General features: G+C 50.4%; 2 protein-coding genes and 1 long non-coding RNA gene across 3 annotated transcripts; all 3 read left to right on the plus strand.

The window, feature by feature from the left end:
- The first annotated feature begins 7 nt into the window (after positions 1 to 7).
- LOC122376195 (Fanconi anemia group J protein homolog) lies at positions 8 to 9232 on the plus strand. The gene is made up of 8 exons (XM_043355970.1): positions 8 to 14; positions 440 to 626; positions 952 to 1165; positions 1438 to 1562; positions 7186 to 7431; positions 7591 to 8141; positions 8267 to 8328; positions 8955 to 9232. The coding sequence occupies exons 2-8, from the start codon at positions 484 to 486 to the stop codon at positions 9081 to 9083; spliced, it is 1470 nt and encodes a 489-aa protein (XP_043211905.1). The 5' UTR covers positions 8 to 14; positions 440 to 483; the 3' UTR covers positions 9084 to 9232.
- LOC122376196 lies at positions 3472 to 4285 on the plus strand. Its single transcript, XR_006255552.1, has 2 exons — positions 3472 to 3986; positions 4187 to 4285. It is a non-coding gene; the product is annotated as an uncharacterized LOC122376196 (long non-coding RNA).
- A 15392-nt stretch (positions 9233 to 24624) lies between the features above and the next one.
- Positions 24625 to 56544, plus strand: LOC122376194. The gene is made up of 10 exons (XM_043355969.1): positions 24625 to 24821; positions 31292 to 31375; positions 38120 to 38258; positions 38532 to 38599; positions 38788 to 39060; positions 41050 to 41500; positions 41729 to 41874; positions 42850 to 43053; positions 47093 to 47302; positions 55681 to 56544. Exons 2-10 carry the CDS (start codon positions 31300 to 31302, stop codon positions 55770 to 55772), a joined length of 1659 nt encoding a protein of 552 aa, XP_043211904.1. The 5' UTR covers positions 24625 to 24821; positions 31292 to 31299; the 3' UTR covers positions 55773 to 56544.
- Positions 56545 to 68557: the final 12013 nt, after the last annotated feature.

The following is a 68557-nucleotide window of genomic DNA, read 5'->3' on the forward strand; positions in this document are numbered from 1 at the left end:
CCAGCGCCGACCAGGTGAGCGCGGTGAGAGATGAGAGCGGCGAGAAGTTGAGAAAGGGTGAGCGCGGTGAGAGAGTGAGAGCGGTGAGAGGGTGAGAGCGGTGGAGAAGGATCGGTGGGGTACCTACATCGGAGGTCTGAGTTTTACGCCGTGTCAAGGTCGTTAATATGTCACGTCTGTGTTGACAATATATTATATCGAGCACAGCCTTGTGCTTTGTAGTGCCCATCTGCCACTCAATCGTCCCACTCATTCCTCGTGTAACTGGGGGCCTTTGTTTAAATAAGCCAACCATTACCCGGTGTCTCTCCATCCCGTCAGGTATTCCCGTCTCGGCCATCAGCTACGGGCTGAAACTGTCGCGTATGATGACACAACTGTACATGCCTGAGTCTGTCGAGTGCAGACCATTACCGGCGTCTCTCTCCACCCTGCTCAGGTGTACGTGTCGGCCATCAGCCACGGTCCGCGCGGCGGCGCTCTATGAACGCCACCTACCGCAACTCTGAGCAGTTCAGCTTCCAGGACGAGCTTGGTGAGCTGCTGCTGGGCGTGTGTGCCGCCATACCCAACGGCGTGCTGTGCTTCTTCCCCTCCTACAGCATGCTCGACAAACTCGCCAGGAGGTGAGCTACGAGTGGGGCACTGAACTGGAGCTGTCCAGGGAGGGGGAGGGGGCGGCTCGACTGATCCACAACATTTTTCTACTGAACCTTGTTTTTTTAGACGTTTTAGTTGACAACGTGCGTCCGGAACGGGAATATTGCTGCCTGTTTACATTACGATTATGAGAATCGTGCTAAGTAATAACCATTGGATAATTTTGGCTTTTTAATCACATTTGTTGACAGTGAACCTCACACTCGAACAGTGGAGGACGTCGGTCACTGCCCAATCACCGCGCTTCCAGCGGGGCTGTGCAGTACTATTAGGTCCCGTTCTATCCGACAGATGGCAGATGACGGGTCTGTGGGACCGACTGGAGGCCCGCAAACCGGTGCTCTGCGAGCCGCGGCGCGCCGACGAGTTCGAGGACATGATGCGCCAGTTCCGTCACCTGGTGACGGAAGGAGACGATACTGGCGCACTGCTGCTGGCCGTCTGCCGCGGCAAACTCAGCGAGGGCATCGACTTCTCCGACGACAGCGCTCGGGCCGTGGTCACGGTTAGTTTAGGGAAGCCCAGCTATTATTAAGTGTTATTTAAAAAGGGATGTCAGTGACGTGACCATGATTGATTGAGAAAGAGACCAGTCGCGCCCGCGATGCCCTTTCATTTTCTTATTTGTTCCATGGCTCTTCTGTTATCGTCTCTCGTCTAATCCGTTCACTACTTCCGTCCACCCAAGCTCTCTATCGCTCTCTCCGAGTTTTTCGCTGCGCTCCCTGAGTTGTGTGTCACTCTCTCCCTGATTGTTCCATCACTCTGTCTCCCCAGGTGGGCATCCCGTTTCCGAACGTCAAGGACGTTCAGGTGGACCTGAAGAAGCAGTACAACAGCTCGCACGTCTCCACGCGCGGCCTGCTGAGCGGACACGAGTGGTACGGCATTCAGGCCTACAGGTGAGATACCTTTGGCATGCAGGAATACGGGTGAGGCATAGCAATATAGCATGGCATTCAAGCATATGTACAGGAGAGATACAGTACATCATTCAAGAGTACAGGCGATGCGACAGGGTACGGGATACAGGCCTACAGGTGAAATGTAGAATGTCAACCAGGAATTCAGGTAAGCAGGTTGCTCCATATAGCCGAGCTATGTTGAGCTCTCACATGTCAGTAGGTGGAACTATGGTCATGAGTACCCAAATATAGGAACGTTCCCATTTTTGGGAACGGAGTTCCCAAATATGGAAACGGGCATTCCCATTTATGAGAACGGAAGGTAATTTTTCGGCCGTTCGCCCACTAAAACTCATTAGTGCATCACGTCTCAAAAAAGTGCACGCTAATTTAAGTATCTACTAAGTCTCTATAAAATTATCTTTAATCTGACCGTTGAACAAGGAAATTGACCGTCGAATGATATTTTTAATGATTTTTTGAAATGACGGAATGGTGAAAACATGGGTTATACTACATTTAACATGCAATTTTAAGGAAAATGAAGTGTTTTTTACATTTTGAGGTCAAGTATAATAATTTTCGCCTGGTTATGAAGTTTCATAATAGCGACACCAGGTGCTGACATATGCAAGCGAACACGCGGACAGCCCCGAGGTAATATTGTTGACTTTTGGTGTCGGGACGCACGACCGCGTGGAACGTCAGTGATTTTACCGAACTACTGTTGTAAACTCAGTTTCAGTGGTTTAAAATTATTCAGCTGTATTTTATCAGCCCGGAAAGACATATTTTATTTGGATGCTAGCTGTTAAGCGTTGTTTTATAAGGAGCGTCATGAGCGTGGTTTTTGTCTTCCGTGTTTCTAAGCATGATCGTTTTGGGGGAATTTCTTTTATATAGGTCGCTCTGTGTGGCTTATTTATAATTTTTATGCTGATTTCGATCATTCCTCGTGCCCATCCTACCAGGCTTTTTGCCACTTACACTCATTAAGAAAGGAAAAAACTAGATTTTCATTGGGACTAGGTGTTTTGAGGGTGTAACATATTCAGCGTTCCCATTTTTGGATACTTCCTTGTGCTCGTCAACTATCGGTGATAAACAGGCAGGTGCTTGACATGTCTCCACCCTCGGCGCGGACGGTGGATATAGGTATAGAAGACATTGTTGAACATCGCTGAGCGTTGTGAATTACGTAATCCTGCAGAGGGGGCGTACCCGCTGCGAGATCGACAGTGGCGGTTCGCCCATTAAGGCAACTCAGGCAGTGCCTAACCAGAATTTTCTGGGTTAGATTTCTGATTTTTTTTTGTTTTGTTTTTTAAATTAAAAATATTTCTTCCCAATGATTTTAGTGGCTTGATAACACATAGTTACCCTACTAACCCCAACATTCAACTCATGCACGTATTAATCGCTATAATTTAAATGCAGCCTAGTGTGCAATAATTTAGCTGCCTCATGTCCAGATTCCTGCATTCAATTTACATGGGCTGGCAACTCCAGAAATGTTGGGCTATCAGGCACGCCTAACCTGCCTTTCTTGGCGGTAATCATTGAGAAAGGACAAGATTCGAACAAGACCTGCCAATAAATTTGGCTAGTTCTTGGCGGTTAAGGCTGGCATCGTCTCGTTTCTGATTTGAACGTTTTTGTTGTACGTGATAGTTGGTGGGATTGCTATGTTATTTTACTTGTGGTTGTTACTGTCCTAGCATGTTTGTTTCATGTTGGTTTCAACATTTTAATAGGTACTTTTAAATGAAAGGAAGACATGTCTGGCCCAAGCATCGTTGATGAGCTGCTAAGGAATAGTTTTGCTATTAGAAGCTATGTTGAGAAGGTGAAAATTGTTCAGGATGGGCGGCCGAAACCAGATCTTAAGTGGGAAGCTCAGGTAAGTGGGGTGCTCAAGACACCAGTGTATTCATTCACCATACCTTCCCTTGACTGTGGCTGATCTATTGAACAAAAAAAGGCATACAATGCAAATTAAAAACACAATGGCATCACAAAAATAGCAATGCGGAATCACAGGTGGATCTAGGTGGATCCTAGTGGTCCATTGGGGTCATGGCCCTCCTCCCAAAGGTTTTAATTTTATAGTGAGGGTATCATATTTTGTATACTTCAAATTTGTATTAAACTGCATTGACAGACGAGGCATACATATTCATTTGACATTTCAGTTTCACCTCTTATTGTGTTGTTTAATTTTGATTTAAATTATTGTGCTGAATTGCTGCATTGGCTGTTTTAATAGTGTATTTTGATGAATGTACTTGAATCAAAATTGGTGTCATTTGTTTCATTTTGCTAGTTACTTGTTTGGTTGTTTTGAGTGATTTGTGGAATGTGGAAATCATTCAGTTACCTATGACTTGACTAGTTATGCTATCCTGAATTATGTAGACTGGTGTCAGAGTGAAATACATGGAACATGTCAAGGCTGTTTTTTTGTGGATATGCTGATGCTGATGTGCTGATTTTGATAGTCATTTATAATAATTGTTTTGCTTCACCCATGTTTAGAATGGGTGTGCAGGAAGTGAAATCTAGTCATCAAACTTTAATTGAATGTTGTTGACAAGGCACAAGTGGGATATTCCACTTTCCAGGAACTGTGCATGTATCAGTTCAAGATGTTCCATATCTAATGATTTTCAATGTAGTTACCTACATAATAGACCATATTAACACGCTCAATGTTTAATGTTGGAAAAAAACATAGAAAGGTGAATCCAGTGTTTATGCTTGAAAATGAATCACATTGTTGTTTCATGGTCAGTGTTTGGCTGTATGGGCTGTTTTTTAAATTTGGCTTTTAATATTGCACTGCAATCTTTACCATGCCAATTGGCATGGTAAAGATTGCAGTGCAATATTAAAAGCCTGAACCTTTCTCTGATTCAGCATCATGCTGAGATGATGGTTCCATTTGCCTTTGTCATAAAATGTACATATGATTGCATTGGATTAGATTGGTGCTTGCAGCCCATATAGCTAATTAGGTACATCTTTGCTAGGACCAATACCTAAATGTGGCTATCTTGAAGCTTGTATCCTTAATTTGTACATTATTTTGGCAGTTGGTACTGCTTTATACTATTTGTGAGTTTATACTATTTATGAATTAGCACCATGCATACTATTTGTGCTCTTGTAGATTGTACACTACACACCTTTGCTATATGAAAATGTACTTCCTGTTGTTGTTTTTAATATGGGTTGGAAATGGGCTTTGAATTATGGGCAATGACCTTATTTAAAGTTTGACACTTGATGCACTTAAAAAGACACCTGGGAAAGGTCTTTCCTTTGAATGCAGATGGTGGTGGTAGTGGTGGTGCTGAAGCATGAGATGTGGTGGTGGTGGTAGTGGTGATGGTGATGGTGGTAGTGGTGATGGTGGTGGTGATGGGCATGGTGGTAGTGGTGGTATGATTGTTGTTGTGCATGATTTTTCCCATTTGAAGCTGGGAGTGAAGATCTGCCTTGCCTAAAAAGGCGTTCTACCCCTTCCTTGTTGTATGCAGTATGGGAAAACCAAGCGGAGATTCAACCCGGAGTTCTACGAGAAGCGCGAGTGGCTGACGGCACCGGGAGAGGGAGCGCCACGCCTGCTCTGCTGGCCAAATTAGGGGCAAATTAAGCTTGGTGATAACTCCTTGGGGTACCTCGACTCCCACCTGGCCATGACAGAGTGCCTAACCGGTCACGAGGGGCTGGCGCCGCCACTGGAGATCGACGGGAATAAAAGCGCAGAAGACCGGGCGAAACATGCGACGGTCTTGCCGGAAAGGTCATCTGATGATTGTTGCGTTAACAATAATTTGCGGCGTTGGACGTGATGCTTGTTAATGAAAAGAGCCCCTGAAAGGCGTCGGTGAAATCGTTCCCAATTTTGGGTACGCCGTTCCCATAATAAGGAACGCTTGCAGCGCCAGTGTACGAGAGCGTTCCCAAATTTGGGCTCGCGGCCCGGATGATGGACTGCTTTAGAAATAGGGGAACGACTAGGGTTACCCGCGTGCTCCGCAACGCGAAGAAGGGTTATTTTTTTACCCGTGAGTATTGGGTTGGTCTGTGTCGATTTGGTTGGCATCCATTTCGTTCGATTGCTTTTTGACGGCCAAGCATTTTGTAATAAAACAAAAAAGATACATCGCATCGAGGTGCCCGTGTCGTATTATCATGCGTTCTACTTTAGAATGATTCGAAAACTGGCGTGAAGTCTTTTGAGGGCCATCGATGAATTTCGCTAAAAATGACAATGTAATGGTTTGGAACATTTACATTTTTATGGATACTGTTGCTAATCATGCAAAAATGAAGAGTGAATATTGGACAGAATTGAATGACCTATCCAATGGTACCATATTCAATTGCCAAAGGTATCAGGTTATGCAGCGAACCCCGTGTGATTAATAAAGTGGCACAAAATTGACAAACACCATTTTCTCCTGTGATTTGCACCACCTTGATTTGGATCAATCAGCTTTTCACAATTTTTATATGAGAGGCGGTACCTTTCTCTTGCAAATAGGCGTTGATTCAACTCGCTCCATTTAACAGTCACCTAAAAATAAAATTAATTCCAAAATCCCTCAAAAAACGCAATTTTTCAAATAAAAGTGCCCTCTCCGGTGCACGTGGAGCGTGCTATCCTCTGCATTGCACACCATTCAATAGCCCGTTCAATTCTGTACACGATGCTGTTTTCCCCGTGCCGGTCGGACCCCTGGTCACCAAGATATTGCACCGGGACCGGAACCGTGTCGGCCAAAATTAGCCGTTTTCGCCCGATTTCGCACGCCGATTTATACATGTAAAGTCTATGACGCGAATTTGCACTTTTTGGGCACGCGCCACGCGCTCCCTATCAATCCGATCGAGCCCAGACCCCTCAAAGGCACGTCGCGCATCCTTGATCTATGAGTTGTGCAAATTTCACCACGCTAGGTGCAACGGTCTGGCCTGTAGTCCACGCAAAGCACCACCAAGTCGGGACCTCGGTAACGGACAGACGCACCCTCCTCAAATAGTAATATAGATTTGAAACTACGATGGGCCTTACAATATCAAACTCTTTCCCAACAAAATTGAGACAAATATCAGGCGGTTCACGATCGTTTTATATTTTTTGGACGTCATTTAACGGTTCTTTTTCTTGTTTTAAATAATGCCTACATGGCGTTCCCATATTTGGGTTTATCGTTCCCAAACATGGGGACGAAAATGCGTTCCCGAAAATGGGTACGCTTGACCATAGTTCCGCCTACTGATGTGATACCGTAGATGAATTTACAGTAAAAGCTGAAACATTTTTCATCTTCCATGAATTAACGCTGGTGCTAATATGGATATGTAATATGCATGCCGTAACCGGCCTGTTTCTCGACCCTATCAGTGTGCGTTTGTCGGTCTCTCCTCGACCCGTCCCCAGACCGTTTCTGATGGCCTGCAGGGCGCTGAACCAGGCGCTGGGCCTATGTATCCGCCACCGGAACGACTGACCGCTGTGTGTATAAAATGAGTCTGTTTCTGTTGGCTCACAGGGCCCTGAACCAGGCGCTGTATGCATCTGTGTGTATAATGGGCGTGTTTCCGTTGACAGGGCGCTGAACCAGGCGCTGGGCCGCTGTATCCGCCACCGGTACGACTGGGGCGCTATCCTGCTGGTGGATGACCGGTTCGGCCGGCCGCGCGGCGTCGACGGCCTCTCCAAGTGGGTGCGCAGCCTGGTGCGTCACCAGAGCAAGTGGCCGGAGGTGGCCGACAGCCTGAGACAGTTCGCCGCCGACATGCAGCACTGGACAGAGGAGAGGCGGGAGGAGCAGAGGAAACGCAAACAGGAACAGGAGTGAGTGGGGAGCGGGAGCAGCTAGAGTGAAGGGAGACGGGAGGGAGGGGAGGGTGGGAGTGGAGGGACTCGGTGGAAGGGCTGCGGAGACTCGGATAGGGATTCTCCACCCCCCCCCCCCCCCCCCCAGCCATGCCTGACGCCCCCCCCCCCCCACAGCGCTGCCGAGGCGGAGAAGCTGGCCGCCGCCGCCGCCGCCGGTCCGGGTCCTGCCATCGATCTGAACCTCTCTGGCGCCTCCTCTCCGATGTCCGTGGTGAACGGGCAGTCGCCGGTGGCGGCGCCGGCCGTCAGCGCCGCGCAGTTCCAGTACGGCAGTCCGCCGGTAGGTGTCGCCGGCGGCGCCCGGAAGCTGGTGCTGGTCCCGGTGAACCAGTTCGCCAGCTCGGCAGCCGCTCAGCGTCAGGAGGTGATCACGGTGAACGGCCGGAAGTACCTGCGGCTGACGGAGGAGGGCCAGACGCGGTTGGTACCGCTGCTCACCAGTCAGGGTACCCCGGTACTGGACGGCGCGGCGGGGTCAGGGAACGGGGAGCCGACCGGTGCGGACGGTAGTGCGGCGGACGGCCGGCAGGCGGCAGCACCGGCGGAGGAGCGGCCGCCGCCTCCCAGCGCCGCCCCAGCGGATAAGGAGAACGGCCGACCCCAGTCTCCGCCACTGTTTGGGGAGGACGAGGGAAAGTCCCCGCGCCAGGTGGTCGTCTGTTCAGGTGAGCGGACAGCGGCGATGCTGCAGCTCCTCCTTCAAAAGGCAAATATTAAACTTATATTTTGTCCTGAGGTCAAACTACACAGTTTTAGGTAATTATCTGACGTGTGTTTCCGTTCCCCGCAGCAGCCGGCAAGAGGCCGCTGTTTAAAGAGACGCCCGTCGCCCCCTCCGCCGTCACAGCACAGGTACGTGACCTGCGTCGACCGCATGACCTCACACCTCACTACCGCTCTACCACACAGTAGGAGTCGATTCGTCGGGGCTTGCTTTATTGGGTCCTTTCAGCCTACAGCGACCATTTCTGGGCGGTCAGGGTAAAATAGGGAGACATTGAGCTACGACAGATACGATCCTCATTGCTCGTGTCTCTTCTCTATCGTCTCATCATAAAATCACCAAGGTACGCCGCGGTGGCTGAGTCCGTTCCGTGGGATAGGACACTCTGATGGAGCTGGAACTAACCGGTCACGCCGGGAGGGGCGTGCTCCTATTGGAGCTGCCGCCAACATCTGTCTGCTGGAGTGACTGCTAACCCCAAAGCAGGGATGGGTGATCAAGGATGAGCATCTGCAGCTATATAGTCAGGAGGGCAAGGAAAGACTGTGTGACCAATATTGTCGCTGTGAGTCTTAGTGAGTCTGTGGGCGTCGGTGTTGGTAGTGGATTATAAACAAAGTACTCTTCGCCGTACTTGATACCAATCACGGGCATCTGACCAAACAATTTGTATTTCTGTCGGTTATCTACTGTACATGCTAGCCATATTGTTAATCATGATTCCTAACGGACTGTGTGTCCGTCCGTCTCCCAGGCGGACAGCCAATCACCGGAGCTGGTCAGGAAGACGGTGCTGCCACCCCGCGGCTCGGCCGCCAAACAGCGCAGCAAGCGCTCCAAGGGAGTCATTTTCATCAGCTCGGACGAGGAGGACTTTCAGTGATCACGTGACCGTGGGGTTATATATGTGATTTCACGCTGTGGCACGATGTATGAAGGGCTAATGATTTTTTATCACGAACTGCAAGCTGCCTGAAATGATGTCTTATATGACTGCTTTGCTATGAAAATACAATGTAGATACGCTTGTAAGATTGCGTCTGATATGGATAATCATAGGCGAAGGGCTGTCGGATGTTGAGTGTTGGGAGGTTCTAATATCGAGACCGCTATCACCCTGAAGTGGTTTTAGTTCCATACCTTTTCCTGGACGTCTGTCTCGATGGGCGCTCTGACATGTGATCGGTTTCGTCCAGCTGCCCCCCCCCCCCCCCCCCCCCTGCGACTTCGATCAGCTCTGTCTAATTCAGTAGGGAATGTCCTATCGTCTATTCCGTCTGGTCGGTGAGCCCCTGGAAGCGCCCTCTGCGTTGCTGTACTGTACAGTCTGTCTTAAAAGTACCGCGCAAAGTGACGGTGGATCCATCAAGCCTGACCGAGGAAGGGCCTGCTATAATTTGAAAGTCACCGAACCAATGGAGCTGGGGAATGGACGAGGATGTCCATTGCTTCGGTGACTCAAATTTGGCAGTCCTTCATCGGTCAGGCTTGATGGATCCACCGTCACTTTGCGCGGTACTTTTAAGACAGACTGTACAAGGTGTCGCCTGCGTCCTGCCGGATTGGCTCCGGCGGCGGAGATCAGAGGTCAGAATATCACGGCGTTACTGCATTACCAGCGGTATGAACGCACTGCATGAGTGGTGGCGAGGCTTTAACGGCGATATTGATGGAGGATTATCCTGTCAACAGGCTCACCCGGGACAGTCAAAGCGAGTATTGTTATTTGCGGAGGAGAAGAGCTGGATTGACACTGCCTTTGCCGTTTTTCATCGGTTTACCATTATTTACTTCTCTCATCCCATCTATTGTTTCGTTTGTCATAGCACAAGCCACAATGGCGTACGATATCGATAACGATAAAACAACTTATTAAATTATTTGTGCAAGAATGTGCTTTGCCGCTCATTTTCAGGACCGTGAGTGATTGACAGGTCGGGATTTCCCATTTACTCCGGTACGTTCCTTTAGAAGCTATTCGAGCAGCGTACGGTGTGTTGCTGAGCTCTGTGAAATCACGCGTCCTCCGCAGCACCCCAGCTGACGTTCTGAAGGGTCCATTTACCAATGGAGTCCCGCTGCCGGACCGGTACTGGAGCTGGCAGGCCCAGCCGACGGTCGACAGGCAATGTACCCGAGGTGTCTGTTGCACCCACAGGCAGACGGGATATGTATGTAGGTGTCTGCTACAGAGCTGGCCAGAGGCGGACCGGTTAGTGGACCGATCACCCATTCTACCCCATTGGACGTTACCTGTAGGCAGTACGGGTCTGATCCGCTGACGCTTCTATTGGACTGCATGGATGTGATCTATTTGATACCACTGGACGATATGGATCCAGTTATTTATGCGGTCCCACGGGATGGTTCGGGTCTGATCCTTAGGACGGTACGACGGGTCTACCCCGCTGACCGGGTCCACGTCAAAACAGCTAGTGACTATTGAGCTAGTGACTTTTGAGCTAGTACAAAAGAGCTAGTGCTTCAAAACAGCTAGTGACAAAACAGCTAGCGCCAAAATAGCTAGTAATGCAAAACAGCTAGTACCTCAAATCAGCTAGAGACAAAACAGCTAGCGTCAATATAGCTAGTAGAGCAAAATAGCTAGTGCTTCATTATAGCTAGTGACAAAATCGCTAGCGTCGAAATAACTAATGAAGCTGTAGCTTATTCGTACGAAGTACGGGCAGCTATTATAGATCGCTGACCGACCCCACTGGACGGGGTACGCTGGCTCGGTGTCAGGTGGCGGTGCCCGGCGATGCGGGTTACATACGAGGTCATCCGGAGGTCATCACGAGACCATCCGTCGGCCGGCCAGCGTGGCCCCGGGCGTGGCTCGGACAGACAATTTCCTGCCGCTCGGAGAAGAGTTACTCGGGTACGGCCGGGAACGTCCTGTCCCTACCGGCCTGGTCTATGGAGTCGGCGCCCAGCCGGGCCCGGTTCAGAGGTTAATTTACCGGTCAGGCAACCATACCCTACTGTCAGCCGCAGCTCGGGGCAATCGGCGGAGACATTGTTACAATTTTCAGAAACTAACTTGTTACAGGCTGTTTGACGTTTGATAAATGCGTTGTGGTCTACGAGACTTTCAGATGTTTGACTACGGGGATATTTTGCTGCCGATATCGTAGGCAAACGACATCCTTCTCGTTGTCACCAACCCTTTTCCATCTCAGTCGCTGAGCCAGATCGCCCCCCCCCCCATCGTTTCCGCCCCCCCCCCCCTGTGGGCCAACAGGTGACGGTGCCGACGCCGGTTCATCTCGGATATTACACACCTGACGGCGCCCGTGGTCCGTGTAATATGGTGTCGCACCTGGGGAATGGTCCCGAGCCGCCGCCGGCCGCCGCCGCAGGTCCGGTGGGCCGGGGCAGAGGACAGAGGAGAGCGGGGAGAGAGGATGGAGAGGTTGAGGGAGCTGGAATCAGAGTTAAACTCGTATAAAATGTTTGTGTTGTTTGAATGTGTTGTTTTACATAACTGAATGCGACCAATCACAACGAAAATATCGCGTTAACCCGCGCCCGGCTGGGGGTCCTGGATTTCCACGCCCTGCTGGGGGGGGGGGGGGTGTTTGAACACCCCCCCCTTGTAACTCGGCTCCTGGGCCACGTAGCGATACGCGGAAGGCGGCGTTCGAAAGAGCGTCAAAAATAATGACGAAATCACTTCGGTCAATTTTTTGGTCAGGTCAAAGGTGAGGTCACCAGAGGTCATTGAAGGCAAAATTTCGCCGATTTCCAGGTCGAATATCGAAAATTTCCAAGAAGCCAACGCATAACTCGGGAACCAATAGAGCTACAGCGCCGCGGAAAAGTGTATTCGATAGCCCTATTAACGCCCTTTCTGAGTAATTCTCTGAGATTTGACCTAACGTCAACGGTTTTGCCTGCAGGGGACAAAAACTGCAAAAATAGCCGATTTTTTCGGAAACAGTTTTTCTGCAATAACTTTTGACCCAAGCCTTGTACGAGCTTACTTTCACCGGCATCGTGTTCCTCTCGTCAAGACGCATCGAATGAACTATGACTTGACCTTGAAAGGTCAACTTGAAAATTTGACCTCAGGTCAAGGTCATGACCTGACCGGAAAGGGTCATGTTGCATATCAGTCGATCCGTATTGTCGAGCTGAACACATATAAGGCGTTTTCATCGCTCTAGCATGCCTCTATCAAAAGTTATTTGCGAAAAACTGTTAGATACCATTCGTGACCTAAGATGACCTCAGGGCACAAACAAGGGTCACGGACACCATTTTCATGTTCAGTGTGTCTAAACCACTTGTAATTCGGTGTTTGGGAGTGTTTATAATGTCTTTCGTCCAAAAGAGGCGCATTTCAATTTTCTCCCATTGACTTATAATGGGGAGGTCGCAAAATTGACCTGACCTTAGGTCATCGATATCAAAATTCTGAGATATACATTTTGTACATGCTATTGCTCTTAGCAATCGCTGAAAGTTTCAAAGCGATCGGTCACTCGGTGTAGCTATGACAGACATTGAAACTTTTTATGAGGTGAGGTCACTTCAAGTGACCTGGTGACCTGACCTTGAATGACCTTGGTCTGAAATTTTCACAACATGTGTAGAATTGATGTATGATAAGGTGTACCAAAAACGGCGGCGCTCCGCGCCGCCGTTTTTGAGATATTCGCAAAAAACCACAATGGGGGGTGTTCAAACACCCCCCCCCCCCAGCAGGGCGCGGGTTAACCCGCGCCCAGATGGGGTCTGCCGAGCAACGCGGTCTGATGGGGGGCCATTTTGGCCCCCCCCCCTCAGATCTCGAGAACCACGCAACATAGCGACAAGCGGTAAACGGTGTTGGATAGCCCCAGCGGGGAACTACCTTGTGACCCAATTTCATTGACCTCGGTCAAACCGATGACGTCACAGGTCAGGTCAAAGGTCGAATTTTCACCGTTTATAGGCATTTCAAGAAATGCGTTGTAAAATCGAGTAAAATGCATTTCATTGAAAATCATCGATGGAGAAATGTTCTTCAAACACATATATTGCTATTTGAGGTCACTGATACCAGGTCAGGTCACAGAGGTCAGGTCACTGGGGGGGCCACAATATGAAAGTGTCGTGTGATACATGTTTTATGGTCCATTTTACATGACAAATGCGATTATGTGGGTCAGACAGACTTCAGGGCCAGCTTAGGTCACGTTTTGGTCAAGGTCAGGTCAAGGTCAGGTCAAATTAGGTCAAATTTCAAAGTTGATATTTTTGCATAAAATTGGTATCGATTCGATGCAGCTCGTCACGGGGAGTTCAATGGTGGTCTCCGTTTTGCGCTACGAGGTCTAGAATTGCTAAAAATTGAGTTCAAAAATTTGACGTCATCAATTTTTAACAGTTTTTTCGCTATAACTTGGCCAAAAAAAGAGGTATCGATCTAAAATTTGGTATGTATATCGAAGAGCGCAGGGACTATCACATATATTCCGGTTTTTTCGAAATTTGAAAATTTTTTGGAAAATTTTTGAGTTTTTCTAAAAAAATCAATTTTTTTGATTTTTGGGGGTCAAAATCCCAAAATTTCGAAAATCCGAGATAGCAGTTTTGTAGCGCCGTCTTTTCTCTACACAACCACATAAAGAACTTTAAAATTGCTTGTTAACTGTAGAATTGGTGAGCGTTTCAAGATGTCATGTTTTTTGCTCATTTTTGCTCGAACAAGACCTCAGTTTGCCCTCAATAACTCCTGACCTGAGGTGACCTGTGACTTGAAATTTTGTGTGAAGGTGTCAAATTGATGCCCGGTAAGGTACCCAAAATTTGGCGGCGCTGCGCGCCGCCGTTTTCTCGCTATTTAAGAAAAACCACAGGGGGGGCCAAAATGGCCCCCCCCCCATCAGGGCGCGGGTTAATACTTACACACCAGGTTGAGTGATAACAAAGTCACCGTTTCACGGGGATCAGGCACCGCGGGACTAATAAGCCTTGGGTGGTATGCCGGGGGTGGATCCGCTCGACATGCTTGCAGTGGCACTTGGCTAGTGTAGTCCCAGAACAAATCCGAGTTCTTTTGGCTCTTACGGTGCTTGCGGACCCAGTTTTATGGCGTCCGGGCGTGATTCATTTTTGCCGGGACTTTGTCCGCTGTTGTAATTCAGATGCGGCGGCGGTCGGTGATTTTTACAGTCGCAGCTCCCGGCGTAATACACGGGCCCGCCGCGCCCATAGCTTTTCGCCACACTTGGCCGCCTGAAATGTGTCGAGCAGTGCCGTGCCGTCTGGCGGGATATTTGGGAAGGGCCGCGGAATGCTGAGAGCAGTCGGTCCTCTCGCCCATTAATAATCCACTTTAACTTCAAAGGAGCCGCGAAATTGTAACGCTGAATATTCTGACGGCGTTTCTCGCACTTCACACTACATATCTCGGGCGACATCTGCTACAGTTCAAAGTCAGGCCTGTTGACCCTCATCCCACTAAGGGTTATAGGGAGTGGGCATCGCGCTCTTACATTAGTCTTGTTTCGAGTCACATTTTTATGCAACGATGTCTGTATGGTTGAGTCAGCCCCATGTCACGTTCCGTGCAATGAGGCCATTGTAAGACTGTGAATCGGTAGGACAGGGAAAATATTGGGCTGTGATGGTTACCAATCGGTACGCCGTTGCTGCTCGGGGTTCTGAGAATTGAGAGGCGAACCCCGAGAGATCGTTTTCTGACCGCTGAACCGGCTGTCTGTCGGGAGGGAAGTGGGGTACTACAAAGGAGTTCCTTACTTTCATTCCGATTGTAGGTGACCGTACGGCCCGGAAGTCAAGGCAAATGATGGAGGGTAGGGTATATACATAGGGCCTTGGAGGGTAGTGGATGGTCCTGGCGGCATCGTTTCCCGGCCGTTTCTGTCCCGTATCTGTACATACACCCGCAACATTTTCCTTTTCCAAAGGTAACATCATGACCTGATCAACCAGTAAGTCTGGTGAATGGTGATCAGCACAGTTTCTCGTGATCTTGTCGCGTTTTTCGTCTCCGCGCTGCCCGCCCCGTTGTGAAGTCATGTGTTCGGCGGTACAGCATACCTGCAGGCGGCCGACACCAACGCCATCTATGGAGGAGCTCTTCAGTCTCCATATTCCGCCGGCGCCTGGGCATGCACTACGCGCGCTCTGTTCTTCTAACCGTATGGGTTTGATTCGATGCTGTTGCAGGTCCCGCGACCCGCTTACCACGGTAGTAGTAACCATAGTAACTGATAAATCTACTTGTTTTGACGGTGTTCCGTCATTAAATGAATGATCAAACTGCTTGCCATTCCCATGCCGACCCTGTCTGCCTAGATCATGCCTCAGTGCCCGTGCCGGCATGACGGCACGCCTGTATCAGAAAGGGGCGGGTGATTGGTATGATTTGCATTTGATTATACTGGGTTCCTCGAGTTCAATATTGCGCTCCGGTATTGGCTGTTCATAGGAAGGTGGCTTTCCTGGTAAGATATCTGTATAATTCCCAACGCATGAGTGACATCGTAGGGAAAATCAGAACCAACCGATCTTATAAATAGATTATATAGGATACGAAGGCTCTCAATTCAAGTGCCGTCGGTTCTTTGTAACCTGACAGGACCCATTGAAGGTGCACTGTTGAACTCTCCGAGACTTTCCCAACTGCGCCGAACCGTCTCGGCCCAACTCTGGCTGGCGTTTCGGCTCGGCGGGTCACAATGCCGCCGCGCCCCAACTCGCAACTGTCGGAGTCGCTCGGAGAGAGCCGCTCCCTGTTTGTTGTCGACTGTTGGACGTTGTTCTGACGACCGGGGCGGGGCCACAAAGACAGGGCGATTCGCGCGGCGATTATACCGACTCCTGGCGGCAATTACGGCGCGCCGTCGACAGGAAGTTCCGCAGACGGCGGAACGGAGTCGGCCCCAGCGGTGTAAACAAACTATTAGCTATGCAGCACTGATTAATGACGGCCTGAATTGGCCGACCTGGCGTGAAAATTACCGCCTAGTTAGGGCACTGGCAATCAGAGCCGCACGTAGCGACGGAGCCAGCTGCCAGCCGACACGAGCCTTCTCGTCTCTGGTTTTGTGCTATCTAGATTTCGAAACTTAATAGAGCTTCTCAATTCCATTTGTTTCAAATAGAATCAATTATTTGATAAATGGGAATAATAATCAAATAATTCTATGCATTTATCACTCGATCTTTTCCGTACTTGGGTGGATGGTTATTAATATGTATTTTTTTTTTCAAAATATTTTTCTTATAAGGCTTATTGCTTATTCTGAAAAATAGAATGCACACTTATCAATGAACTAAAGTTTATAACTGCTTGAACAAGCAGCCCAGCCTTGTTAAATTTGCAACCTATCGGAGCTTAAAATCATTCCCGCTGAGCCATATGTTGGTTTATACCGAAATGGCCCGATCAGCGGCATTGGAGAACGGCGGGCCAAAGAAGCCCGGTCGTGCGGACGGCCATATAGCAAGACCGATGACTTTTTAACGGTCGCCGTAGCGGAGAGGACGTCCGGCGGCGCGGCCGACTCTCGACCTTGCTGCCTTCATTAGCGGCACCAATTTGGCCTATCGGCCCTGCCGGGCGGCCGCGCAGATCGCTCACCGCCGGACGCCAGGAGACGGGACGGTCTCTGGAGACAGCGCGCCAGGAGACGGGACGATCTCTGGAGACAGCGCGCCAGGAGACGGGCGGGTCGCTGGAGACAGCGCGCCCGGGGACGGATCGAGTCCAGTGATGGAGCCCGCCTCATTACCGCCGGCGAGAGGGTGCTGCCGGCGACGACAGCGGCGGCAGTGGCGGCAATGGCGGCGCGGCTGAGGCGTGGACAGAGTGACGCGGTGGGGCAGACGATTTGTCGGAGTCGCTGGTCATTGGTCAACAAAGTCGTGCTGTAAAAACGTATGTGTGTAAATACAAACGGCAAGGATTCGTTATACCACATTTAACAGAGCACAATTAAAAGAATTGACGCCAACTTGTGTGAAGTCCCATAACTACAAGTCCCATGATCAAGATGCATAAAAAGTAGGTAGCAGCGACAGTGTTTGACGACCATTGGTTATCGTGATTTTACCCGCTCAGGTGACGTGCTATGCACATCCACTGTGTTCACTGCTGAAGAAAACTGCTCCGGCTGCCTGCAGTGCCTCGCCATTGGATAGCATGATGCACGTAGCGTGAGGGACCAGCGCCGTGATCCCGATATTGGGTCAAACATTGCAATCGGGGCACGATCGACCGACTAATTGGGTTTCCGGGACAGGATCTCGTAGTAGTTCAATCGTCGAGCCCCTCCAATACCTCACCGCACTCGGGCTGCAGCGGTTATGCTGTTTTCCCGCAACTGCCGGTGACAAGTTGTGATGACTTTCCGACCCGTCGATGTCGCTGGACCGTTTATCTCAATACCATCAAAGTGGCCTTAAAAACCGCGGCTATTAGGTCCCGACCCGCTCTGATAAGAGAGCCTATAACTCTGCCAGACTTATGTTCGGGCGTGCAGGTAAATTCAGCCGCACCAAATGGACCGAAGGAAATTAGGTACCGCTTTAGACTATTGAGCCCATTCCATCCATGCATTATGGTCGGTAGAGTGAGCAGTTCCAAAGATTGCTATCGCCCATTAAAAGTGGGGGGCGCGCCGGGCCTTTTTCCCTGTGGCGTGACGGGGTGATATCACACGCTCTGGTCGGGGACTGGTTTCCGATCGATTGTCAGTCGAACGTCGCTCGACCGAGAGGTGTGTGAGGAGCGGGGACGCCGCGAGCGAGCAGGGTGCTGTCACGGGCAGCAGAGCTACTCCGAGCTGACCTTATTTACTGCTGAATATTGGTGACTATAAGCGAGTATCTATGACATCGAACGTCATTTCAGGTGCGACTGTCATAGATGGTGTCTGACGGATGACACGGGGACAGATAGTAGACATGTGCAGTTGAGATAACGCAAGTAATTTAAAGGCTATGATTAAAAGCGTGCAGTGCAGGCAAGCAGTTCAGCATTTGAAATTGAACTGAAATGAAAATGGAGCCCTGTTTTGTATGTAGTTTGGTCGGTGTTTGTTTCAAAGCGCCAGCAGACACAAATGTCACAATTTGGGTACAGTATCCATTGGTGCCTTGGAATGTTATTGTGATCACGCAGTGATCTGGAAAGAGTCAGCTGAAATTCGACGGCCAACGTTGGATAGTTTCAAGACTGAAAGACGGAGCGATTGACGTGCACTGCTGACTTTCACAAAAGCACAAAGCCGTCATGGCCAGCTACACACTTTTGCCACCAAACTTTTGTAAGGGACTTCGATTGAACTGCGTCCGGAACCGTTCATTGTCGGTCTTTTTACTTCAAATAATAAAATATGACGGCTGAATTAAAAATTAAAGTGACTGAGCTGCTGCGGAATGCAGTTTCCTACAATACGCATTTTCTTTCCCCATACAAGGCATGCATCTGTTTGACTTCACTGTGTGACCACCTCAATCGTCACGAGCCATTCGGGCATCTCCGGTGACCTCTCTGTCACCCCGGACACGTCTCCGAGGTCACTGGCGCTCGGTGTCGTCACCAAAGAAAGTGACGACGTCACCAGTGGGAGCCGGAAGCCGTCGGGCGGACACCCGGCCGCTCCCACGGCCACGTCTCCTCTGCAAATGGCCTGTCCATTTGTCACAGGGTCTGTCGTCGAGCGGGCGGCACCCGGCCGGGACGAGCTCGGTGTGTCGTCACACGGGACGCGCGCCCTCCGATCGCTGACAGATACTGCCGGAGGAGCTGAGAACGAACACACGGACTGACGGAAGTGCCGCGCCGAGCCGACGCTCCGCGGTGCGAAGGTGCGGCCCGGTGTGCGTCCGTCGGTCAGCGGGCCGCGGCCGAGACGAAAACAGGCGCCGCTCGATGGCCGACCGCGGTCAGACGGGGCGGCGGACGGACTCTGTTGTTGGGCGAGCTCGCTTGTTTTGGCTCCGGTTGCGGGTCGCCGTTTGAGAGGGATCAATATGGAATCTACGGCGTGGCCGGGAGCAGGGTGGGGCGGACGGACGCGGAATGGGGACAATGTGTAGTGTGAGAGTTGGGTTTTGGAGGCTGTCGCCTCGGCGCCGCGGGGAGCGTCGGCCGGCCGCCGTCTGCCCCGTCCCCTCTGGTGTGGACGGAGGGGCACATCTGGTGTCGGAGCGGTCCCGGCGGCCGTTCGTCCTAGTTTCGGGGCCATGCCGGCGCGTCGGACGGGACAGAGGGAGAGTCGTGTCCGAGCCATGGGACCGCACGGTGGTGTGTGAGGGTGAGCGAGAAATACAAAGAAATTTGGCAAAGACTACCTTTTACAAGCTATTTCGGCAACATGCCTGAAGAGAGCGATGGTGCAGTGACGCGGCAGTGATCGGCACCGCTTGCAACGACTTGCAACGGAGCTGTCGAGGCAGTGAGAAGCAGGGGTCGCCCAGGAGCCGTGGCGTCTGCCGTGGACCCCGCCCGTCACCTCGTCTGTCCCGGTGGCTGCTGCTGGACTGGCCCATATACAGTCCGGAGGACCGGCAGATACGGCGAGGTGGACTGCGACCGGCAGAAGAACCTAGTGCCGCTGGACTAACTGGACACTGAACGGCTGGGTCGCGCTCCGTGCAATGCTCTGGCGAGTGATGCTCGTAGTGAGGGTGCTGGCGAGTGATGCTCGCAGTGAGTGCGCTGGCGAGTGATGCTCGCAGTGAGGGTGATGGCGAGTGGTGCTCGCAGTGAACGTGTTGGCGAGTGATGCTCGCAGTTAGTGCGCTGGCGAGTGATGCTCGCAGCGGTGAAGGTGACAGCCGGTTGGGCTGTGGAGGAGCGGCAGCCGGTGGGGCTGTGGGAGTAACAGCCGGTGGGGCTGTGGGAGTAACAGCCGGTGGGGCTGCATGGGATTGGCAGCCGGTGGAGCTGTGGAAGTGACAGCCGGTGGGGCTGTGGGAGTGACAGCCGGTGGGCTGTGGAGGTGGTGGCAGCCGGTGGGCTGTGGAGGTGGTGGCAGTTGCCGGGACTGCACTGAAAATTCCACAGGAGGGCCGTGTGGTGGCAGTTGCCGGGACTGCACTTAAAATTCCACAGGAGGGCCGTGTGGTGGCAGTCGCCGGCACTGCACTGGAAATTCCACAGGAGGGCCGTGTGGTGGCAGTCGCCAGCACTGCAATGGAAATTCCACAGGAGGGCCGTGTGGTGGCAGTGAGTCAGTGGCCGGGACTTTTTAGAATGAGTGTCTGATTGTTTGTGAGCTCGTGGTTTTTGTGTGCATTCGATAGTTGATTTTGTGTGTGCCGTTGATGGACAGGAGAGGGCAAGTGGTTGAATGAGAGCTGGTAGTTTGGTGGCATCTGTGCTCTGTGACAAAATTGGTGAGCCTGGCCAAGTGCATTTCTTCATGTCGGGCGCTGCACGTAAAAAAGATTCTTAAATGATTGGGGAAGGTACGTGGACATTATGCGTGCTGATTACTACTGGAGGGTTTAAGAGAATGTCTTAGGAGTGCTTGGCTGGTTGTGTGCGTGTTTGTGTTAAAATTTCAGTGGTTGATTCTTGAGAATCAGGGGAAGGTGTAGTGTGAGAGTTGGGTTTTGGAGGCTGTCGCCTCGGCGCCGCGGGGAGCGTCGGCCGGCCGCCGTCTGCCCCGTCCCCTCTGGTGTGGACGGAGGGGCACATCTGGCGTCGGAGCGGTCCCGGCGGCCGTTCGTCCTAGTTTCGGGGCCATGCCGGCGCGTCGGACGGGACAGAGGGAGAGTCGTGTCCGAGCCATGGGACCGCACGGTGGTGTGTGAGGGTGAGCGAGAAATACAAAGAAATTTGGCAAAGACTACCTTTTACACAATGTGGTGGCATGTGTGCATAAACGCGGCCGGCTGTAGTTTTACTGGTTCCCGAGTTATGCGTCGTTTTTCGGAAAATTGTTGAAATATGTAGGCAATATTTTAACTTTGATGATCTCTGGCACAGATAACAGTAGTACAGTAGTACAGATAACAGTAGTACTACTGTTATCTGTGTCTCTGGTAACCTGACGTTGACCTGACCTAAAAGATGTCAGTATTTCCATGATTTTACGCTCTTTCGGATGCTGCTTACCGCGTGTCGCTACGTGGCCCAGGAGCCGAGTTAAAAGAGGGTGTGTTCAAACACCTCCTCCGGCCCGGTGCGGTTGGCGTCGAGCACCTGCCCGGCGCGGGCTATCGGTTAGAGCATATAGATTCACTGTTAACCCTAGTTTTTTTTGTCGCTCTGAGCTGCTACCTATTAGAATTTCCGTACGAAGATATCATTCATCTTTGTGTTCGGGCTATCATCAATCTCCTTAGGATCAGACCAGCCGGCCTTTCGGAGTGGGTGAAGGGTTGTGTGATATAGTCACTTAGCTCACCATTTATATCACTCGCCTTATGTAATGATTGCGATTAGCTTAAACCTGATTGCAAGTGTGGCAGCTCCATCTTACCAGTCTGGAAGGGCGTGACTCATAATTTGTGAGCGGGCGGACGTCGGGCCTTCTTGGTGCAATCCTCGCATGCATAATAAATCCCAAAATGCAATTATTGCGAACTATAGAACTTGACACGCGCGTATTCTGATGTACGATTACGGGCCATTTCCAATTAGAGACAAAGGCAGTTTCAGCTCGTCCTAATTCTTAACAATTGCGAGGTAATTTCGCGAACGATTAACCTGGATAAGCTGACGCATTACCGTCGTCACATTCCGTAATGGGAAGCGACAGGCGTTATAGTACCAATGTTCATGTGCATGGAGCTGGAAGCGCTGTTCTTACATAAATGCTGACGCGTGGAATCCGTGTCTTAACACAATGTCAATGTATTTCCCACTGCTTTAATTCACACCAGTTAAATATCTGGGCACGCTTTGCAAACGACCAGCGAACGATCATGTGTAGGTGACCTCGGAGATGCTCCCCCACTAATCAGTCAGTTTCTGAAGAAAAAAAAACTGAAAAACTTCCTGGGGCACATTGAATGAGACACACGGAGTCCCTGCGACTAGACACCTGCTGTCCCACAGTACAGTTGTGTGGTGCGGTACAGTCTAGCTCACAGGCAGACTGTCAGCCGCTGAGTCGCGCAGAGTCCGCTGCAGTCGCTGCCACCAGCTGCACCTACTGTCCCGCAGTACAGCTGTGTCCTGCGGTACAGTCTACCTCACAGGCAGATCGTCAGCCGCCTGCGAGAAGCCGGCGCTACGAGCGGCTTCGACGCTATAATTACCCACATAACCACACATAGGCAAGGCACTACGAATAGCTCGGTAACTGACGGCGCTGTCTGTAATCTGGCAGCATTTCGCCGAGGATCAAATTAGGCGGCTGTGATTCTTCTGGGGCCGTTTTAGTCCATATCGGTCAGGTTGGTAGGTGTTGCACGATATTGGAAACAGTAAACTGCGCACATGCATCATAACTTTTAGCGGCATCACTCAGCGGGAGTGCCATTAATACAAGGGGGTTTTATATTTAAGACTTCGCCTCGTCCTGCAATAATTCTTCGTGATGTTCGCCACGTGAATTTCAGCATCAATTGGCACTTTTCAGGCAATTATCGGGCTATTTCTCCATGAGTTGTGAACTTTGTTAGGAAAACTAGGCCCGACGATGATCGTTCTTGTCCCATCCCGTTCCAAAACAGTCCCGTGCTGCCAAGTGTCCGCACAACATCGGCCATTCCGGCGCAATTAATCGGTCCAAGTTTGATCTATAAGCAGAGTGGTCGGTCCGAAACTCGCAGTCTGACCACCGTCATTACCCGGGGCCTGGCCGGCTGTAAATTAGTGGTGCTGCCGCGGCGGGCTGGCCCTACACGCGGTCAGGGCCGCGGCGCTGCACGGGCCGGCCACCGCGCGGCGCCCACCACCGGCCATAAACCCCACTGAAAGCTGCAGCACGATCGATCTCAGTCATGGATTGGACGGAAATAGGTGGCGAGTCGAGCCGCCACCGTGCTCACCCGTGTCTGGGGCTGATCCCACACTCCAGAGGCTCTGTGGCATCTGTGAACCGAGAAAAAGTGCGCCGAGCCGCTATCAGGTAGACAGGATCCGGTACGTGAGCGCATGTCTCGGATTAGTGGGTTGGTGAGTGGTGTACGATATTCTCTAGATTGATGGGTACATGCCTCATCTGGGTCCGAGCGGCTTCTTCGTAGATCTAAAATAACACACAAGTACAGCGACAGCAACGGGCATCTATGCACACTGTTCCAGCCATTTTACAGTTACTCAACCCTATCTTTCACATCGACCCCGGCTGGCCTGAAAGAGTGTCTAATCCTTGCAAAGTATGCACAAAGAGGAGGATAGTCATTGCACGCATCAGCTGGTATAATTGAAAGCTTCTGTGAACCTACCCGCTGAGCCTTGGTCTGAGGCTGGCATTAAGACCTTAGAGGCACACGTGGCCTTCTGGGAAGGCTGTTCCACAGTCGCATCCGCCGTGAAATCCCTCACGCGGTAGCTGTGACCGGTCCACAAAGACTGCCCTCAGTCCGATGGGCGGCTGGGGAGCTCCACCGGCCAGGGCAGTGGGCAGTCCATGACCTGTGCGTCGGTCTCCGCCGCCGGCCGGCCACTGCACGGGGGCAATCCGACGTCAAAATGGGCGCTCGTCCATCCTGGCACATCGATCCTCGCCGTAACGACGTGTTAAACGCAGTTCACACTTGCCCGTAAGGTCTGCCGGTGACGGGCCCGACACCGTCAAAACGGCCGAAACCGACGGAGCGACGGCCGTCAGGTCGACGGGCATGTGTGAACCGGCAGCGTTTGACGGCCGGCAACAGCTGACTGCGCCGGCGCCGGACCTGACGGCCGTCGCTTTGGAAAGTTCAGCAATGTTCAACTTTTGACGGTGACGGGCCCGTCGGTTTGAATGTCTGCGTGTTGGAGGAAGAGGAAAAGGAACGTTATCATGCAGCATGAAGCTCAAATGCATTTTTAAGATAGTTTATATCATTTTCTATCCATTTGTTGAGATGAAAGTGTTTATTACGGCACGATATCTTGAGATTCGATCCCTGATTTAAGTCAGCGAACCGATGTGTCTTTCATTAAAATAAAATTGCAGCATTATTTGACATAAAAATGTAAAAGCGTGGTATTTTATTTCTGTAATTCAAAGAATATTTTTAACTTCTCGGCCTTTACCCTCCCCCATCCCCTTCCCCCATCTGCGTCCATCTCGAAAATAGTGCGCCATTTCTGTCACAACATATGGCAGCCAATGGGAGCTACCAAATCTCAACTTTCGTTTGACGGGCTGCAGGCCGTCAGGTCGACGGTGACGGGCCCGACACCGACAGACTGACGGTCATGTGTGAACTGCGTTTTAAATCTTCGGCGTCGGCCGGGCGCGGGTGCGGCCGTCTCGTCGGCAGCGGCGCGGCTCCGGCGGCTGTTCAGTCGGTGTCCAGCCGTCGCAGCGGTCGGAGGTGCGGCGGTCCGGGCCGGGGGACGCGGCGCGCGGTGGTGCAGCGAGCTGCGGACAGCCAGAGGGGCAGTACAGGACCGGCAGGGACCGCGGACTGACAGACAGTGCGGGAGGGCACAGAGCGGCGCCCACGGCAGCAGAGCGGCGCCCGCGGCAGCAGATCCGAGCGGCAGGTGGGTGATGGCAAAATGGGCACAGTTACGAATAGTGCTACACGCTTTATGACAGAATATTGGAAAGATATTCTATCTGAAATTGAGATTGAGCATTAAAAAATCTTATCATTCTATCGACATGGATAAAATTAAGGTAGCTGTCCTAACGCCTGCCTTAACTTCAATAGCATTTGTTTAAGAATCGGTTACCTTCAACATGAACCGTTTCTATAGCTATATTATTGAATACGTTTTCACTTTTAACTCCGCTTTATCATATAGAACGAAATGTAAAAGATGCATTAAGGTTAACGGCGATCTGAGAAACGTTAAGAATTTTCAAGTCTTAATTCATGATAATTTTAAACTTTTATGCAACTGTTCAACTTACGGGTTAAAAATATTACCTATGTAGAATTCGTGTTGCTGGAAAAGCCACGCCTGAAAACGATAAGCAATTTGCATGTTATAATGGTATTCTTAATCTTATTCAACCTGTAAATCTCAATGCAATGTGTCATTATTACCGCCTTAATCGGTCCCACAAATTTATCATTCATAGTTGCACTTCAGCGCACTACTGACTGGGACGGGCTAACGGACGCTTCGCTCGGCCGATTTCTATTCCGGTCGCGCGCCGGTCAATCAATTCATTTCAGTGCCGCCAAGGTCACTGCGATGAACTCACTCTGCCGAGCGGAAGCGGCCATCGGGCGTTTCCGCGGCCGGAGCGCGGACCGTCTCCGTGATGGATTGTAGTGACGGGCGCGACGCGGGGCACTGATTTATCGGAGATTCAGCCCGCGGCGACCGACGGCCATGGAGCAGAGCACGGGATCGTGCCGCAGACATTGCCACACATTCGTCACCGAGCGCCGCCAGCCACGGAGGCAGTCTGTCTCACACTGCGAGCCACGGAGGCAGTCTGTCTCACACTGCGAGCCACGGAGGCAGTCTGTCTCACACTGCGAGCCACGGAGGAAGTCTGCCGCACCGCACACTGTGAGCCATGAAGACAGCTTGTACCGCACACTGCCAGCCATTGGGAGTCTGCTGGATGATCAAATGTGTAAAACGTGTGTTTCTAAATATGCCTCACTTATGACGATGACTAAAATGCGTCAGGTGTACCTTTTTAAGTTTTTTTTTGTGTAGACTTTGCTGGAAACATTGGATTCTCAAGAGTGCATGTTCATTCATCTGAGTAAAAGGATCTCTTATCTGAGCCCATGAAGCTTGATTTCGGAGCCGACGGGATCATAGATCTGACTATTTTCTTTTGGCGCATTTCGGGACCCACTGGCCACTACCACACAGATGGTTCTCATGTTTCCTAGATCCAAAATGGATTTTGCATGTGATATCCGATAGGATCATTAATCATAACCTTTAGTTTGCTTTGAGATCCATTAAGAGGATAGAACCAACTCTCATATCCATGCACAATACACAAACCCGATGGTCTTCACACGGGACCGTCATCGCTATTTTTGTGATTGGTCGAAATCGAATCATCGGGAAAACCTCTGCGTTGATTGATCAAAGCAATGCTATTAGGTCACGTAGGTCAGTTGTTTTTGAAGTATTATTTGATAGTTCATTGTGCTGATAGGATCGCAGGAAGGCTTTGCACGTACTCTGGTTCGTTCAGTCGCCGTGCAGTCTGCGCATTCCCTGGATCATCGGACGTGTTTATGGCCGGCCCCCAATTACTCGGCCGCTGTCCATCAATCAATACCGCATGTCGGCCGTAGTGAAGGTGATGTCCGCCAACCATAAACTGCCGGCGTCCTCGATCCCATTTCGCCAGGTGTACTTATCCAGTCGGGCGCGGCGCGGCCCCTCATGGTCGTGGCCGTATATCAAACGCCAATAGTGGATATTGGAGAAGATTGAGGAGGGCCTGAGAATGTGCTCCAGTAGCACGACACTCGCGGAAATAGAATGTATTCTCCAGGACAGGGAGGTAGCGGACTGTGCCGTCTTTTCGTCTCTAAACTGAGGTGACGGGTGAGAGCCGAACAATGGAACAGACTCGTTCATTACATTATCCCGAGGAACACCCGAAAAGACGAAACCGTGTTTTTCTCGTTTCTTGGGTGGCGTTATTTCACTCTGGAGGCTGTTTTTCTGTGTTATGGACTGAGCCGACACATTTAGGATGCCACACAGGTCAGACTGAAAGGACGGCCAATCGTCAGTTCCGATAAATCCGTCAACTGCTGAAGCCTCTGTGAAGCGTACGATCGGCAGTCTGTCGACTGATGGTCTCGGTTTCCTGGAGAATGCCCCCGGCGAGAAACGTGCCATACCTCTCCGAGACTGGCTCTCCCTCCGCTGTTGTCGGCTGGATGATTCCCTGAGGAGTTCTAAGCGCCAGCGCCGGCCGCACTGAGTTGAGACGATCCTCCACGGGCCCATATCAGACCCTCTGTAATCACTGCAGATTTCAGCAGCTCACGTAACTTTCCGAAGCCGCAGTGTTTCACAGCTATTGCACGCTCCACAGACACTTCTGCTCATCACTGCAAGACATCACAACATTTCTTAGAACCTCTCCTATTCCCTGCCTTCTTCACAGCCCTCTGTGCTAAAAGGCAGTGGCTTTTGATAGCCCCACCCGCTCAGTGGAGATATCCGCCGCCGGGAGCTCTGTGACGTACGACGACCCTGCGCCTGCCACGCGCCTCGCCGACCGCTCTGCCGGACAATCCGTTCTGGGTCCGGCCCGCCGCGTCTCTCCGTCCTCCCGAGCACCCTCAGCCGTCCTCGAGAGCTCCTCAGCCGGCCACCAAGTGGCGCCTTAGCGGCGATAACCGGGCCCTCACACCCGCCGCACGGCCGGCCGCCGGCCGCCCGCACAGAACTGAGACCATTCAGAGTCTGACGTCTGAGTCTGACCCGGTCTGACGCTGACCCGATGGCCCAGAATAGACGAGAGGTCGCTGGCTAGCTCGGCGGGGGCGGACCCGGGTGGCTTGGGTCACGTTCGGCTCAGCGGTGGCAGAGCTGAACTCTATTCGCCGCCTGGGACAGCTCATTGATGACTGGGTTCTGGGCAGGCGGTGGTCGCTGAGGGTTGTGTGGAGGCCAGTCCGCAGCCACGGGGTGTTTGAGCTGGATCCAGTGCTTCCAGTGTTGCCGATCGGCGCGCGGGCAGACGCGGGGCTGTCTCTGGCAGGTGGTTGGAGCGGTCGAGGCCGCGGCGGCCCGGTCGATAGAGCTCCCACCAGGCCGTGGGCCGCCGCCCGGCCCGGCGAGGGGCCGACTCAGTTCCACACCCACCCACCAGCGTGGTGCACTTCCCACCCTGCACAAGTGCACAACCACTAGCGCGGGAGCCGATTCAGCTGCGACTCGCACTTACCGGCGCCTGGGGGTCCGCAACTCACACACCGGCCCGACAAGGAGTGGACTCAATTCCACACCCACCAGGCGGGGAAGGGCTGACCGCTTCACATCCGCAGCCATCAGCGGGTGGGTCCGACTCGACGCCTCCCAGCTGAGGAGACGGACCCAGCTCCCTGCCACAGTCCCACAGCGCTCGGAGCGGGCGGGCCGTGTGTTCCCGACCCCGCTCCACTAGGCTTCAGTGCTCGGGGCCACCGCCACCAGCGCGACGGCTGATTGTCTCCAATCGGTGCTTTATTGTAGGTGAGGTCGAGCCCTTCTTTATGATACGGCTCTCAATCACAGGGGCGCGCGGCGTATGGGCGGCGGCGCGCGGCCATTTGTTCAATGAACCGGCCATTGATCTTGGGTTTGTTGAGGCTACACACAGAAAAATATTAACACCGTTAGCGGTGTAATTGCACAGTACATATCTGAGCACTTGTGGAAAGTTAATTTAGTCCCTTCCCCGCTTAAATTACTCGCGCTTCTAAATGAACACCAGGAAGAAGGTAATGGAACACTGTTAGGAGGGTTGGGTGTTTTGCTACATGTAGTAAAACACCCAATCCTCCTAACAGTGTTCTATTACCTTCTTCCTGGTGTTCATTTAGAAGCGCGAGTAATTTAAGCGGGGAAGGGACTAAATTAACTTTCCTCAAGTGCTCAGATATGTACTGTGCAATTACACCGCTAACGGTGTCAATATTTTTCTGTGTGTAGGAGCTGGGGACGTCCGTGTGATCACGCAATGATTGACAAACGACAGCGAGCACACCGGCGGGACGTGCTTTGTTCAAATGAAACCGCTGTTTTGGGGTTGTGCTGCGAGAGCAGGTGTTTTTAGTCAGGAACGATGAGCTTTGTAATAACTGCTGTGTTGACTTTCAATGCACAAAGACCTGTTGCCGAACAGCTGAGCTGTTTTTTTTTAGCAGGCCCGTTTTATTGATGATCAAACTTTACCCTCTGTTATTGATTTATGTCCTTTGTATTCGTAGTGTGCCCTGAGGTAGAGACATCATGCCAGCAGGGGCTTGTATTGTTGCTAAGTTTGACCTTCTAAAACAATAATCAAAACAATATTAAAGTTATCTTTGCATTTCATCAAGCCAGTCTTTCTGCAGTTCTGCAAAAGGGCACTCCTCAGCACTATGCAGCAGAGCCCGGCTGCTGAAGCTGCCCCGCGGTTTGTCTGCCAGTTTGCCCGCCTCCGACTTCCCCGGCCGCACACAGGACGAGCCATTTCCCGGCGAGCAGTTAAACACAATTATATCCATCTGGCGCCCATCCTTGTTTGCCGTTTCCGCCGTCACAGTGAACGCCGCAGTGCACATTGCACGTGCACGGTGCACACACCAAGCATGCACCAGTGGACGCCGTGATGACACAACTATGCGCGCATCAGCGCATACAAGTGCCCACGACAGCGCAAATATTATGCGGAACATATAGTTACATCAGTGTACCATATGTGTAGACAGTAGACACTAGAAAAAATGCGCACACGAGCGTTTCACAAACAACTATTAGTGTTTGTAGGCTCGAATCCGGTATTTTGCATTTGAGACAGACAGTTGCCGTGCTGAACCAATAAGAGGAGACTTTTATTCGTAGCTGCTGCAAGGCTATAGGATTAGGGGTGTATAAAAGGTGGCAGCGATAGTGAGAAAATGATTAGTTTTATTGGAGTCTTAGGCCAGACAAATAAATATCTTTGATCCCATTGAAAGGTAAAGGCTCATCAAGACATCATGAAAGCTGACTCCAAAATGAATGGCTGTCTTATGCGCTTCATGAAATATTTCATCTATTTATCTACTGACATGTGCCAGCCAGCGAATCTAAGCGTGTACGTTAGACAGAGGCTGCAAAATACCGGATCATCCCATGTATGCAAGATGCGTTCCATTTTGATGCATGCGTTATGCTATACCATTCTTATAGGAAGTGTTGTGAGCGGACTTTCTCCCCGCTCACAGCTCAGCTGCCAATGATATTCCCTGCGTGCAGCGTCTGCACTCCGTGCCTTTTTGCCGGTCCGTCTGCAGAGCCAGTGGGCGGGGGCAGCCATGGTGACGTATGGACGCGGGACGGGGGTGATGTGGGCAGCAGACGGGGCGCGGGACAGTACGGGACGGAGGGTTCAGCTCGGCCGGTCACGGGGCGCATTCAGGCCGCCTCTGATGAGGATGAATGGCCGCCGCGGCCTGCTGCCGGGAGGCGACATCGGATGCGCCTTTTTGTGCCGACAGACGGACGACGTCGTTCCGCCGCGACAGGAGCGGGGCTCAGAGTGATGCGTGTAACCCATACCAATCTCCTCGGCTAATAGCTACTTATGTAAATATTTTCTTGTCGAGCGTTATTCATGGGGTTAGTATTTGGAGCAATTGCCGCGCAAAGAATGCATGCTTATTTGTAATAAGATAAAAAGCCAAGAATCCACAAACATATTATCATTGGTTATGAAGCAGGTAGATATTTATAAGAACATGTTCGAAGAGTTAAAAAGAGAACGTTCGCAGTTGAATGATCCTTTCACGAAATAATGGCTGGGGTATAGCAATGGGCGGAAGCAATTGTGCTGGCTCGTTCTGCTGACGAGTTTCCCCTTTGTTTGAGGGTCGGTCTCTGCAGGAGGCTTTTAGATCCCATTGTTTAGCATTGGCTTTGTGCTGTGGCGCGGCTGTTTTCCGTGCCGCCGGCGCGGTCATCTGGCTGTCTGCGGCCATCAGCCGCGCTTTGTCCTGCCCCTGCGACCTCCGTCCGCCGATCGGTTCAAACAGCGCTCCAATGGCTCCGAGTACACCGGCCGCCCGCTGTGTAAAGTGGCCCAGTTAAGGTGCAGCCGTGTTTGGACACACTATTGACTGACTGCCCAAACAGCACCCCATGGTTGGACTTCATTTGGCGCAGAAATGAGCCAGTACTTGGTCACTGAGGCGAAAGCCGCTTGATCACCCAAATGTAAATAATAACTAATAATTGGTTCGTAGTTTGGCACCATAAATGCAGCTCTTTTAATAGTTTTATTTTTAGACTAATCGCAATCGATAATGCCGATTTCGTTTCGCTGACTTTGTCCCCCTTTTCAGCCGCCAGAATGTCGTACTCGTTGGGTCTACAAACGCTGCTGGTAGCTCTACTGGCCTGCCACACCGTCCACACCTATCCCACAGGTGAGTCGGTCATATCAAAGCAAATGCACCGACCCCCTAGCCTTCGCCCCAGTGCAGTGGGGGGGGGGGGGGATATGTTACCACCCTGTTTTTTGCGTGTGAATAAAAAACCGCGGCCCGTAGCGCCGCGCCGCTTGAGGTAGCTTTTGGTACATCAATTTTGGACAATGTGTGAAATTTTTGACCCCAGGTCATGTCAGGTCAGGTCACCAGGTCAAGTTAACTGACCAAGCCTAAAAAAAGTTTGCAATCATGTCCGGCCTGCAGTGTTTGTCAGAAAGGTTTTTAACTTGGTGGATTGCATGCTGTTATGGGCGCCTACAATTTTTATATCTCGGATTTTTTATATCCGTGACCAAAGGTCAGGTCAGTGGCGTGACCTTTCCATTACAAGTCAATGGAGAAAAATGAAAATGCCTCTAGATCCGTGTGTACGCATAGGAACAGTCCAAATATTTCAGAATCACAATGATTTAGTCCACTCGTGATGACCAAGGTGTCATTTTTGCTGATAGCCTCTAGACAGGTCATCCGAGGTCACTTGAGGCTACAAACAGTTTTTTGCCAATAACTCGCGATTGGAAAGAGATAGAACGCTGGGGATGGTCTCATTGTGTTTGTCTTGTTGAGACGCATCGACTGATATGCAACATGACCTTTTCTGGTAAAGGTCATGACCTTGACCTGAGGTCAAATTTTCAAGTTGACCTTTCAAGGTCAAATTATAGTTCATTCGACGCGCCTCGGTGAGGGGAACACGATTCTGGCAATAGAAATGTTGTGGCTTTTTGTAGTCGAAAGTTATTGTCGAAAAAACACTTTTCGTAAAAACAGCTATTTTTGGAGTTTTTGCCCTCTGGAGGCTAAACCGTTGACCTGAGGTCAATATTGATAATGACCTTTTCAAAAGAAGAGTTCAAAAGCTATCGATTGCTTTTCCGTGCGTTTTTCTAGCTACCATAGTTCCTGAGATAGCGGCATGTTCTCTGAAAAATATAATGACAATTGGCAAATTTTTGCCTTTGATGACCTCTGGTGACCCCAATCATCATCATCATTTATTTCGTTTGGAACTCCGTATTCACGGCTATTCTGTCCAAGTGTCAATTACATAAATACATATACGCTGAATGGTAAAGATGTTAAAGGAAAAAAAAGTACAGCACGTATGACGTGGTATCACACATTATAAGAGCCTAAAGCGCCCTCCTAAAGCGCCTGCGACACCCAGCAGACGTTTTACTGTCACGCACATCCAGGGCCAGTGAGTTCCAGCGTGCAATGGCGCGGTACCGGAAGAACCGCCGCGCCTGCTCGGTGCGGGGTTTCGGCAGCTGGAGCAGGTCGCTCTCAGTGGCACGAGTCTCCCTACTAGAGACGTCACTGCGGCGCTCGAGCCGCTCCGAGAGACACCTCGGCGCACTGGTATTGTTAACCAAGTAGTGAACAACACCGCAGTCACTCTCCGCCACAAGCTCGTCTATCTGGGGCCACCCGAGCTCCTCCAACAGCGGAGTCACGTGTGCTGAGCGGCGCGCTCCCATAACCACCTGTGCGCAGTGATTAATAACTCGCTGCACGCGGCGACGCTGAACAACGCCACAGCCCGACCAGACCGACAAACAGTAGCGGATGTGGGGGAAGATCAGCATCTCAACGATCAGTTTCTTCACTTCTTTCGGTAAGCATCGCGAAGATTTACACAGTCCTCCTAATGTGGCGTAGCATCGGCGAATCACCTCCGTCACATGTGGCTCAAAGGTCAAGCCAGAGTCGACAATTACACCCAATACCTTAATGCTAGCGGAAGTTTGAATAACATCATCTCCAAACTGTACATTAAAATCAAAGTCAAGCTGCCTCCTACGTGATTTTACAACTAACAGTTCGGTCTTTTTGGGGTTGATTTTTAGGCAGTTTTGAACAAACCAATGACTCGCAATGTCTAAAGTACATTCGGTATCTGTCTTCAGCTCTAAAATTCGCTTCGGTGATGCTAGATGTAAAAACTGAACGTCATCGGCGTACATCACTATTTTGGAGTCGACATAGGACGCAAGATCGTTTGAAAATAGCAAAAATAAGATCGGTCCCAAAAGTGATCCCTGTATCACGCCGTGGGTGATTGGCTTCACCTCCTCACCACCCCGCACCATCTGGCACCTGTCACTCAGCCAGTCACGGAACCAGTGCGCGCTAATGCCGTACCAGCCCAGCTTTTCCAGGAGCCGGGGATGCCGGACACTGTCAAAAGCCTTGCTAGTGTCGGCGGTCGTGAGAGAACCGATGAGACCGTCATCCAGACCATCCATGAGAAAACTGACAGTATCCAGCATCGCCGACTCCGTGGATCGGCCGGGCCGGAAGCCGTGCTGCACCTCGGAGAGAATATTGTGCGTGAGCAGGTAAGTCATCAGCTGACCGCAAACAACACTCTCAGCGACCTTAGCAACAGTTGACAGGAGCGACAGCGGACGATAGTTAGACGGGTCATCCATCGAGCCAGACTTATGCAACGGTATGACATGAGCCACTTTCCAGTCGGCGGGTAACTTTCCAGACACCAGCGACGAGTTAATGACCTTTAACAGATGCGGGCCTATCACTGGGAAAGTCATGCGCAGCATACCTATCGTGATACCGTCACCACCACAATATTGCTCTAAGGCGAAAAATGACCGAAATACTTTCAAACGTACGCATTGAGAGCTATCGACTGCTTTTTACCGCGTCTTTCTAGCCGTCTTAGTTTTTGAGTTAGAGGTGGGTGGTAACATATGCCCCCCCCCCCCACACCAGGGCGAAGTTGGCTGAGACCGCCACTGGGGCGCGGGCTAGCGGTGAAAGTTAACTTCCCTGCATTGGAATGAAAATCTGCCATACTCTGAAGCGTGCGAGAGCATGCAAGACCATCCCATTCATGTTCCATTTTCCAACCAAGCTACCAAAACAAAATAAACCAATTGTAGTCTTGTCAGTAGTTCTAAGCTTGACATCTCGTAAATGGGACGCTTGCTTTGAATGGGCGGCGTTGACATTCATTACACCGCCCGCCGCTCTCACCGTCCGGGTGACCCGAGGTGGATCCTCTTACAGTCGATCCCAACGCCTCCTCCGTCCGACTTCCGCTCTACGCCAGGCCAGCAGCGCCTAACGGCCAATCGAGAGCCTCCACTGTTCCTAAACGACTCGCTAGATAGATCGCGGTGCCAGCTCTCCGAGCTGAAGCGTTTCCCAGGATTGTCTCTTCCACCGCGCCTGACTGCAGTGGCCGATTGGAGATCGTCTCCATTCTCCTTAGGCTGGAAAATTAGCCGTCACAAAGTTTGTTCGAAACTGAACAACTGTCCATTCGCGAGAGATAAAAAGCATCAAAGATGGCTCTGCAAAGGAAAGTCCTCTACATATATTCGTTTCCTTTCAATAATTCAGCGACACTCCACACCCAGCAGGTAACGAGGTGTCCCGGGCGACCGCTCCCGACTCTGTCCCTCGCCACCCGCTCTGCCTCCTTCCGTGGCCAGATCGGCTTGTCTAGTCCACACCTGGCCCGTTCCCTGGGGTGGGATCGGGAGCGGTGTGGAGACGGCGGCCCGACCGCGGCGGTCTCCTGGGGAGCGGTGGAAACTGCGGGGGAGAGGACCCCGAGAGACGGAGGGAGACTGAGGGAGACAGAGGGAGACTGGAGCAGGCACCGGTGATCGGCGGCGGTCTGAAGAGAACTCACAGCACCCAGGGGTGAAAAGTTCGGTGGCGATTCCGAGAACGTCAATGAAGTGTCTGAGAATCTGGACAGAATAACCGGAGGTGTGCCTGGAAAACTATTAGAACTTTGATCCAGATATATTTGGGAGAAGTAACTGGAAAATAGGATGCTGTTCATTTAACGAAAACTTCGCCAGTTTGCAAACCTAATATCGTAAAACGCCTCTTCTCAGCGCACCTTTTCGCCGGATATAGCCAATTCTATTTATGGAGGCCCAGAATACGAAGATCAAAGATCCGGTGGTGCCAACTCTCCAACCGGTGCTGTAAAGCTGTTCATCCAGCGATGCTATTTTGAGAGGAAGCTATTGCGCATTTAGGGATGGAGCTGCAGACACGCGTCATCATTTGGAAATGCTGAATTTCTTATTTTGATTTCAATCAAAAGGTGATTGATGAAAAACTAAGCGAGGTAGCATGTCATGATTACCGCCAAGCATGAAAACAACCACAACAACTAATTAAACGAACGCTTACCGATAATAAACTGAACTTAAAAGTTTACGTCGAAATGTCCACCTGCTCTATACCAAAGGATTGCATGCCTTGAAGAGCTTTGTCCGTAATTCACCACACTTGGCGCATGTCGGCTAATTTTCTCTAACCCTTTATCCTGTGTTCTGTGCAGCTGCCCTGATGGCCCACGGCGGCTCCTCCGTCGGTCGGCGGTGCCGCCGCGGGCAGTCGCCGGCCGCAGTGTATGTATGCACACAGGGCATGTGTAAGCAGCATTCCTCTGTTGACAGGCCAGTTAGTGGCGTGTTAGCGGAGCGTGGGATCGGACCGAGTGTGCTGAGCCGCGCCGATCGCTCATCCTCCCTCAGAGTAGCTCCTCTTCCCTCGCTCACTCTCCCTCAGACCAGCGGCTTTTCTGGATGCCCAATCCTCACGGTGTTTTTCTCCCGCTCTGTCTTCCTCCCTCTCCTTAATTTCCTCCCTTTCCTCCCTCTCCTTGTTATAGGTCTTTCTCAAATTATTTGTTTCTCTTCTCCTGCTCCTGTTCTGGTTTGTATGATGCGACATTTCCATACATCATCCGTTATTCGCTTTCCCCTTTTTTGTCTTTCCCACTCATTTTGTTTTCGTTTTTCTTCATTTTTTCCTACAGTGGTACAGGAAATTCCTCTGTTGGTACAAGAAATGCCCGGAAACCTTATACAGTTCTACCATGTTTTCAAATGGTCTGACCTTATCCCCAGCCGGCCGGCTGGGCTCCGAACATCCTCCACCACTCATGATTAACATTCATACAGGCTTTCAGGACATCCCCCGTACACTCCAAGCAGCTTCAATCACTGCGTTTCCATGGCAACCAGTCGGCCTGACCACTAACAGCGGTGACAGTTTCGGCGAACAATCCAACTGCGGCTTCTTAGGAGCAATCTGAGCGTGTCACCGCCGGACGTCTCATGTCGCTCTCGGCGACCCCTGCCGTGACACGGATGTGGTCCCGCGTCCTACACGGGACATGGACGGGACATTAGTGGGACGGCGGCGGGACATCAGAACGCCGTGGCCCGTGAGGGGAGAGAGGGAGAGAGAGGGAGAGAGAGAGAGAGAGAGAGAGAGAGAGAGAGAGAGAGAGAGAGAGAGAGAGAGAGAGAGAGAGAGAGAGAGAGAGAGAGAGAGAGAGAGAGGAAATGAAGAAAGATTCATTCACCATCCACCATCCATCGTCCACCGTCTCCCGTCCACTGGCCACATATTCCACCGTCTGCCATCTGCATCGTACCCTCACCACCAACCATTGAGTGGCGTCATGACTCCTGACCGTCGAGTGGCCGCCCTGACCTCCGTCCGCCGCCCGTTAGTGTCTAATGAAGGAGCGCCGGACGGCAGGCGCCATCGGACGACCTTTACGTGCCGCTCATCCCGGCGGCTCGGCGGCAATCAGTTCATTACGGCCAGCCCGTCCGCAGACAGAATTTATAAAAATAAATCATTATCTGGAAAATAGCCAGACAGATCGAGATGATTGAGAGCTGATTTGAGAGATATATCGGCCGCTTGTTTGCCACAATGTCAAGGTGAGCTTATTTTAGGCCTCGTGAATCTATTTTACGTCAATGCAAACGACGTAATAGGATTTAGTGTTGTAATTTGTATCCAATTTTTACGGACGTCAGATCAACTCATCAGTTCGCTCCCACTCTGGCCCCGAGCACGCCCTGCACATCTGTAGTGCTGTTTCAGCACCTCTGCCCCTCCTCTCTGTCTCTCTCCCTCTACCGACGCGTCGGCCGCGACCCTGGATCGGCCCCGCCTCTCCCCTGTCGGCGCCCCATCCGTCAGTGTCGCCGGACCGCGGCGAAGATGGAGCAATCGCCGACGGAATGGCCGTCATTCGAATAACGGCCGCCGAGCCGGAACTAACGACACGGCCCTTGGAGTGTATGTATCACGCTGATTTGCACCTATATTAGCGCTGGCGCCGAGCGGGCCGTCGCCTGACGGCGTTCATAAGGCCGCAAGGTGGTTTACGACACGGCTCCAGTCGGGCTGATACCGAAATCGCCGCCACCCGGCTCTGTTGTAATTTTGTTCGCGGAGTCATATTTGCGAATAAATGCCCGGCCTGGCAATGCACTGACAAATGTGCGTAATTGATATGGCTCAGGCATGCGGGCCAGTACCCGAACGGGCACTTATGCATTGACGGTCGCGTAAAGGAAACACTTAAAGCACGATTGATAAAAAGAACAATAAGAAAGTGTACTCGTATGTAACGACTACCTTAGACAAGTGGCCAGTGCCTCATTCATGTCCCCGTGCGATGCTTATTATTATAGGTACCTAATTTGTGATGTAAATATAATCTTAAAATGTGCATTTCATTTTACCTCCATAATGCCAAGCATGGTTAGGTAATCGTGGCCTTACCATTCGTCGTGTATCTTCCTCATTAGATACCGACTCCTGTCCGTCATCATGTAGTGCAGTAACGACAGTCTCATGTCTCCGCCCCCGCCCGTGTTACAGAATGTTCGTTCCCCGAGCACTGGCGAGGAACCTGGTTCCAGTCCAACGTTCATCAGGAGATCCGCATATCCGACAAAGAAGTCAGCTCGAAAGGCAACTGCACACTGGCCAGTCAGCAGAAATATGTCGTCCACAACGCGTAAGTGACGCATTCGTAAACGGGAATCCCTAGGCATTAGGTATGTTGTATCTAAGTTCACTATGAGTTGTATTTTCAGACTGAACAAACACGCACATAATGCGGGAAACTTTGCAATAAGAAAATGCCGTAACCCTGAGGTTCGCTGTTTATGTATCGCAAGAGCAATAGCAAAAGCGCTATCGCGAAAGGCTACCAACATCGTTTTGAGTTTGACGCCTTCCCGTCAGTGCATTGCACAGATGCGACCTGTTGACCCTTCGCTCATTTCAGAGTTGGACGATGTTATAAGTGCGTGATATTCTACGAAAAGCATGTAAACGTCATCCAGTACAAAGAATGTAAGTAAAGCTTCTTGTTGTTTTCTTCAAAAGCAATTGTCTGTAATTAATTTTTATGGCTTTAAGATTGTAAAACATGTCACACTGTACATAATAATTCGTGATGAACAGTTATAAATCGACATGACCATGTGACCTGTATGAACCGCCGCGCCCGGTGACCGGCCTTCTCGCCCTGCCCTTGGCAGCGTTCTGCAACCCGGACTCGAAGCCGCCCGACCTGGACTTTCTGTGCGGCCACGTGAACGGTGACATCCAGCTGTACTCGATGTTCCGGGTCAACTACCGGCCGATCGCCTGTCCGCTGCGCGGGCCGTTCAGCTTCTCCTACTCGCGCGGTCACATGCTGCAGGAGGAGTGCCATCAGCCCAACTCCCGACTAGAGAGGTGCATCCACAGCTACCGCATGCTCTTCCGCTACCAGGCCTGCGTGGACGTGGTGGCCAGCGCCGAACAGTCGGGTGAGTGTCGAGAGAGCAGATATCTTAGATATCCCATACTAACTAATATGTGGTTGGGGTCTAAGGATCTCTACAGATATTTATTGAAACGAATGAAAAAGATAGCTGGAGGACAGAATCAGATAATATGAGAACTGTAAATTTCAAGCCGAGGAAGGACATCATGCAACTGACCTATTGTGCAAAATGTAATCTGAGTGTAGCATAATCGTATCAAACATGCGGAAGGGAGCTTCAAAGTCTTTTGTTCAAAGAATCATTTGTAACTGAGTTGATGAAATTGCTTTGGCGGATGAGCACAATCTTGAAACGTGCATGCTGACAGATTTCGTGATGTGTTACATATTGTAGGTGGACTATGCCCTTTACGTCATGCTTAACAACACTGAAAACTTTTTTACCATTTCCTGAAGGGTAAACCCGCCATAGCATGGTAGCTTGACACACAGACGTTTTTTACCACCTTCCAGATGGTAAATTTTACTCTTTCATGAAGAGTAAACTCGCCAGGGAGGGGTAACATGACACACAGACGTTTTTTACCATCTTCTGAATGGTAAACTCTTTTGATTTACTCTTGTCTAGAGTGTAACATTTTTTGGGTTACACTCTTTGAAAGGGTAAATCTTAAACGGGACCCTTTTCTAGGGAGTAACGCATCATCTACTCTGTGCTTTACCCTCCTACAGAGAGTATTATCTTCTGGCCTACCCTTTGTCACATGGTAATGTTTACTCTTTCCTTTAGTGTAAACCCCCCAGAGGATGGTAACAGACTCACAGACGCTTGCTTCAGAAGCTTCACGAAGCTTCTGTTAACCGGAGCTCACCAACTAAAAAAAAAACATGCTTCAAGAGCAACAATGTATATTTGGCTTCCGTACAAACAAAACGAGGGGCACACCAGCCATGAACATTGTGTGAGACTCTTCACTTATGCATACGAATTTATACGAAGCGTTCAGCAATGCACAAGCGGTAAATAAACACCACGATACAACTTGAATGCACTTTGAATGTGAATACAAGACATTCAGCGCCCTCATATTGGATAAGGCACAGCGCACAATATTTGAAGAGAGCGACGGCGTTCCTGGGTGGTCGCCCGTCTGCGTGAGATAATGAGACTGGATCACTACAGTGCAAGGCTTTTTCGAAGTCACCAACAAAATGCATAAGCTTGTAGCATCACAACAAAATTAATGTACGTACTCACAACCTAGGCCACGTGGCCGTGCACGGGGTCCTGTTAACCAGGTCAAATTAGCACCACTCAACGGCATGCAATGCTCTAGCACATCGGTACTTACAATAAAATGTCCATGCAGAGGCTCTATAGGCGATGAACAACACGCAAGCACAATCACCAACGGCCACGCCGCGCGGCACCGACACTGCTCACATCCGCTCTCGGAGACCAACGGCCGAAAACTGACAGATGCGCGCGGCCTTCAAACCGCGCAAACGGCCGATCTCGTTTCTGATTGGCTGAGTGATTCCATTTCAAATATCATCTTCACGAGGGTAAACAAGATCCACGCATGAAACGACTATCTGTACACGAGTCACGATACCCAGAAGGAAAGAGTTTTCGTGATGTTCTGGATCGCGAGAGTAATATTGATATTTACATGGTAATAATACTCTTCGCTGGCGAATAAGTTCATATTAACCACGTACCGTTACTATGCACATAATGGTAGCAAAGAGTTACCCTTTCAATATACTCTTATCTTGCTGGTTTGATGAAAATGAACCCTCCAGGAGGTAGTAAAAAAGTTTTGAGTGAAGAAGCCTGTTGATTCACGCGTTCGTGGAACTTTGCTATCCGAGCCTGTAAGTGTAGGTGGTCAGCTGGGTATTGTGCCTATCGTAACTATTTCTTTTATGAAACATTTCGTGAGAAAGACGTTACACGTCAGGCCCAACCCTCTCGTGCGTTTCTGAGACCTTTTTCCGATCCCTGACTGAGCCGGCGCTGTCCCCGCAGTGGAGGAGATGGAGTGCCTGGGCATGTGGAAGGAGGGCTCGGCGCGATACCTGGTCACCCGGCGCGTCTCACCCAACATCGCGCGCCACGAGGACGCGTTCCGCTGCTTCATCTACGAGCGCGCCAAGCCGCAGGAGCAGCCGCTGCTCGACTACCACCTGGCCGAGTCGGCCGAGGCCACCTGCAGCGGTCTGTTCAGCACCAGCGACGGCAGCACGCGGCTCAGTCTGCGGCGCGCGCCGGCCGCCCGCAGCCGCTGCCGGCTGCCGCTCTGGGCCAGCGGCCACCGGCGCTGGCACTCGCTGGACCGCGCCACCAGCTACCAGTTCAACCGGAACGGCACCGGCCTGGTGGTCACCGGCGCCGACCAGGAGACCCACCTCGAGTGTGACCGGGTGGTCTCCGAGGGCGCCCGCCGCGCGCTGTTCGTCGTGCGCAGCACCACCGGCTGGTGAGTGTGTGTGTGGGGGGGGGGGGGGTAGAGGGAGGGTGATGGTGATGAGTAGTGACGGGACGGGGGGGGGGGGTGAACAGTGCGTTGGTCTGGATACAGGAGTGGCCAGTAGAGCGTAGTGCCGTGCCTTCTCTACTCGTGCAGGGCCCTGCTGGGTGTCACCGCTGACACTGCAACCACTGACACTGCCGCCGCTGACACTGTGCCCTCCCCTGTGTCCGGCAGCATGAGCGGCTTCCAGTGCATGGCGTTCTACCGCCGTGACGGCCACGTCATGGAGAGCCAGCTGGGAGACGTGACGCGTGATGCCGAGAGCGCGTGCGCCCGTCACAACTTCGCCAGACACAAGGCCGACTACCAGACGCTAGTCTGTGAGTATCCGCCACTGCTCGGCTAGGACAGCAGCCGATCGACAGCAGGCCGATCGAACAAAAACTTATCTCCATAACAGAGTTTTGTGCAGAGCAAACAACAATGCAGAGTCTTGAAGGCGAACTTGGCTGAACGCCAAGTGCTGGTTTGTCTGAAAGTTTTGCTAGCTGTATTTCCTGCAGCGCATGACAATCTCTAAAGTATTATGTACGGATCAGTCATATCTAAGTCATATAAGCGATGCTTTTAGCCAAGTTATGATAAAAATGACGTTGAGCGGATTTGACCGATTCCATCTAGGCGGCGCGGCGGCTGGGTAGAAATATGACGCCCGGGCGCACTCCCTGGCCGGTCGGGGGGAACGTCCTGACCTGTGGAATAGGAGTTCGGAAGTCATCTAACGAAAAGCCTTCAGACTTAATTCATAAAATGGAATTGCATCTCGTGTAATGAAACTGGTCTGAAGGTTGGGGTTTTAGTGCCATGTTTGAAGGATGGGTCTCCAGATCAGTTTTATTGCGTCAACCGACTCCAGAACTGCTATCATTTTCCTCGGCAACGGTCGCAAAATTCCCCTCATATGGGCGCGGCCGAGGCTTTAGTGCGCCGAGCTGGCATTCGCACAGGTTCGGGCGCGAGCTGTCGTAACCCCTGCCGTAAAATCCGATCCACCCCGGCCGGAGAGCGTAACGCACGACGTGCACCACTCCTCGGGATTAGCTCCTCCGCGCCGTCCCCCGGCCGTGATGTATAACCCGTTTGATGAGCCGTGACGTGTCGTGTAACGTGTTTAGTTAAGTTTCGTGACATGTCGTGACGTTTTGTGACTTGCCGTGACTTGTTGCTATGTATCGTACCGTAATTAAACGTATACGCTAGGTATTTTGCTGTGAATTGTGACATATCGTGCCGTGCCATGAAAGCGTTTGGCACCGGGCTGCGCTCTGACGCGTGTGCTGCCGTCCGTGTTGCAGCCTCCAGTCAGCACCACGTGGTGTGCCCCCACCTGGGGCAGTACAGCGTCACGGGCCAGTCCCGCTCTGCCCGGGACCCGGACGATCGGGAGGGTGGCGACCGGGACGAGCGCGCACTGACGCCAGAGTTCAGCGCGCTGCGAGTCGGCTGTCAGTCGCACGACACGATCGTACTGGCCGGCCGCGTCAGCGACCAGTCCAGAGGTGAGTTAATGACGTCAGCGACCAGTCCAGAGGTGAGTTATTACCGCCAATGACCGGTCCAGAGGTTATCTAGTTATAATCCTCAGCTACCAGTCCAGGGGTGAGTTATTGTCGTCAGCGACCAGTCCAGAGGTGAGTTAATGACGTCAGCGACCAGTCCAGAGGTGAGTTAATGACGTCAGTGAGCAGTCCAGAGTAGAGTTATTGTCGTCAGCGACCAGTCCAGAGGTGAGTTAATGTCGTCAGCGACCAGTCCAGAGGTGAGTTAATGACGTCAGCGACCAGTCCAGAGGTGAGTTAATGACGTCAGTGACCAGTCCAGAGTAGAGTTATTGTCGTCAGCGACCAGCCCAGAGGTGAGTTAATGACGTCAGTGACCAGTCCAGAGTAGAGTTATTGTCGTCAGCGACCAGTCCAGAGGTGAGTTAATGACGTCAGTGACCAGTCCAGAGGTGAGTTAATGACGTCAGCGACCAGTCCAGAGGTGAGTTATAATCGTCAGCGACCAGTCCAGGGGTGAGATAGTGACGTCAGTCACCAGTCCAGAGGGTAATTAGTGACGTCAGCGAATAGTTCAAAGGTGAGTAAGTGACGTCAGCGACCAGTTTAGGGGTGGGTTGATAACCTCAGAGGCGAAATCAAAGGTAAGTTTCTAGTAAGTACAATGTCAGTAACCAGTCCAGAATTGAATTAGCTGCGACAGCGACCAGTGACTGACCAGTACCTATAGAGTAAAGGATCCTCACCAGTTCAGCTCACTGCAGTGAGCTGAAAATGCCTAAATTGTCGCTGGTATGTGTACAAGGGATAAATGAGCAGTATCTACTCAACCACCCATAGACATTAGACATTTGTACTTCTGATGCACAGTTTGTTCAGGCTGCTGTCTGTTATTCTATACTTCTCGCCCAGCAAAACAAACAATATAAGTTGTCCTCGTTTCTTAGCACTCTTGTATGTACTCACGTTCACACTTTATAAAAAAAACTAGAATATTTATCTTAAACTACTCATTTCTAAAACTTTTATCTCATTACGCTGTGGACCAGCAATTTGTACGAGGCCGTATGAAACTAACTGCGGCATTGCGCTCCTGTAACGAACTTCAAACGGTTCATAAGCCGTGGGTATTTAATCTTCTCTGGTTGAACAACGCAGGTGCGATGGTAATTCCATTTGTTCAAAGTTAAAGGCAAGATAATTCAAAAAGATAGCCAGGCACAAACACAACACGTCACAACACATCCCATCTACTGAAAGGCGCCGTTGAACTGAGAGCCGTACCCGACTTGCCTGACGTTCTGAGCTGCCATATCACGCCTCTATAAGCGCTCTGCCACCGCGTTCCTCAGCGCCCGTCGGGCCGTGGGGTACCGCCGCGGTCTGCTGAGCCGTGCATTGTCCCAGGCGCGCGCGTGGTCGGAGTGGGGCCGCCCGCTGCCCTGATTAGTCCGCATGCCCGCGCTGGCCAGGAATTATTTAGCGAGACCCTAACCGACAACGGCAGCGGCGCCAATGAGCTTTCCGCCACTTCTGGCAACTTTGGCAGCCAACTTACGGAGTGTGATGGAAAAGTTTCCCTATATCCTGTGAGATTAGAGAAAGATGCCGCACTAAGATGCTTACGAGTTCCGGTATTGATGTGTGATAACACCCCGGTGACTGACCAGAGAATGGAAAATAATATATGTAAATATACGGACAGTATTCTACCGGGCTTCTCAAAAAAGCTTCTTTGATGAGGCAAAAAAGGCTTCTTTGATGAGGCTTTTAGGTGATACCCAATTATGTTTTGTTACACTGATACACTCTTCAATACGTTAGTTATAAACTCGTCTGACTTTTTTGAGAAGCCCGGTAGTTTGGAGAAGGTTTCCTACTACAGCCAGTTCCTCTGAATGTTTAACTACTTTCGAAAAGGATATTTAAAAAGAAAGCATGCTTTAAGAATGTGTCTAGCTATGAAAGATCAGCAATACATTCCCTTGGGCATTCCACTGGAAATTTAGGAAACTATGTCAAACACTACAACGTTTTAAGTACGAATGTATAAATGTGAATTAGTCATAAACAGTATTTATTAAATATGCTATTTGTACAATTCATTTGAAGAAGATACGAGTATATATTAACGTAGGTCAGTCACACACCATATCAAAAAGTGTCGTTTTGCTCCTCGCCTTGCCCTAAGGATTGGGCATCTTCGGTGGTCGACGGACCTCTCAAAGTTATCTAAGTTAAATTCCTAGTTGTACGTCACATAAAAAAATGTGGCGATATTTCAACACACGCCATCATTTGAGCTACTATCACTCATCAGGTGTCATTGATGATCTTCAGAGATGGCCGTTTCCAAGGCTGCGCTTATTTTTCAAACCAGGCCTGTCAAGAGAGCGAAGACGGCATGCGTTTTTCGCGCCCACTCAGCTTTTCTGTGAAATACGACCGATTCGGAACAACATGACCGCGGGACAGCGGGAACTTGTAAATGCTCCTATATTGTCATAACAAGTCGACGGTTATTCCGGCTGGGATGCAATCGAAAGCATGTTGGCGTCAAGGGTGACAGAGGAAATCTCACAGGTTACCTGTAGACTGCTTCTGGGATTTGTCATGCTAAATGTATCTCGTAGCTTTTCACTCAAGGTCAACTTACAGCATGTGGCTAACTCGCCTACGTTCGCTGTAATAATATGAACTCAACGCAGCGAAAATTCTTATATGTTGTCTGCTGAGTGCTGATTGCTGTTTATTTAGCTATATGTCAGGACAGAGCAGCATCGACGCAAACTCTAGCAGAAGAACGTATCATTCATTAATATCTCCTAACACATAGACAATGAAAACGTTTATTAAAAAGTCAGCCTTACGCCACTCATGCCCAACCTAAGGATCAGGCGAGGCTGTAGTTCAGCCGACGCGCCAAAGCCCCATGGCTGATTGTGCGACTTTGACCGCGCGGTGATGCGGGGCGACACATGCTGCGACAGTGCTCTCGTACAGAGCGGCGGTATCGGTCTGGCGTTCGTCACCTGATGGGGTCGATAGTTGCCTGGTTACGGAGGAACTCGCTCACACGGCCGGCGGAGGGCGGAGGGCGGTAGGCGGCCGGGCCAGACGGTGGTCCAGGCGGTGGCCGGTGGGCGGAGGGCGGCTGGCGGCGGACTGTGGTCGGCGGGCGGTAGGCGGCGGACACCGATGCTGATGAGCTCACCGGACACCGCCCGCGCCTGGCTCGTTTCCCTTCCAGCCGTACCGGCCCGTCCTGGCACCCTCCACGAGCCGCCCGCGGTGCTAATCAGGCGCCGGACAGGAGAGGAGGGGTGATCAGCATCTGTAGCCGCCTCTGTAGGCGTCCACTCGGTCCATGACCGGTCGCAGAGAGGCAGAGGGAGTGAATGGGCAGAGGGAGTGAATGGGGAGGCCATTTGTCTGTCCATTAGCGACGTTGCTGCACAGTGCTCAATAACAGGTTTCAAGGGCTACTGCTTCAATGGGCTTATGAGTGGTTGGGCAGGTGCCCCACAAATGCATTGCAGTTATGTAACATGTCACTGGAGTGCACATAGGCAGATGTTATGATAAATGCTGCTGAATGTATGTGTTAAGACGCGATGTTCTATCTAAGTGGCCCTGTGATGCCCCAAGGAGACCGATGGGCTCATGCAACAAACTGAGCTGTATAGCTCCCCATTCCTGTAGGGTGATGACCAATGGCATGTTTGACGTCACAGTCTTTCACGGTACTTATCACATATCTTACGCAACAATGATGCTCTTCGGACACACGGATCGAGTAAACGTCAGAGTACTACATATAACTCCCCAACATGTGCATACGGCTGGGTTCTTCGCCCAAAGGGCAGCTCGGCACTGTCATTATCTGTAATGGAGCACTGTCATGTCGGTGCAATCATTTGTAGGTACTCCGTAATGTCCACCATTCTACATATGGAGTGCCGTCCCCGCTGACCCTGATCCCTCGCCCGGTCCCCCTGCCGTCTCCGCCCCATCTAACACCTCCCTCCGGGTGCGGCAGCGTTCTCGTGCCACGGCAGCTGGCAGGAGAACGACACGTTCTACCTGGTGGCCTCCCCGCGCCGCCACCCGTGGGAGAGCACGCGTCACTACTGCTTCGTCTACTCGGTGGCCGATGACAATCTGCGCTTCTCGCGCGTCATGCGCACCTGCTCGCGCGCCGTGCGCCCCGGCGTGGAGGGCGAGCTCACCTTCAACGTCACAGCACGGGGTAAGTACGTTAGCAGTGGCGACGTCATCAGTAGGCTCCTGGTGACGTCATCCAGACTGTAGAAGAGGGGCCCTCCTCCTGACATACATAAATCTGGTGCAGGGCTTGGTTAAGCCAGCTCGTAATGAAGTCGACTTTGTTGCCATTCAGACAGAACCGGAGCGCTCAATGCACCGAGACAATCTTGGAGGTGAATAGAAGCGTTGCAAATGAGGGACTAAATTACACAGTAAGGGAATAATAGCAGCTAAATAATTTTAAGAAAAGCGGTCGTGTTCACGTTTATGTCGCAAACCAAGGGAAGCCGTTGACATATGCCCATATACACTATCACGTGATTTGTCGCTTAGAAAGTAATTTAAAAGCTTACCGATTAATTTAAGGCGTCAGTCTAGCTCTTATGCTACCCGCTCAACTGCAATTTATATCCGTGACAAAAATATCAAAGCGATCGTGCAAAACACTCCATTTGTCATCACGAAAAACCTGGCTCATTTTGCTAGTTGGCAGGACACTGAACTTCGGTGAGCCAGCGGGTCGCATGTTAACAAATGACAGGTCTGTAAAGGTTGATCTGTCTTCCCTTCAGCGCGAGCAGCTATTCAATGCTTCATACGGCGGTTATATATCAAACGCATGAGCTACAGCACCGTCATTCGTCCTCGTTGGAACCGGAGAGGTCGTATCGACAGTTCGGGTTCAAAGGGTCCGGCTGTGAGCGGTCGTCGGGGCCTGTTTGCTCGTTGTTGACGGTCGCGTGCCGTGAGTGATTTAGAACGGTTTCGGATACGGCCCAGTCAACAGCGCGGTGGAGTGATTCATGGCGATGTGGAGGAATGATAATGCACCGGCGAGCTATTTAGAGTGACTGCGGCAGCGGTCCGGGCCGGATTAGTCTTCGACCGGTGTCGGTCTCCCTGCTGAGGCGAGCGAATTAATCGAAGTGCGAGCTGGCGTTAACGCCGCCTGTTGGCGCCCAGAACGCAGCGACTGGCAGTAGCAGTCAGACACTGTTGGAAATTAAATGGCGACAGATAATTTATAATGCATTATTCTGCAATAATGAAGACCCGACAGCTCAGCCGGCGCGACTCAGACAATATAATCCAGAATAGCTGCGGCCAAAGCCTGGAATGGTATCACATCAAATAACGTAACCGAGCTTGGTTTATTGTCACCACCATCATAGAACAAAATTACGAACGGCTATTCAGCCTCGCCAGCATTAGGAAAGTGAATCGTGATTGTCTTCCCGTCAAGGATGTGGAATAACAATGCATCTCAGGCCTAGACGTCCTTCTGTGCGTGTCGTGTCACTCAATCACGGGCTCACGTAGCCGTCGGTAGGTCACCGACCGGTCACTGCACCATGAATGAATAAAGCGCTCCGATCGGAAGCACCTCATCAGCCATACCGCAGCCCGGCCCCTGTATGCACCACCGACACCTGCTGAGGGCAATACCACGGAGCGGCGCGCGGCGGCCTCACCGCCCGCGCAGTCCGCCGCTATAGGCGCGCCGGCGGCCGGTTAGCCGACCATTGGAGCCCGATGGATTGGCGTCTGCGGGCGCGGCCGTTCGGCACAGACGGCCGGTTTGATGGAATCGCAGTCTGATAGATGAGCGTGATTCCGGGGCCGATTGACTTTTGAACTGGCATTATTTTACTGCCGTGGGAGCGCAGGAGCGGTGTAATTTAGGGGAACCAGCTGGGTCGGCGCCACTCCCAATGTATCCGCGTGCTTTCAGGGCGGCATCGATTCCCTGCCACTTGGCTATTGGGATCTGCCATGAAATAGTAAATGACATTGCCTTTCGGACTAGAGCAACTTTCTACTACCAGCCCTCCAACTTTATCCACAGCGGCACGTTGGCGGCTATTTTTAGCCGCTATACGATTGCATGGCGTGATGGTGTAAGCCACACAGCAGTTGAACCCATCCGTCTCACTCTAGTCAATTCGTCCAAGGAAATGCCCTGCTGGAGGCAAAGCAAACGTCAGCGTGCATCCAGCGGAACAGGAACTGCACCATTGAGCATAGACTGCGCCGCAGCCGTCAGTCTATCTCGGGCCTCGCTCTCAAAGTGGTCGGCCCTCGTTGCCGGCTGAAAGTTGAGTCGTCTTCCAGCATATTTGGTGGCCGTGACAAAGTGCTCCACCATTTCCGACGAGGGTGAGCATATCTTGTTTATTGCTGTCAATAGCTGAACTTCTGGTGGGCAACGACGGCGCGTCGCCTGAAATTGGCTGAGACATCGCCACTGCGAAAACAGCGAACGCTAAAAGGATTGGCAGGTGCTCTCGGATCGAGCTACGTAACAGGACACGACGGCCGCTCGGAAACACTCCGGCCCGAGCGCGCGTATAAGCGATTTCTGATCTTCTGCTCAGATCCGATAAAATTCAGGACGTTGAAGTTCTATCGCCGATTTTGCAGCCGAGCGAAGATTAGAGCATTAATCACCGGAAGCTAGAACTCATGCATAAAACTGCAGCTTCGATCGCCGTCTGGTCAAACAGTGGCTGGCTGTTGCTCGGCGGCGCTGCGCTGGCCGGTGATCCGTGTGCCGTGCGAGCGGTGCCCCGGCGGCCACAGGTGGATTAATTCGCCGCCGTCATGTGAGACTGACGCCCGGCCCGGCCCGGCCCGGCCCGGTTTCCTCACTGGAGCGGCATCGATCCGGCTGAGAATACGCTGCCCTCCGGCCGCTGGGGTCACGCCGCTGCTCGGTGCAATATGCAGCGCCGCTGATAGGATGCATGGCTGAACACTTCCGGCGCCTCCGGTCAGCGGGCTCGGAATGAGACGCACCGGGCGGGCCGGCGGGGTGGTGACGGGTCAATGGCTACTGCGCGAACAGAGTACCTATCGCAGATGACGGACGGCGGATCATACTTCGTATGTGGGTCGTATGTGGGTCCGGCCGGCAGCACCGCGCGACGACCCGCGCACCAGAGGAGCCCAGTCACAGAACCCTCACCCAACCGGCCCGACTCACCATCTCGGAAACCCGCCGGCTCACAAAGACAGCAAACACCGGTCTTTTGATCGGCGTTTTGAACATTCAAAGCCTGAAGCCAAAACTACTAGAACTCACCGAAGAACTAAACCGTCACGATCTCGACGCCTGCCTCCTGGCCGAGACCTGGCTGCGCCCTTCTACTCCAAATCGACTTCTCGTGATTCCCGGCTACTCTCTCAGCCGAGTCGACCGACCAGACGGCAGCGGCTACGGCGGGGTCGCCGTACTGTCAAAAACGGATATGAAAACTGTGACCATCAAACCGAGCACATCCCCGCACCCCGGCAGTCTCCTGGAAACTCGGTGGATGTTGTTCAAGCTCGAACGAAATCGCCAGTTAATTGTTTGCTCTGTGTACCGGCCGCCCCGACAGACCGATGCCGCTCTGCGAGCTGACTTTTCGGACCTCGAGACGCAGTTACAGCGTGTATTAATTGATTTTCCCAAGATTCCATTTATGATCTGTGGCGATTTAAACTGTGATATGTTGAAGGAGGAGAGTTTTCGTGCGCGTGTACACCTCAGTGACTTTTTATCGAATTATTCTCTTGAGCAGCTTGTAACCGTTCCAACGTACACTTCCGGCTCGTTGCTAGACGTCTGTATGGTTAAAAATAGAGAGCTTGTGCGTGATTGCTCTGCATCCTTTTGCCACTTCAGCCCACACAAACTCCTTCGTGTGTCTATTAACGTTCCGAAACAACGCAAAAATCCTACAGTTGTTCAATCCCGCTCGATCAACCGTATAGATGTCGATGCCCTGAACTCTGACCTGATGTTTGCCGATTGGGAGGGCGTGTTTAGTGCCACGAACGTAAGTGACCAGTGGGATGCTTTCCTGACCGAATTTCTGCCGATTTTTGACGATCACGCACCTATAAAGAATATTACCATCCGTAATCCTACAGCACCACCAGTTACCCCCGCCACACTTAAAATCATGGATCAACGACGTACCGCGTTACAGCAGTTCGGTAGAAAGTCGGAGGTTTACAAAGACTTAAACCGAACTGTCCGGGCCGCAGTGCGACGAGACCGTCGCGGCGAACTTCACAGAGAGATTAGTGGGCGGGGTCCCAACAAGGTGTGGAAAAGTATTAGGTCGGTTGTGGCTGGTAAGAAAGACGGACCTAGTGTTCAACCTGATGTATCGGCTGACGTTTTAAATTCTTTTTTCGTTTCTGTGGGTCCCCGCGTCGCTACAGAGATCCGTGACCAAAATCCAGTTGTTGAGCAAATTGGCCGTTTGCCGCGTGTCGTAACCGGTAGATTTAAGCCCAGACCTATCTCTCTCGGTGAACTCGGTCACACCGTTTTCAATATGCGCAATTCTGCCGCCTGTGCGTCTGATGGCGTCTGCATTCGCATGCTGAAAACTGCTTTCCCATCTATCGGTGGCGTTATCCTTCACATCATTAACACTTGCATCTCAAGGTCCGATATCCCCTTTCATTGGAAACACTCTATAGTTCACCCCATCTTCAAGTCTGGAAACCCATCTGATCCCACTAATTTTCGACCTATCTCCTTAGTACCTGTCATTATGAAGCTGGTCGAGCGAGTCATTCACAAACAGCTCTATCGCTATCTCTCCCAAAACCATCTTCTGGCCAATACCCAGCACGGTTTCCGACCCCGGCACTCAACTGAGACAGCACTTCTGTCCGTCAGTGACCAAATCCTGGCCGCCACCGATAGGGGGGATGTCTCTATGCTATGCCTTATTGATTTAAGCAAATGTTTTGATGTCATCAACCATGAGTTATTACTCGCTAAATTGGCAATGCACGGCATAGAGACATCCTGGTTCGCCGCTTATCTCCAGGGGCACACACAGAGTGTGTCATTGAAGGACGAGTCCGGTCGCCGGGTATTATCACAACCTCTCCCCAACTCTATGGGCGTCTTTCAAGGCTCGGCACTTGGTCCCTTACTCTTCACGGTATTTTCCAATGATCTATCACTTTATTCTGAGGATGCAGCAGTCTTCCAGTACGCTGATGATACTCAATTGTTGGTGGGTGGCCCTTTAAACGACCTTAGGGGACTCATCTCGCGCTTGGAAGCGTCACTGGCGTCTCTCGACCATTGGTTCAGTGCAAATGCTCTTAAAGTAAACACTGCTAAAACTCAGCTCATGGTTTTCGGCAGTCGGCAAAATTTGAGAAGCATACCTGCTTTCACCGTTTCTTTTCGCGACACCAAACTAGTGCCATGCAAGCAGGTGGGCAACCTGGGCGTTATCTTCGACGGCACCCTGTCCTGGGACGCGCATGTGTCCGAGCTCAGTCGCCGATGCACGGGTCTCCTAATTGGCCTCTCCCATGTCCGCCACTATCTCCCCGACGGTGTCACCAAGACACTAGTGGTGGCTCTCGTCATGTCACGGATCCAGTACTGTCTCTCCGTATTTGGTAATGGCAGCCAAAAGAACTTCGATCGCATTCAGAAAATTCTTAACTTTGCCGCTAGAGTCATTTTCGGTCGCCGTAAATTTGATCATGTCTCCCATCTCCGGGACCAACTCGGCTGGATGGCACCTAAAACAATGGCTGAATACCATACCCTTATCACGGCGCACAAGGCCATCCACAGAGGTGAACCCGAGGAGATCGCGACCCTATTTTCCAAAAATTCCCAAACACGAGCAAGGTCTACTCGCCAAGACCACCTTTTCCACTTACCGCGACCCCGACTAGAGACCGGAAAACGTAGATTCGCCTACCGTGCCGCGGCGCTCCTAAATACTCTCCCCCTCGAACTAACGCAGTTGCCTCCAGCCAGATTTGCCCGTGCTGTAAAAAAGGGGCTTAAGCCTAGCCAGAGTAGCCATAGTAGCTAGCCTCATGACTCTTGGACTATGAAAGGCAAACGAGTCTGTGTGTACATAGTTATGAACGCGGCTTCGTGCGGGTTACACCAAGTATGTGCGTGTTCGGCGTTCGCGTTGTGTATTTCGTATCCGTAAGTGTGTGCGTTTTCTTGTGTAGGTACCTATTTCTTGTGTTATCTTCAACCAGCTCGGACTCGGAGTGTAATCGCCACGCCGATTGTGGATTGCTCTTGATCGTCAATACAATACAATACAATACAATACAGATGCTAGATAACCGTCGTGGAAATGGCTATCGGAGTGTGGTGATTTTAGCAGCGACGGCGATGCCTGCGCTCATCAGATTGTCACTCGTCTAGCGTGCAGTCACGTGCACATTGCGGTCAACGATGGCTTTATCCAATCAGCGGTGAACTTTACCAGCCGTTGATTAATCGATGTCCTCTGCCATTCTCATCATCCAAGCCAACACAATTCTCGGACCGAGCGCAGTCGGGGTACGGCCCGCGATTGATGCCTGAAAGTTATACTGTGTCGCAGCACACTGACGTATTGCGGGCCTGCCGCTCCTGCTTTGACAGTCGACACGGAGCCATTCGGTCCCAGCTCTACCTTAATGGTCGCCTCAAAATAAAATAGCGTTATTAAAGCGCTCTGTTTAAACGGGGCTGCCAGCAATCAGTTAGTGACAGACATAGTTTTCTTTGGCACAGGTCGAACGATTGCATGGGCGTCTACCGATTTAGATTGAGCCTCGGTCAGCCGGTGACAGATACTTCTTTGAATAAATAACGCGGTGTATAAATATCACACTGGTGCTCGAAAGTGGTAATAAGTTGTCTGTGTGTAGTGTCCGGGGGTGCCACATCATCCATTATTACCATGACATCACGTTCCACCATAAATATCACAGTGGGCATGTCACACCATGACTCTAGCGTTGCGTGCTTCAGGCGTGGAAATGTAGCGTCAGCGAACAGCGCTTTCTCCATTCCATTTTGTGTCCTTCCAGAGCCAGCTTACGGTGCAATTAGTGAAATATAAGGGGAAGGGACAAAGGTCTATTATAAAGATGCCTCAAGAGGTCCAAAATGTACCCATGTAGGTACGGGGACCCGCAGTTGCTACTGTACAGCGACCCTGAGTAAATTGTCCCAGCACCCTCACAGGGAACAACGATAAGCTGTCAGAGGGCACGCACAGAAAACCTCAGCTGCTCTTGTACAGGGGCCGGCAGTCGATATCAATGTTATCGGTTGTTACTGGACAGGACAGACGGCTAGAGTTGGGGTTCGTGTACAGTAGCAACTGCGGTTCCCCGTACAAATGGCAGATACCGATGCGATTTCAATTAGTATTTTACAAAAGACTTACTAACTACTAGTAGATACATACTACTATATAGTAGATAAACGATATACATTATTTGAATGGAAACCATGAACTACAAAATGCAATTCGTACATTGCGACGCTTATCGGCTATCGCATTTGTAAGTCATTCTCGCTTCTCGTGGGCCCGTGGAGGGTTCTGGACGATCGTTCAGGGTCTGCTGGCGGCCGTTAGGGTCTCGTTCCTTATACAGCAGTGGAGGGATGCTGAGTGGCCGTCCTGTGTCCGTCCCTGAGCTGCCGTTAGGACCTCGTCCCCTATACGACCAGTGGAGGGTCCCTGAGGGGCCTCCCTGCAGCCGTCACTGAGCGGCCGTCGGGGACGGTGCCCGCTGCCGACCTCTCCCAGCCCGGGGCAGATGCGCACCGCTCGGCACACGGAGCTGGCGCCGAGAGCCGGCGGATAACGGCAATTTACGGTCCCAAGTTGCCACGGCCGCACCGGGCGCGCAGATAGGGGTGACTGAGCCGAGTTTATAGCGGGCCGCCACTGTCAGGTGCGCCCTGCAGCCGCCGAGGTTGAGGCTCGGTCGGCCGCCGACGGAAACTGGACACACAGCTATACTGAGCTGGCCCGGTGTCCAGACCGGGCCGGGCCTTGGTACCCCGCTGCTCAGCTACGGAGCGGCGATTTGAGTTCAACATAGAGCTAACTTTCTCTCTGTGCTGTTGAAAAATATGAGGCTGCTCTGGTAGTTTCTATTCTGTTATGGTTATAGCGAGAAGCAAGCGTTTGACGTTGTCATATTAAACAAGAATATGAAGTTGAAGAAGTGCCTCCTGTTCAGTTGTGTGCCAAAATCGTTTCGGACGGGACGGCCCCGCTTAAATCTCGGTGCCTATGATGCCGAGGAGGGCCATCCACATCAAAGGCGGTCTGGGGACGTGTCTCATCACCGCGCTGCGCCAGCCCTTTAGTCTATTAAACCGCGCACTAATTTGGCTTGTCACGGGCGGGCGGGACGGGCCGACTGGGATCCCGGCGGGCAGTGTGAACAAGGCCCGCTGCGCTGCATACGGGACACTTCCCGGCCCGCAAGTGACGCTGTGGCCTGTGAGATGCGTACGTATATGCCGTGTGCGACCAATGTAACTATCTAGTCTAATTCTGTCGATTGTGTCTGTTTCAGCCGAATGTCTGACGTCGTCGGCGCGCCGGTGGCGGCCCGTGCTGTCTCCCCTGCTGCTCTCGGTCGCCGCGGCGGTGCTGGTCAGAAGGTAGAAGCCGCGGGAGGCGGTCTGATCGCCGCCGTGAGGGGTCACCCAGTCGAGACACACAGCGGCGCCGACGCAGCAGACGGAGCGTCTAAACGCCTCGGGGCTGAGCTCGGCCGACCTGCCGGTCAGTGGCGCGGCAGCAGTGGAAGTGCCGATGGACGGCGACTGTCGGTGAGCGATCGACGAGCAGCGCCCTGCCAGTGACCGGCGCCCTGACCTGACCCGAGGTTGGTGACTGGCGCCCTGCGCTGACCTGAGTTCAGTGACCGGCGCCCTGACCCGACCCGAGGTCAGTCTGAACTCGCAGCGGCCGGCCGAGCGCGGCGCGAACGCCAGTGCCATGTGATAGTGGAGTCATTCTGTCCGTGATAGAAACAAAGTAATTATGTTTTGTATTAACAGACGATGCGGTGCGCGCGGGAGCCGTGCCTGTGGGACTGCCGGCGGGACGAGCGCGAATGTGCGAGAGTATTGGTGTTGCTGGATGAACTGCGAGCCTATGTCGTATCCATGTGCACTTGTAACACTGGCTTTCATTGTGTCGGGCCTGCAGAGAGCGCGTCTGCCTCTGTCCACGCCCGGTGGCGGTCCGTGCGTGGAGCGGAGCGCCGAGTGTCGCCCAGACATGGAAAGGGCGAGATTACGCCGTACAAAGGCCAGTTGCGCGCGCTCTAGGGGGAGTCGCCTATAGTGCCATCCGAACTAACCGTGCTATGTAGTCACCGACCCGTTTGCATTATAGTCGCAGTACTAATGCAATACAGAGTGTTCAGAAAGCCGCGTGTGTTGTTGGGAGAGATCATCGCGGGCCTCTGAAATAGCACCGTCGACAAAAGCAAATTAACGGGCCCTAATTCGATATCCCTGTGGGCGTTTGATTTATTAAATGACATTTGTAGGTTGTCATTCATCTCATTTTCGGTGGCAGGAAAGTATAGTTACAACCTAACTCTTGACACGGCCCAAGAGAGTTCTGGGTTCAGAGAAATGAACTGAGCTTCAACCATTTATTTTTGTCAATTTCATTCAGGCACATGCAGTTTATACCCAATTGAAATAGCAGTAATCCAGAATTCATGCGAATTACTCAAACTTAGGCGCATGTCTTCTGCGTATTAAAATTTAAAAGCACTTTCTCTCAATCCACATCACATTGTTACGTTCTCACGTCCAAATTACGTAATCACGCTCCACCCCGACAGAATGACACTCCCTCCAGCTCACGCGCACCTCCGCCGACCCGTCCTAACGGAGGAGGTCGTGCCACTCCCGCCGAGCCGTTCGTGGGAGACGGCGGAGATCACATATCTCAGCGGCGAGTGTCCGCAGAGACAGTTTGGCGGCTGAATTCTGCACAGCGGCCGGTCAGGTGGGAAATCTGGGCGGGACGTGACCGGTCAGCAGTCCGCGGGCGCCGGTCGGGGCGCCGGTCGGTGTCAGAAGGCTGGCCCGTCCACCTCTGCCATCTAGAGCTGCAACGAGAAATCATTTATATGCGAAAGCAATCTAGAAAGTCCATTTATATTTAATTTTGGGAAATCTTAGCACATTTTCAATTTGTCTTCTGGTGACAAGAAAGAATGAACAACGAGTAAGCAACGAAACAACTTTAACCCTCCCCCGCACACGGGGGGGGTTGCCAGTTAGTCTTTCTGCTCTGCACTCAACATTTTTGAGCTAGTAGCCTGATTTTTTGTATAGCTGCTCCCCTATCCTTTCCTGATGTCCACTGAAAATTTCAAGTTTCTGTAGTTTTTGGTTTCGGAGATATGAGCTTGTTTTTCAGGTCATGTCATGACCCAAATGACCAATTCTCCACATATTGCGTTGGCTATGGACGTTGTGAGCTTTTGACGCCTTGATTTCGGCCTTTTTTGCCAGTCTTACCTCCCACCTATCATGGAACATGTTGTTCGACGATGTACAGATGTCAAGGTCAGGGTCAAGGTCAACCTAGGTCATCTAAAATAATTGCGTTTTAGGCAAGCTGAATTTACTTTTCGTGAAGTTTTTTGGTTGCATTTTTGGTAAAAGCTTCTCAGATCATGATTTCATGTAATATGGACACATAAATCAGTATAACGCCTTTTGGGGCGACTAACGGAGCGAGCGAGAGGGTGAGCCTTGCACGTGCGAAATTTCGACGGGGTACCTCCAGCTGACTTGTGCACGGCACCCTACTAACCGGTCTCTAGCGATGTGCCAAATTTGAGCACAATCGTCCCAGCCGTTCTCGAGATCTGGAGGCGGCACCTTGCACGTGCGCACGTGCAAAATGGGTCCCAACTGACTTTTGCACGGCACCCTACTAACCGGTCCCTAACCATGTGCCAAATTTGAGCGCCATCGGTCCAGCCGTTCTCGAGATCTGGAATCGACCCCTGCACGTGCGCACGTGCAGCAGCACCCCAACTCTGGCACATGGATATGCATTGCCTAGTGGGTGCCTACCTATATGCCAACTTTCAGCGCAATCGGTCAAGTGGTTACCGAGATATTGCAACAATTACAAAAGTGACACCTCTTCGTTTTGCACGTGGCACGTGCATAAGGGGTCACCCACATGCATCGGGAATAGTCCAATACTTGGTAGAAGGAATGAAGCTACCCTACAAAAATTACCGCGTGTAAATCGGTCAAGTGGTTGCTGAGATATAAGCGTCGCAGAATCGTGACCACGGCCGGCCGGCCGGCCGGCCGCTCATACTCAGAAATTTCCGTTAATCTAAGGAATATATATTACTGACCGGGCCGACGAAATTATTTGGAAACGAGGTTTGCGAAATTGACGTAGGCCCGAGTGCGAAGCACGAGGGCCGGAGTCAAATTTTGCAAGCCGAGTTTCCAAATAATTTCGTACGGCTGAGGTCAGTAAGATTTTTCCTACATGCCGCATAGCTAGGTTAGTTTCGACAGGTTTTGGTGGCACTTTTATACAATTGTTTTGTCCATATTTTCCTAACAGTGATTGCTCTACTGCTGTGGATAAAGCCTTAAAGGAAATTTATAGAGAAAATGCCTCAAAATACCTTACTTCAAAAAGATTCACGTCTGAAAACATCAACTCAGAATGGCACAACAATTAGATATCCAAGGAACATAATACTTTAATGATTTGCCACGACATAAGAACAAGAAGAAGGTATAATATTCCTAGTGATTAAACGTGAATTTTCCCAGTGCTTTTGCAAGAATCTTTGCTTCATTTATGTAATCGTACTTTGTTGATATGCCCTATGGCTAAACGTTCGTTCAATACATTATATTTTCCATATTTTACATGTTTGTTTCGAGGAAAGGACTACAACTGCCAAATAAAAACGCATCAACTTACGCCCAAAGTATCAGTGGACATATCAAACGAAGATAAGACAACAAGCGATAACGGATTTCGATTAATAGGCGTACCTATATCTTACCATAATTTCGGCTTTGTAACCAATACAAAATATTTCAAAACCCTTGATAAGCAGAGCAGATATTTACCAAAAAATGTTAGTTTTCTAATTTTACGCGGCAAATATCATGCAATAATGATGTCATTTATACATTCCCTGTCAATTATACCTCTGGACTAATGCGATAAACTGTAGTTTAGAGGTCATTGCCCTGGGCAGTGAACTCGGGCAGTAAACTTTTGTTTCCTGCCCGGCCTATCAAATAACATGGCATTTTGACACCGACAGTTTCTTGGTCATAGTTTTACTGCCCGGCTCGTGCTGTGCTTAAGACATACCCCGGCATGTAGGAAAGACTACGCTCGCTTCGCTCGCTCCGTAACAATCGGTGCACTCATCAGTATACACACAGACACACACAGACATACAAACACATATCATTGACCTTGACCTAACTTGACCTGAAATGACATCAGCAGCAAAAACCTGGTCGGGTAGTGTGACAAAGAGGTTCTAGCTGGCTTGGCACCAGAAAACGGCATCGTCATCGGTAGGTATATGATAAGCAGCGCACTTGATATCCAACGGTGACCCAAAACAGCAACATTTTTTAGTTTGACCTGACCTGGAAGGTAATGACTGACCTGAGAAGGTAAAACTGGGTATCATTGGATTTGTCTCTTCCCAAAGAAACTTTTTGGTCTTTATCACGAAGCTCTATCTCCAACAGGAACGAAATGGCGCGGGGGCAACCCCCCCCCCCCATGTGCGTTCTAGGATGGGAAAATGGCATGTGCGGGCGAGGGTTAATCTACGCCCGATAGAAAACATGGCACCTTCACCGGCTTATTTACATGCAACTCTTAAAGATCTTGACCTGCGAATATCGGTGGTACTATAATCATAATTATAGTTATATAATCATTATTATATACTATTATAATCATCAAGTATACCCATGTGGAGGAAAGAAATATGGCCGCATTATTCAGAAGAAACAGTCACAGCCACTCGAAGAACAATATTGTCATTTACTGTTCTCTCTCTCTCTCTCTCTCTCTCTCTCTCTCTCTCTCTCTCTCTCTCTCTCTCTCTCTCTCTCTCTCTCTCTCTCTCTCTCTCTCTCTCTCTCTCTCTCTCTCTCTCTCTCTCTCTCTCTCTCTCTCTCTCTCTCTCTCTCTCTCTCTCTCTCCCTCTCTCTCTCCCTCTCTCTCCCTCTCTCTCTCCCTCTCTCTCCCTCTCTCTCTCTCTCTCTCTCTCTCTCTCTCTCTCTCTCTCTCTCTCTCTCTCTCTCCTATAACTATTGGCCTGATTTTCGATTTCCTGTCTCTATTCCAATTTTAAGACACCATCGCCCTTGTTTTCGCCGCGAAAATATATGCATTGCTTTCTGATTGACCCAAATGTGGCGCGTTATCTTGTATGTGTCATAGTCGACGACATCGACAGGCGTCGTTTCGGATGTATAATATATATAGACGTCATAGCCAAAAGTTCTTTATTTCTATAATCGGGGACGCGTCATTTTATTTGACGTTATATAATGTAGCGCTTTCCTCTCATGCCCGTATGGTGGAGGCATGTGGAGGGTTAACTAAAGCTACATGAGATCTGAACATCTAAAACTATTTTGATAGACATATAACCGCCCGTCCGTCCGGCCGGCCGAACTTATTCCGTCTGTCCGTCTGTCCGTCTGTCCGTCCGTCCGTCTGTCTGTCCGTCCGTCCGTACTCCGTATTTCCGTTGGCAGGTCTAGGACACTGTCTCCGTTCGCTCGTCAGTCGGCTGGTCCGATACGTTTCCCGGGTAATTGTGAATAAAATGTGAATAACTGACAGCCTCATGGCGTCTATTGGAGAAGCGTGAAATCTGGATCGACGATCAGGAATATCGAGGGTTTTCTGTGTCACTGAAGGTAATGTCCCTGCAGGACTTTACAAAAGGAGATTTGTCCGAGCGTGCGTCTGAGCGTGCCGAGCGTTTAATATTGAAAGCACTTACTGAAATGGATTATATTAAAGATAAAACAGCCTGAATGTCAACAGCTATACAGTGCTGAAAAGACTTCTTCGAACTATAAAGCAGGCATCGAGGTGATAAGGTGCACACTGCACAGTGTGCAGCAACAAAATGCCCGGCAGGTAAATTCAGTTTTGTGGACAGTCCTTGGTGTTTGGTTGGTCTTATTTCTAATTCTAACCTATATTCAGGTACATTGCTTTGTCGCTTTCCTTTCCTGTGACTTGAATTTGATTTCCGTCAACTAGTTAGACATCTAAATAAATTGATGTAAATAAGCAGTACCGGTACGTTACGTGTCTATGTTTGTGTGTCTGTGTGGAATTTGTCTGTCTGTGTCCGATGTCCATGTGTGTGTGCGGGCCATGCGACACACAGAGGCGTTGCCGTGAGCTGCAGCAGCTGTTTGGCCCCATTAAACCATGCATACCTTTAACCCTCGCCGGCCGAGGGGGGGGGGCGGGTGCCGCCCCCCCCCATAGGGTTTTTTCGCGATAGCTCCGAACACGCTGGCGATAGAGATCTGAAACTTGGCATACCTGACCTTTGATCCAAGCCGGATCTTTTGACACCAACCGCATTTTTGGGTCAGGTCAGGTCACTGACCTATGACGTCATAAGTGAACCTCTGCACGGTCTTCAGATGTCGCAACTTCGCAACGCCCTCACTGCCAGAGGAGATGTCACAGGGAAATGAAACTTGCAGGATCTAGTATCCATTATGAGTCCCACAACTTGTATATCTCGGATTTTTCCTAAAGGTCATATGAGGTCAGGTCATTTTCGTGACCTCACCATTATAAGTCAATGGGGAAAAATGAAAACTGCTATTCTGGCGCCGGGAACGATCTCCAACTATCTCAAGCACACAGAATCGTGATTTGATGCACTCCTTGCAAGGTTAGATGCGTCACTTTTGCAATGTTGACCTTGCGTGACGTCATTTATGACGTCATCAAGGTCATATTAGTTTTTCATCAATAACTCTTGATCAAATTGAGCTAGCGAGTCGGGAAAGCCACCAATGGACTCAGGAGGACCTGCCGAATCGAATGATATGCGACATGACCTCTTTCGACCAACTTTGTGACCTGGGGGTGCTGACCTGACCTTGACCTGAGGTCAACACCCCATGTTGACCTGACCCGGACAAAAAGTATATCATTCGACGCGCCTGAGCGAGACAAACACGATGCTGCCAAAATCGGCGCTCTGCGGCCGTTTTTTGCGAAGTTATTCACCAAAAACTGAACCGTACCTTGGGGCACTTGACCTGACCTCAGAGGTCACCGGTTGACCTAGGACCTTAAAATCGGGTACCAACCTCTGCGTCTCGTAACGGCGCACACGCTCGTTTTTTCCGCGACGCGCTAGCTCCACCAGGGGCGAAACGGCGAGGGGGGGGGGTCGTACCCGCCCCCCCCCCCCCTCGGCCGGCGCGTATGTAGAAAACCAATAGGTCCGGCGAGGGTTAATAACAGGCGTCACACGATGTACACAATTCATGACGGAGCCTATACTTTAGAACCATTACGGCAAATTAAAACAGCGCCTCGGCCCACTTCAACACGAACGCCGGACTCCGTCCCCGACAGCGGCGGCGGAAAACTCTTCACTTTGCATATTCGTCTTCCCATTGGGCGCGCTGTTTTAGCTAAGGCAAACAGTGCCTTTGTTCACCTCGGCGCTTGTCATGCAAATTCGCAGTTGTTAAAAACTCGAATCGAATAAGAATAATTCGGTAAGCGTGGCCCGTCGTCGCGTCGTTTCAGCACCGTCGCGCGGCGTTCGATTCAGTCGCCACCGGCCTCGGCTGGTGAGACGGCTCAGTTAGGCAGTGTTCTGTCCATCACAAACGCCTACATTATCATCAGCACAAAGGCATTAACATGTGGTTACCGCCGCCACAGTCCGGATGAGATTGGTACCGAAACTTTGGACAACTATCGGGCAGCGCAGATTAGGTAAGCTGGTGCCGAGGCCAGATTGCGGCTAAGGGCGGGCTGCACGGCAGCCCCGGCCGCCACCGAAAACTTAATCCAAGTTGTCAACGGATTAGATCAGGCGCCAGTCCCCGGTTAAACCCTCAAATGGTCACAGGGGACGGTAAAGTCTCAGCAGGAAGGGAGACTTAAGGTGAGAAGGGGAGCACACGAACTCAGGCGCAGACAACGGGACGCAATGATGTGATTAAATGAGGTCTGTAAATGCTCAGTTCTTTACTTGTTCACCATGGCACCTAACTTTGAAAACATCACAGAAACCTTGCGCCGTCGAAACCCGGAGGTTCCTTTACTCTTCACAACATTTTTTTAAGTGACAATATCAAAATAATGGCCTGGTAAAGGTGATTGGCGAGACCGTATGTATTTGGTATGTATATGAACATGATGTTATGAAGCTGCCCCTGGTTGGGTGTTTTGGCATCATTGGCAATGACGCCCCACCTGAGGTAAAGTGCGTTCGGGCTCTTACAGAAAATTATAAGGTTCGACGGCATGAAAGTTCAACTGCTTGATAAAAAATCGTTAAAGGTTAATTCGCTTACTCAGAACACATCCCGAAAATGTGTTCGCGAATGACAAACATTCAGCAATCAACAGTCTTGTTAAAGGGATCCTCCCACCTTAAAAAGTTAAGGAATTTTTATATAAGTGATGTCCCGTGGTTCAGAAAGATAAAAAATGGATATCTAGCAGAGTTCGCCAAAAATATTCACTGGTTTTCAAGAAATTAGACTTTTTTTACTTATTTGGACCTCCGCTCTTCCTATATACGACGTCATTTGGAAGCAATAATTTGGCATCCTAAAAGTGCAGCAAAAGTTGCGCGCAAAGCAGTATATACCACCACGTTTTACCGATGGATTTGGTATGAAATTTAAAGATCGTTTGATCTACGCTGACGTCACAAATTCTAAGGGGGCATTCAAATGCATTAGTCCCTTAGAATTAGAAAACTGCAAGTTTGAAATTAGATATTTCCGAATTAAAGCAGTTCTCGATGTTGTGAGTGCCCAAACCGGTAAGTACAAGCCAGGGACCCCAATCTGGCTATCTCAACTCAAAACTAATGTTAATGTGGGATGGTCACTTTAACGCATTACAAGCGTCGTGGTCCAAAATACATACAGATTTCATTGCTCCTGATTTCAATTATATATTATTTGTACTAGTCTCTGTATAATATCTGTGCTAATAATAATCTTATAGTACATATCTGCGCTAAAAGCTGGCTGGATAAATATTCCGTCGAGGTTTATCGTAGCGAGAGTGCTGCGTTAGCGCCCCCCGGCCTCACGGGACAACTAATAACGCGCTTCGGGTCTCAGCGATACGGTAAGACGCCCCAAAATTGGAGTGGAATTCTGGGAAATTGTAGCCGCTGAAATTTGCCGCCTTGTTAACTGTTATGTAGACGCCACTAGAATATTCCGGCTCTATCGGGCGTCCGTGGAATTCCTGAAGACGAGGCGCGGAAGTGTGTAGGAAGCCAGAGACCGGTTTTGAATGCGACGATAGGAGAGGCCAACTGGCTGGTACCACACATTTCTATTTAATCTACTGATGTTAAAGTTTATGACGGAGAAGGATCAAAACAGCCTAGTTGATATTCTAGTAAGGAGTCGCCGAGGATAATCTGGCGAAGATGATAAAATATATGTGCATCTCGGAATCACCTCTACAGGTAAGCTGGAAGTAGATAAACGTTCACCACGCAGTTCAAGTAGAAATATTAGCACCAAATGCCTGTCACGAACTGTGCTAAAAAAACATCCGATGACGTGCTTTGTTCAATCGTACTTAACCATACCTATAGAGCAATCAATAGACAGATATACATTGGCAAAGAACTCTGCAGTACTCGTACAATATCTTAATGGTCGGGACAAGGAAATTTACACATTACACATTTGCACATTTTACAGTTAGCGATTCATAGCTGGTATTATCAGATGTAAAACATTGACATGCCCCGTCCGTACTCAAACCACTTATTGTTTAAAAGCTGCGTCTGCCTGAGCTAGTGGATAGCAATTTATTACGTAGGCAATATTTCACAGCTGAAAGGCGAACTGTATGAAATGTGACCGCCCATTCAGTGTCGCGTCGTCGAGAGAATGTGCCGATTGAAGTTGAAAAATGATCAAAGGAGCGTCCATTAATTTATCGAGGACCTGGAACCTCTCTTTGTGCTGATTGAGGCAAGTATGAAAGTTAGACCGGTCAAAAGAAACTAGGCTTATTTTTATAACGTTTGTTGGTGAAGCATTTAATTTTTGCAACGTAAGTGTTGTCAGACATTGTGATGCATTTTGAGCATGTTTAGGTATTCTTGAAATTAGCAGAGATGCTTAATCAAAAATTATGTCATTGCAATACCATAAATATTAAATAAGGATGATATTTTTCATGAATTTTCAGATATTTGTTAATGAAGACTTTTCCGTCTACATAGTATCATTTAATTTTTCACGAAATCGCATTATCTTAGGTACCGTAAACCGGGGTGAGTTGATATGGGGTGGTGAGTTGATATAAATTGCTCGAAAAATGTTAAAATGTGTGCTGCTCATCCATTTGTAAACCAATTTTTAGTTTTATTTTTCTGTGAAGTGAAGCAACCAATAAGTGATGCATATAGCTGAGAAAGGCATGCATGTGGTGCAGTGCCTTCTTAACACATTACTTTTTTCAAAGTCCTTTTTTTCTTCTGATTTTGAAACTAAGGAAAAGTCCCCACCCTACAGCAAAGACGGTGGATATTCATGAAACAACATGCACTGGGAAAGAAACTACCATCAATTTACTGTTGATCCCAGGTAGTTTTGGGTTTCACCTATAACAACGCTTTTTTATAATTTTAAGAAAAGTGACAGGTGGTGAGTTGATATGCCATCAGGTGGTGAGTTGATATGCATGATAAAAGCTGATACCAGGCTGGTAGGCATGCAAATTAGCATGAAATATGGGTCTGCAGGTAAGACAAAGTCAATTAGACCAACTCTTCTCCTTTTCTTTCCCCACATCATTCCATCAACCCCAAAAGCTTTAGTTTTTTTCTGAATGCTTGAGACGAGGCCTGTTAGTATCACTGATGTTAGTTGTCGGATCCCCGTCTTGAGTTGAGATGTTAGTTTCACAACGTTTCAGCCAGTAGCTTCTCCGGCCGTAGTTAAGCCTGCCTCGATAGTGGAGTGGTTACAACCGTGGACCATCACCGGGGAAACCCGAGTTCGATTCCCGCTGACTACAGGAGCTTTCGAACTGTTTGACGCGTACGGCGCAACGCCACCAACATCCAGGTCCTTGAGGGTCAAAGAACACCTGACGAGTGACGACGGCCGGAGAGTAACTGGCCGAAACGTTATGAAACTGAATCTCAACTCAAGACGGGGACGAAGGTCCGACAACTAACATCAGTAACCCCAAAGTTTTTTTTTTCTGTGGACATACCTAACATGAAAAAAGGCACAGCACAGCTCCCTGTCAAGTCTCAAGATGGCTCCCTACAAGCTACAAAGGAACACTATAGAACACCTATATTACATACAGATTAAACAAACTGTTATATTTATTCGTAGTTTCGAAAATGACAGAACTGTCATTTCTGTATGGCTAACAGCGCGGGAATTCTGATCTCGTGAAACTGATTAGTTTTCCTGCTTGGCAGTTGCCAACCGAGAATGAGAGGCAAAATGAAATGGAACAAACAATATAAAGAAATTGACTGGTGTTTAGCCCTCGCCCGTATTCGTGTTTTGCCAGCGTTTAACGTATGGGGGGGGGGGGGGGTCCGTTGGAATCCCATCGTCGTTTGGCCCCTGGTGGAGCTAGAGCTTCGCGGAAAAAATGAGCGTGTTGCCCGAGACGCGAGGAAGCCGATGATAACCAACTTGGTCATTGGTTAACCTTCCAGGCCAGGTCAATTACCCAGAAGTCGGGAAAATAGGGGGTTATTTGAAGTTCGTAAAGCGAGTTTATTATTTTTTGGCTGTTGCTGATCGCGAATGTCATGTTAGTTTTGCTCACAGATGCCTTCGTACATTTAGGCCAGGTCAGGTCAGGTCAGGTCAACCAGTAGGTGTCCTGCCGGCTATCCATAGGGAGTGTCAAGTGTCAGCTACCACTGACGGTGTCGTAACATGTTACGAAGGCACTAAAACTACTTCATAAATGATCAAATGCATGTTAAATTCGAAATCGGCCCGAAAAAAACTACCCTAGAAACATGTAAAACTCCAAAAAGTGAACCGAGGTCACCAAAGGTCAATGACCTGACCTGACCTTCAGGTGACCTTGACAGTTGACACCCAAAATACTGCGTGGGACCAACATCATTTACATGTTTGGACGTTACAATCACAAAAAGACTGGAAATGCGCGGATAATGTGAGCCGACTACGCCAAATCGCGATTCCGGCCAAGCATGGTCTCGAGAATCAGGTCACAAGTCAAAAACCATTTGAGTCAGAGTCATGAAATCTTTAGAACATGTGTAAAATTGATAAACTCGAGAGGTACTGAAAGTTTCGTCGTGATCGGCCGCTTTTTGCGCGAGTTATGTGCGAAAAGCCGAGGTGATCCGTTCGCCCGCCTATAAGTGCGAGGGTTAATTTTGGCTTTTGATGCCGAATTCTGTTTTATGTCGCTTAGAATACAGTCCGAATTAGATTCGCTTCACTTCACTTCATTAATATTTTGTTGACTACCAGTCAACAAAAGCTCAGAAGTATATGTATTCTTTCATTTCAATCCATTATTTCTGTCAGAGGCATATCAACCTTGACCCGCAACTGACAATGTGTTTTAATTACAAGAAAATACACTTGTAATTCCAAAATATATTGCCAGTTTTGATACCGTTGGCTTGAGGACACGTGACTAGCCAAGTTCAGAATGTTCTAAGTAAAACTAAGTATCATAAAGCGAAAAAATGATGCTGCTAAAATCAAGCCATTTTGATCGCGCTGTGTTGGACATGATTGCGTTTTCATGAATGTGAGGTCTGCTGCCAAACTACTAGCATTTTTTCTAATGGTTTCTTTCAGGATGTGTTCTCTCATCCTTTTTTTAAACACTGGCATTTTATCAACTCACCTCTGAGCTTCTTTAGCCGAGAAATTTTGAAAAATCCAAAATCATATCAACTCACCCCCTGTGGGGTGGTGAGTTGATATGAACTTTGGCGTTTTAAAAAAGGGGCTTAATATATACATTTTTATTCATTTTGCTGATTGCCTCCCCAAGGCATGTGCCATGAAACTGGCACAAAAAGAATTCCGTAAATGAATGTGGCTTTTAACGAAATCTAGAATAACCTCAAAATCCATATCAACTCACCCCGGTTTACGGTAGCCCCCCAATCA

The sequence above is a fragment of the Amphibalanus amphitrite genome, unplaced genomic scaffold, assembly GCF_019059575.1.
Source record: "Amphibalanus amphitrite isolate SeventyFive unplaced genomic scaffold, NRLGWU_Aamphi_draft 002049F_arrow, whole genome shotgun sequence".
In the NCBI taxonomy this organism is placed as follows: Eukaryota; Metazoa; Arthropoda; class Thecostraca; order Balanomorpha; family Balanidae; genus Amphibalanus; species Amphibalanus amphitrite.

Coding starts and splice junctions, on each gene's coding strand:
- LOC122376195 (XM_043355970.1), top strand. CDS start 484: ATGAACGCCACCTACCGCAACTCTGAGCAGTTCAGCTTCCAGGACGAG. Junction 8,142..8,266: donor CCAGGTGGTCGTCTGTTCAG/GTGAGCGGACAG, acceptor CGTTCCCCGCAG/CAGCCGGCAAGAGGCCGCTG. Junction 8,329..8,954: donor CCTCCGCCGTCACAGCACAG/GTACGTGACCTG, acceptor TCCGTCTCCCAG/GCGGACAGCCAATCACCGGA.
- LOC122376194 (XM_043355969.1), top strand. CDS start 31,300: ATGTCGTACTCGTTGGGTCTACAAACGCTGCTGGTAGCTCTACTGGCC. Junction 43,054..47,092: donor CGTCAGCGACCAGTCCAGAG/GTGAGTTAATGA, acceptor CGGGTGCGGCAG/CGTTCTCGTGCCACGGCAGC. Junction 47,303..55,680: donor CTTCAACGTCACAGCACGGG/GTAAGTACGTTA, acceptor TGTCTGTTTCAG/CCGAATGTCTGACGTCGTCG.